The sequence below is a fragment of the Vanellus vanellus genome (genome assembly GCF_965231255.1).
Source record: "Vanellus vanellus genome assembly, chromosome: 6".
Lineage (NCBI taxonomy): Eukaryota > Metazoa > Chordata > Aves > Charadriiformes > Charadriidae > Vanellus > Vanellus vanellus.
The window spans coordinates 58,201,936-58,274,024 of NC_138911.1; the positions used below are offsets into that span (position 1 = coordinate 58,201,936).

General features: G+C 41.4%; 2 protein-coding genes across 2 annotated transcripts; both read right to left on the reverse strand.

The window, feature by feature from the left end:
- Nucleotides 1-936: 936 nt before the first annotated feature.
- On the reverse strand, nucleotides 937-2,784 carry SIVA1 (SIVA1 apoptosis inducing factor). The gene is made up of 4 exons (XM_082485523.1): nucleotides 2,611-2,784; nucleotides 2,248-2,457; nucleotides 1,696-1,855; nucleotides 937-1,166 (listed from the first exon to the last, which is right to left on the reverse strand). Exons 1-4 carry the CDS (start codon nucleotides 2,765-2,767, stop codon nucleotides 1,109-1,111), a joined length of 585 nt encoding a protein of 194 aa, XP_082341649.1. The 5' UTR covers nucleotides 2,768-2,784; the 3' UTR covers nucleotides 937-1,108.
- An 11,452-nt stretch (nucleotides 2,785-14,236) lies between these two features.
- ADSS1 (adenylosuccinate synthase 1) lies at nucleotides 14,237-44,496 on the reverse strand. Its single transcript, XM_082484773.1, has 13 exons — nucleotides 44,231-44,496; nucleotides 29,955-30,057; nucleotides 28,439-28,501; nucleotides 27,610-27,660; nucleotides 27,198-27,264; nucleotides 25,738-25,845; nucleotides 25,303-25,384; nucleotides 24,229-24,355; nucleotides 22,864-23,018; nucleotides 21,569-21,693; nucleotides 19,476-19,573; nucleotides 18,167-18,316; nucleotides 14,237-17,185 (listed from the first exon to the last, which is right to left on the reverse strand). The coding sequence occupies exons 1-13, from the start codon at nucleotides 44,411-44,413 to the stop codon at nucleotides 17,133-17,135; spliced, it is 1,365 nt and encodes a 454-aa protein (XP_082340899.1). The 5' UTR covers nucleotides 44,414-44,496; the 3' UTR covers nucleotides 14,237-17,132.
- Nucleotides 44,497-72,089: the final 27,593 nt, after the last annotated feature.

The following is a 72,089-nucleotide window of genomic DNA, read 5'->3' on the forward strand; positions in this document are numbered from 1 at the left end:
AAGTGCCATGACAATTTTTTTTTTTCCCCTCTCAGATCTGTTCCTTTTTTCCTACAGTCTGAAGTCAGCCACTTAAGTCATCGTTTCCCTTTCATTAAAGACCACTGTAGTTTTTTATTACATATGGTTTGCAAGATGAAAAGTCTGGTGGTTTTATTTTTAAAAATACAGCAAAAATAGTAAAAGAAAATTATTTTGAGGAGCTCTCTAGTAGTATTTAACAACAGTCTCGCTCCTACAGCACAAACAATACTAAGCAGACTGGTCTCTGCAGAAATATGAAGGAAAAATGAGGAATGAGCTAGTTTATGCAGAGGTACACTTGAGTGTTGACCGTTTTTCACATGACTTCATGAGTTATTTTTCAGTGGGTATTCAGGACAATATGAAGTTTACAGTATAGATGATCAACTTATACAAACAAGCTGCTTTCCAAGAAAGACTTTGCAAGGACAGTACAGGAAAAACAGTCTTTGACATTTAACTATTGAGAAAAGCTTTTTGCTCCAAGCCTAGTGTATCATTGTTCTTTCTATCAAAGCTACCATGGAAAGAACAATTCAAACCATTCAAGCTGTCAGTAATCATAAGATGTTTGTGACAATTTAAAAAAAAAAAAAATTAACCAGAAATCAGCAAATTCTCTATTTACAAAAGCCATCAGGCCTGGCTGATTTTTCAAGTTAGCTCACAAAGAAAACGTTGTGCATCCAGAATAGATTTACATTCACCTGGAAGCACATAAGAAGCAAATGATTTCTATTCTGATCCTACAAAAGCATGTCTTAACTTGAGCATAAAGTGGAGAGACACTGAATGAATATTCTGAATTCTATATCACATAAGGAACACCAGATAATTGCACAAAGTGGCCCTTCCAGATAGGCATACCCCAACGAGGGAAAAGGAGAAAGTTGACTCGAAATAATCTAGAAATCCTCAAAATATAAAAGTTTATTTAGCTACAATATTAAAAAGTACAATATAAAGATATAAAACATAGAAACTCCATAATTAATTCACATGCTAAAAGGATTAACTGACCAGCCGTAAGGAGACTTCATTAAATTTATGGACATCTTGGCCTTAAAGGCTATTTCATCAAGCTTCAGACTTGAAATATGGAACAACCATTGCAGAGAACTTGCTCTCCCACATCACCATAACTAGGGGAAAAGAAAAAAAAAGAAAAAAGGGAAAACCAAAAGAAACTAAGTCAGTGTGTCTGCTGTTTCTGGGACATAACAAAGAATGCCATCCTACACGAACATCCCAAAGAATGCCATTATCAACTGTAAACACAGGACTCCTACACAGCACACTCTTTATATCACTTTCTTTATATCATACAACTACTAACAATGATGGCAAAAACTTAAGGTTACTCCTTGAGAGCGTATTCATTTATCACTGGCCAGCACACTATATTGCTGGCAGGAAAGCAGGAGGAATTTTTTCTTCCTAGAACATTTAAATAAGAAGCTAAATTAGACTTGTACTAAGACTGATTAGATTACTTCACACAAGCATTTTTTCCCCCATGTTTCAGACAGCTTTACTGCTGCTAAAGCAACACGAGAAGAGTTTAAGTCCTTCACGTGGATGAGCTAGATACCTGTTGGGATTTCATATGCTACAGCCAATTTTTAGGGCACGTATAACTAAAACAAGTTTAAGAATTCAAAAGGCACTTACTCAACGGTGGAGCACGAAGAACAGGTAACCGCGTTACAGCAGCTGCAGAGCCTGCTGCAGTTCTGACAGACAAACTGGTCGCACTGCGCACACGCTTCCTTGACACCAGCAGTTCTGACACACGAGGAACAGGCTTTGGAAACTCCCACGGGCGGAGCCGCTAGGAAAAAGACGCAATTCAGAAGAACAAAACTTTACAGCAAAGCAGAGAGAGCAGCTGGAAGTTCCGAGAGCTGCCGAGCGTGGCTGTCTCCGCTCGGCATCACAGCCACAGGTGGCAGCAGGGGCTGCTCCCGCCGCAGAGCTTTGCTGGCTCCGTTTGCGTTCAGTGGCAAGACCGCTAAGAGGCTGTCGAGCGGACTGTATGTGCAACGGTTTCTAAAACCGTCAGTGAAGCTCAAATCTAACGTTTCCTTTAAATAAAAGAAAATAAATAACTACGAAGGGGCACGCACCACACCCCCCTCACCCCCCCCAAAGGGTGCCCGGAGGGCAGACCCGCAGCCCGCCTCCCGCAGCAGCCGGACGCCCGCCGGCGCCGGGGCCACTCACCCTTCTCCGCGGCGACGGGCCGCCTCAGCAGCTTCCCGTCGTGGCCGATGAGCAGCTGCCCGCTCCAGCGGCGCCCGGCGCTGCCGTCCTGGGCCTCCCCGCCGGGCTCCGGCGAGCGGCTGACGGCGCAGGTGGCGGCGGCGGGGCTGGCGGGCCAGGCGCCCTCCATGTACGCCTGCGCCCCTCTGAAGAGCAGCCGCCGGGTCCTCTCTGCCGGTGGGAGAGGAGAGGAGAGGAGAGGAGAGTTAGGGGCGGTTTCCCCCATCGCCGCCGCCAGGCCCGGAGCGGCCGCCAAAGCGGCTGGGGGAACAGGCCGGGGCCAGGCGGGGCAGGCGGCTCCGACGCTTCCCTCCCCCCCCTCACCAAAGATCTCCCGGCGGTACTCCTCGCCCCGCACGCCGCGGCTCAGCTCCCGCAGCCCCACGCGGGTTTTCAGCTGGAGCGGGGCCGCCTCCCCGAAGGGGCAGGAGCGCTTCGGCATGGCGGGCCCGGCCAGGCCAGGCCAGGCGCCGCCTACCATCACAGCCCGCGGCGGCGGCGGCGGCGGGAGGAAGCGTGAGGGCGATGGGCGGGGCGGGCCATAGCGGCCTCGCCTCTGGCCCGGCCCCGGGGAACCCTCCCCTCCCCGCCCCAGCCTGAAGTATTTCGGAGCCGGGACGCCTCGGTTCGTGTCTGGGAAGCGATCGCTTGGTCTGCGGGGACGTCTGGCTGTCCGCCGCGCCCCGAGGGCCCGCTGCCCTCCTCTCGCCCCTCATGGGGCGCACGGCCGGCCCTGCCGCCCCTCACCCGCCCCGCCGGCTGGAGGGCGTTTCCTCCGGGCGACCGGGCCTCGGTTGTTCAGAACCCGGCAAGACGAAGCAAAACGAGGTTATTTTGTCACTAAACCCTCTTTCCCCGTTAGCCGTTTCGGGCCCATCTTTCTTTCTGCCAGCCCTGCGTGGGTTGGGCATGTTTCTGTTCAGGCTGAGGTAGTTCTTCCTAAAAAATTAAACTGCCTGCCAGCGCTTCAGCTGTCCGCATGCTGTAGAACCAAAGGAAATCTGCACAAGGGCAAGGATTCACTTTAAAACAAACAAACAAACAAACAAAAAACCCAACAAGGAGGCCGGAGAACCTCCTCTGGCCGAGGGAGCTCCCCAGCACCTGCCCACAGCGGGAGGGTGCTCAGCAGTCATGGCGCTCAGGGGGGTTTCGGGGACTGATCCCCAGTTTCAGCGAAATCACAGAGCTCCCAGAGTCTCTCTGCTGTCACTGTGTGACAGGCCGTTACTGCAATTAACTTCCTGTTTATAGGTAAGCTGTCAAGGGCAGCCTAGGTATGGTTTCATGGGTTAAGAGAGTCAGTTTCAATTCCCAGTAGCCCTTGGACTGGTTACTCTGTATATTTTGAAAATACATTGTTTTCCTCAGGGCAAACGACCTTTAAAACTGCTGGTGGGTGTTCCCGGCACAGTGTTTTGTGTCATTTGAAGAACGTAAACAATCAGGACTGTTGTATTTCTTCCAGAGAGGTTTCTGAATTGAAACCTTCACCCACACGCGTGCTAGGGTTCTGGACAAAATCACAACCGAGTATAGGAGTGATTTTTCCATCAATGAACACCAAAACCATGCTTCCACTGGCTGCTGATCTACTACTGGTTTGCAGGTACAACCACGCTGATTTAATACAAATTAATGTGTTTATTTGTTTTTGTTTTCCCTGTAAAGCAGATCATCCCAGCCTTGTGTTCTGTGGGGCGGAAGCTGCAGTTGTAATGCACAGTGATTCACAAAAGTCTCTTCGGAGCTGCAAAGTCTGACTCCTGCCACACTTTCTTTAGCTGTGGTTTTCTACTTTGGCTTTTTCTGCATGTACTCAAAACACGTGCTTAAAGACGTTCAGTAGACAGTTTTCCACTGCACACTGAAAACTCGTGGTCTTTTCTTTCTCTCTAAGGAAATTTCTTTGTAAATATTCACTAGACAGGCACTCAGGCTTCCCTGAGTCTCACTAGGGAATATGGAGCCCTGTCAAGATAGAGGGCAGCAGATCACACGTTTTCATCAAGATGGCACAGGCTAAGTGTGAATGGAACTCTATTGTCTGAGAACTGGGTGAAATACAAAGAAAAAAGTTAAAAGCGCTGTTCAGCTTGTGAAGAAAGAGTGCTCTGAAATGCTGATCTCAGAATATGAAGTAAATTTTAAAGTCAGCGGCATGTGCTGCAGCCGTGCCTCTGGTGCTGTCATTAAAGGGTAAATTTAAGGGCGCTTTCCCTGTGGGCTGATTACATTTGACACATGCCACTGCCACCCCACTGCAGGGCAGATGTAGATATCTGCTGCTGCAGCTATCTGAGTCAGCCTCAGGTGGTGACATCTCCTAATTGCTTCGCAAGCCTCAGCCTTAACAACATCTGTTACCAATCAGTTATTTCCTATTTGTAAGCTATAAAGGTAAAATAACTCTGTTTGGTCTGTATCAATGCACCTTAGCACCCTACAGGGAGGGAACTGGTTCATCACCCGGTCTGTTGACTTGTTACCCAATTGAATGATTCTGAGTGTTTCGTTAATTTCATAGCAGTGAGCCTTGAGGAAGATCCACTGATGATTTGGAAGTAGAAGAAAGGCTGTGATCTGATCTGGCAAAACTTGCTGGCATTGAGCGCTCATGAAAATTAATGCTGACGATTTCACAGGTTAGGTAATGAGATTGTGTATTACATTATGCAGCTTCTGAATAGGAAAAAGCAACCCAAATGAATCCCAAACCACTAATGGTAATTGTGAAAGACAACTATTTTGGTTTATCCTTGAAAATGTGTTTGTGAAAAAAAGCAGAGAATAAAAAAATAGCCTTTTTCTTGCTACTTTGCTTCTCCTTGCCTGTGTGAATATTACAAATTGCCTGGTTGATAGCTTTGTCACTTACAGAACAAAGAAAAATTGCATTTCATTTTTTCCCAATAGTTTCCATTTCCAGTAAGCAAACTTAAAGAGCAAAATGGACTGGACTATGCTTGCTAAGTCTGTCTCTCCTAATATTCTATTTCTACCTGTGCTTCAAGAAAGTCAGGACAGACACAGAAGGACCCTGGTCATAGTTCACCTTCATTGCTTCTAGCATTTTAGCATTCAGAAATTTTCTGAGCCAAAGTTTCCGTCTGGATCTTAACGTTTAATAGCTGTCAGTAGGCCCGCTCTTCAGTAATTTCTCCAGTTCCCTTCTCAAAACTGGTAACATTTAATTTCTTATTTTGTCTAGCAAGGTCTACAACTTAGCAATATATTATTTAAAAAAAAAAAAAAAGAAGCTTCTTCAGGTTTGTTTTCAGTTTACCACCTGTTAATTTCATTAGGTGTCCGGTTTTATAAAAAAGAAAAAGTGAATAATCATTCCCTGTTGACTCTCCATAAGATCCATGACTATAAAGATGTCTGCCCTATCATCTTCCTTCAGCTTTTATCCAAGCCAAAATATTTTGTCACTTTGAAGGACTGCTTTGCAGTGTGTCCCAACCCACATCACCTGTGCCACATCCCGGTGCACATCCCGGGAAGACTCAAATGTGCACTGTTGCTCTCGAAGGGCTGCATGGTAAAGGAGGGAGGGAGCCCCAGGGTGCCCCAAGATCACCTCTGCTCTGGGCAGCAGGGGACTAGGTGGCCAAGTGCACCCGACATACCTAAGCTGTGGGGTACAGACAGCCTCAGATGTCCTCTTCCGTACCTCTCATACTTCCTAATGTCCTGCCTGAGCCTGGGTGTCCAGTGCGCCAGCTGCGAGCATGCTATGCACCCGGACAGCATAAATCTTAAGTTGTCTTCTTGGTCCCTTCCCCAATAATTCCTAACATCTGATTTGTCGTTTTGATTACTGCTGAAGTACCAAACTGGTGCTTTCAGGGGAATATTCATAAATGGCTCGCAGCATCACTCCCCTGAGTGCTAATCACTTCATTCAGAACCCATCACTCCATGTATATAACGGAGGTTATTTCCCCCCCCATGTGTTACTGCGTACTTACTGTCACTGCCAATTTATTGCGTGTTTGGTATAGTGAGAGCCTAGAAAATACACAGCTGTAGCTCTTCCCACTTGGCTTTTAGACTGGGCTTTTAACAAGAACGCAGCAAGCACTGGTACCTCACTGCTCATCTCCCTTCCTCAGAGTACACACATTGAATTGCCAGAACCTTCCTCAGGTTTACTGATACACAGTCCTCAGGATCCAACCGATCCCTTTGTAAACATTGGTATAAAATTCCTTTTGCGCTGAGAAAAATTTAATTAAATATATCACATTCAGACCTGAACTACAAATAGATTCTGCCTACAGAATGTATAGATTTAGATTTTAAATACTCCAGTAAGCAACAACAGATTTTAAGATTTTTGTTTCTGATCCATCTGTAAGACAGTCATGATAAATGTTTACCTGTCAGCCAATGCTTCCAACTACTCCAAAATATAATTAGAAATTAACAGGCAGACAGAAATAAAAATCACAGACAGTGTAAATCACGGACATCACAAACTGAGACTGGAGGCTTTCTTAAAAGGAAAAGAACTTACAAAGTTGGAAAAGAGCAAATTGAGGAAAAATCCGCCTTCTGTTTTATGCAGGGTCAGACAAAATAGCCACATTAGCTGATTTGTCTTTGTGAAGCTAATTATTCATCAGCCTTATTTCTTCCTGTGGCAAGCAACCTTTATCCATTTACTGTAACAAGTGTTCCATTTGAGGAACAGGTGGCAGATAAATAGCAATCCAGGAGATTATATTAGCTTTTAAACTGTTCCAAATGCCTAATAGTAGGTTCTAGGCATTAGAGGACCTTAAAAATACATTATCCTTCTCTTTAAACTCAGGAGTTTCCTTAATGATTCCTCTCAGTTTGTACAGGTATAAAAAGAACGTATTTTGGCCAACTCGCTGGTTCTTTTCTAATGTCTTAATGTAAACCACTGAAAGCAATATTCTGGAAATTCTTTTAAGTGGAATATATGTTATAGTAGCTGATGTAGTTGGCCGCGTGCCAGCACGCAGCCTGCGTTGTGTTGGCCGGAGTATCGGGGTGCCCACACGTCCTCTGTCAGGAGCGAAGCAAAGCACCGCGCCCCATGCGCTCGGTCCTGACGCACTCTTCTTTCTGTGCTCTGCAATATGGATTCAAAGATAAAGAAAAACAACAAACCAACAGACCCTCCTTGAATAAATCTGCTTTTACTCGAGTAGCTGGGGGCTGTTTCCTATCTTCTGTACCCTTTTCTTTTCGTATTGTATCATAGTACGTCGGTGTTAACAAACAACATGTTTACAACTCGGATCAAAGGTCTACACACCGTTCAGACGTTATCTGTTCGCAAGTACATGTCATTTTACTATGACTCGTTAGCAACAGGGTTCGTGTCCTCATCTTGATGAGTTGATTCGTGCATCAAAAAACGTTTGTTAAGCCAGTGATATGCGGGATTAAGGGCTGGCTCTTGAAGTATGCTGCCATTAAGCCAAGGTTCTGCCGTCTTGGCACGGCAGCCAGCGCTCGCTCTTAAATTAGCATGGTGTGGTTGAATCTCGTAGTGTGTTACTGTTCTGCCAGCTATGGGATACACCGGTTCTCCTCAGGAGATCGAAGTACTCGAAGGTCCCACTCACACTAGAGGGCACTCTCAAGACTATAAACTGTTATTGCTGTTGTGAAGATGTTACGGTTCTGCTGACAGCGATGTGCCCGGTTTGCAAAAAGGCTGCTTTCACCAAGGTTTTTTTGGTGGTGGTTGTTTCAAATAATTCTTTAAATCTCGGTCCAAATGGTGCTATTCCATTATTTTTTTTTTACCTGGGAGAGGCTACGGGAACCTCTGCCCTCTCACGAGTCCCACACAGTACAAAACATCCTCTCCCTTACAGAGCATGGGAAGGGCTCAGCAAAACCTTCTCCCTCTCCACTGCAGCTGCATCAGCCCTGGTCTTGTTATTTTGTTGGGGAAAGAAATCCTTGCTCCGAGACAGCTTTGTATGTTATGCCTTGCAATTAGCTGGAATAACCCTGCGTGTGTCCGTTCAGCTCGAAGGGACTACGTCAGCGCATGCTGGCGAAGAACCCGTCTCTCTGCATTCACCACGTCCAACAAATGGTTCTCCAGCAGCAGCCCACAAAGTGTGTTTATTTTAAATATGTGTGGCTGTATTTTCAATCCTGGATAGAGGAGATCTCTGTCCAGAAAAACAGAAGCTGCACAGAGTCAAAGCAAGTCCCTGGACATTGCCAGGATAACATGCCACTGCTACAGGGTCCATCACTAGGGCTAATGTGGAAATTTTCTTAGTAGAGCCTTTTTGGTTGAAATCTGTTTACACTGGGAAGTCTTGAAGGCTCATTCTATCTCTGTGCTCTCTGCTGAGCGGTTCCCATGAGTGGTGCGATATAAGCCATAAAAGTAATGTTCAGTCCTAGGCCTACCATCCAGGGTGCCAATTAATGGAACCAGACTTTTTTTTTTGTGCTGCTGACACGTTTCCCCTGGATAGAAGTCATCAATACATTTTGCATAGGGCTCAGACTTCCATCAGTACCAGCTTTGGTATTTTAATTATGAAGTCTGATGCAAATCGATCTCTAATAGACAAAATGTCTTACCCCATTTGTAATGCCCTAACTAGCAAACTTCTTTTTTTTTTTTTTCCGCTTGACCGCTTTTTCATGTATATTAAAATGCATTATAACTTATTCTATATATTTATGCTCAGTGCGTTCCTGCCATGTATATGCATTCATCTTTTTTCTTTCTTTTTTTCTGCATAAGAATTTCAGAGAAGATATTGGTGTGACACAACTGTATCTTCTTTTCTTCCGCTGTATCTTTCCCGTCTGCAAGATTTGGAACCTCCAGATTGATGGTGAAGGTGTTCAGCATTGCCTGTTTCTAATACTGATTCTTTATCAGTACCTAAACTCTAGGAAGGACTACCTATACGTACAAATATATCATCACTGAAACTGGTGCAAATATAAAACTGCAATATTGGCATTGAATAACTGACTGAATAACAGAGCAGGGTAGCCTGACATTCCTCCTTGCTCTTCAAAATTCACAGCTCTCCAGTGTTTGTCCCAGACACTGCTTGTTCTTTTGGCCAAGTTCATCATCCAGCACATGAGGTTGCTGCTGGTTTATTCCAGCTTCAGTTCTTTCGGCAAAGTTGGATATTCTTCTTTTGTCCAGTGCCTTATTTATTACACTACACAATATAGGCAAGTAGAGATCACTGAAGGTGTATTCTTGTTTTGTCTGCAGAATGTGTATACTTAAAATCAGGGGACCAAATCCTCAGGAAATGGGTCTGATGTCTTAGTTACCTTTTCCAGTAATCTTCTTTAGAAGCTATAGATAGAAACTTAATGCTGTTTCAGAATGGCAAGGCAAACCTTTTGTGAACTTACTCAGTAAATGTCTCCAAACTGCATTTTATCTCACATAGACATGATTATGGCCCCATTGGTACAGACATAAATAGCATTCCTGAATTCTGAAAGAATGGGTCTATGCAATTGCAAGGCAGGAAGAAATGTTTCTAATAATCTTTCAAGTTGAGAGTGGTATTGTATTATCTGAGAAGTGAAAATGTAACACCTTTAAAGGAGGCAGTGAAAAAATTACGCTGACAAGCAGAGGGTTAATAGCCCAGACTCAGTAGTTTGCAAGACTGGCAATGTTTTCAATGAAAGGCTCACTAAAAACACGGGGGTAAATGCAAAATGGGATAAAATGCAAAATGGACTTAAAAATAGATGAGTCCTGAGTATCTTGGGTAATAGCTGATTTTACGGACAAAGGAAATGCAGTGGTTATAATCTATTTAGACTTCATTAAGCATTTGATACAGAACCATAAAGAGAATAATTTATTATTAGTTAGGGATTAGTATAAAGTGAACAAAGAACTGGATGAGGAGAGATGGAATGGCTGACGTCCAAAAGCTGTGTCTGTATTAGCAAGCAGTACAGTCCCACAGGAACAAATATGCAGAGCAGTGGGTGCTCAGACTGTATATCCACACTGTAGGTGGAGGGTTTCTTCTAATCAGTTCTTGTGCGGCCCCATGGACCAAGATCTGCTCAGCATCTGGAGCATAGCGGGGGCGCTACTGGAGAGCTGCACTTGTGCAGCTTCAATGGAAAGGAACCCAGTTTCCATGCTGAGTGCACTACTTCATAGTGCACACCAAAGCGTGGAACAGCGATAACAGTCATTGCAGAACAGGATGAAGCCACCACAAGGGCACAGCCTCAGCGGCTGGAACAAGTGAAGCAGAAGACTGGAGTACAAAATGCAAAGTTCAAAATTTCAACTGCATTGCTTATTTTTGATTCTATAGAACGCTAACTAAGCAGTAAAGTTGTAATTGTAGAACTGATATACATGTGACCATGCACTGGGACTGTAGCTAGTCTTAACTGTAGCAAGGCAGGTTCTTGAAACCAGAATGTCACATCATCTCCCCAATTCTCCTTTTGTTCTTCACCCATTTATTAAGGACACAAGCCATTACAATGGACGCCAGTGGACATTTAGCATGAATCAGTGGTACTACTCACCAACACAAGTAACGGGATCTAAATCCCTCCATCTCCTGGCCATTATCCCCCCAGTATATCCCAGTAGGCCATGTGCTTTATTCAAGATGCAAGTGCGTCATTGGCTCATATTCACCCTGGCCTCTGCTATAAACCTCAGGTCCTTTTTAGCAGAGCTTCCCAGCCTGTACTGAGAAATGGGGAATGCGCTTCTTGCTGCGCTTCTTTCTGAGCTTCATGAGCTTTTTGTTGCCCAGTCCTCCAGCTTATCAAGGTCTTTGCCATTTGTTGTCAGCCACTCCTGAATTCAGAACTCATCAAAGGACAGGTTTCCATTCACGGCAGAGTGCTGCACTGCTTTAAAAATCTCAGTGGTTAACATAACTAAATACAATAGGTTTGTAACTGGGAGTTTCCTCTTCAGAAGCTAAAAACATGAAACCTTTTTTATGGTAGTGACTGGTAATGCACTGGAATTAACAAGTTTGTCATTTTGTCAGGCTCACCAAAGGTTGACTCCAGCACCCGTTATATGGGACCTTCTCCATTTACAGGCCAGCTGGGCTTCCACAAACCTCAGCGCCAAAAGCCGCTTCCACACATTGGAGGAATTAGGCCCAATTAGCATTAAAAGTTTTATCTGACAAAGGGGAAGATGAAGATGGACAGTGCCACCTCCACTGTAGGGGCACATATAGCTGACTGCATTCTGCAGTCCTTAAGAAACACTTCTCCAGCGCTTCTGCCCAGGGTGTTTTAAGGATTTCAGCAACAACACAAACTGTCTGAAGTGCTCTGCCACCTATCAAGCACTGTAAAGGTATCTCCTGAAACCCGACACTGTTGTCTGAGGCACTATTTACAGGCCTCTAATGTACACTCTGGGGTATGTACTCATCTTCTAAAAGGTAGCGCCTGTCAGACAGGTACGTTATCTCAAGGCTGCGAAAACGTTCAAATACCAGAGTTATTTTTTTCCTGACAAAGACATTTCCTTGCCAAAGACATTTTTGTAGACAGTGTTAAAATTTTTACTATTTGCAACCACTGAAAAATGCAGCTACTGGCCCAAATTTTTTACATTAAAGGAAGATATAAAGTGTACGTGCTTACAGAAGATCTTCTTTGCTGGTATGTGTTTTTTTTTTTTTTTTTTCTTACAGACTCAGGCTGATGGGCAAATAGTTAATGCAGTCTCTACTCCAGAAATGTACAGATATTAATAACACATGAAGTTATTTTAGAACAACTAGTTTCCTGTAAGTATATGATTAAAAGGCAAAATCTTGAAATCCTTATTTAGATTTGACCTCTTTAACGCCTCACTCAATGGCTGACATCTACATGGATAATTTGTTCCCTTTAAATTTGAGCAATATGCAAGGGTTCAGCCAGCCCCAATCGAGAGCAGAAGGCGCTCCTTATCAAAGCTTCTTTGTGATGGACCTGTGATTTGGGAAGGAATGAACCCGCTTCGTACCTCCCCGAAGCAGGCTGTACACCACCAGCCCGCACACGCCGTGAATCCCACGCAGTACTGTGACACTCGAGCAGGCTCCACGCCTCGGGCACCCTCTCTTTCCTTGGCAACACGAATCTAATAAAGGCACGAAACCAGCACTAACAAACTCACTTAAATTAGTAGCCAACAAATCCACAGGCTGCTCCCTCGATAGAGTGCCTATGCCACAACCAGGGACTCCTTCTGAAGAGAAGATAGCTGGAGCTGGATTTTCTTTTTTGCCTGATGCCCAGTGAAAAGGGTGGTGTCAGCTCATCCTTTTTGCAGACACCCAGCACTTGAAACCAGCTCTCTGATGGACAGGAAACGTTACTGGAAAGGAAACTGGGCCACTTCCACAAGGAATAAGGAGTGGGCGAGAGCTTGACCCCACGTAAAGTATTACTACAAGAGAGCGGGGGCAGGAAAGTCAGCTGTTAATCGCAGCTCTCCACAGACAAGATGGTCACATTGCGCCCATTTTTACTGGGCTGAGAGGGAAGAAACAAGATAGACAGTCTTAAGACTCAGGTCTCCAGCTGACAAACAACAGATAGACCAGTAAAAAAACAGACTGTTTTCCCGGTGGGTAATTTCAGCAAAGTAAGACTCCCTTAGTTTTGGGTTGGTCGTTGGTTTTGGGCATTGCCAGCGTCACGTGGTACTAGATGAAACTGCTTCAAATGCATTGGCTCCCAAAGACCATTCTATGTGAATTTATATATATAACAAAGACAAAGGAAATGAAGAAACATAAGTTAATTAGCAGAGCAGTTGTCATACAGCTCTCGGTCATTACCCAGAACTGGGCACTAACCTGCTGTCATTTACTGGACAGGTGACTCACCCGCTGTTCCAGGCTTCTAGAATGGATGAGAAAAAGCAGGATTTCTATAAAGGCTTCCGAAAGCCCTAACAGTACCGGCCTGAAGCCCTCCCACATTTCAGAGGTGATAACTTCATTATCTGAATCAGTATCTACCTTTCCTTTCGAGCACAGTGCTGTTGATAAATAGCTATATGGAGTTCACGTCTGTTGTCCCGAGCCAGCTGCTATGGCAGGAATATTTTTGCATCAATTAGAAAAATATATTTTTTCTTCATAAAACCATTGCTGACTCAGGTGAGCGAACTAAAGATCACTAACCGTGAATCCCTATGGTAAAGGTGGATCCCTGCTCAGTTTGTAAATGGGGAAGCGTGACAAAGTTTACAGAATACATAAAAATGGCCAAACACTGAGAACCTGGAGATTGGAAGAAAATACTCATTCATTCAGTAATGCTGCTAGTTATTTTTTAAAATACATAAAATATCGAACCAGGTTTTTGTATGAAGTGTATTGTGTTAAAAAAAATATATATGAGATAAATAGAGACCAAGCACTGTTACTTTAAGTTGTTTTTAATATGTCTTTCAGGACAAGATAAACAGGTGTGAATCCAAAACTCATCTGAAAAAATCTGCATAAGGTGTAAGTGTAATTTGCACATTACTATGGAAATGCCTAATTTTCTTTCCTTTTATAAAGTGCATTATGCCAGAACTGTAAGACCATATATAGCCAAATTAAAAATTACAAAAGCTTCAAAATTCTATACTGCGTGTTGTTAGGAAGCATACACCTGACTACGAAGGCCATATTGTAAAGGTAAGTGTGAGAAAATATGTCAAACACATTAATGTGCACGAGTGAATCGGTAATTGCTACTTTTAAAAAACTGTAATCTTTACCACAAATTATGCCATTTTGGTAGATGTTTACCCTTATTCTTCCATCCAGATATCTAACAGGATGAGGCATCAACCAGTTTTAGTCATCATTATTGCATTTGGCTGGGGAGAAAGAAGAAATTAAATTCATCACAGTGATTGTTATTAAAATGAAATTCCAAACAATACAAAATAATACACATGGGAAACAGCCAAAATGAAAGCAAATTTACATAAAAATGTTCTTATTAAGCATTGTGTCACTCGGTAGATTAAAGAGCTTTTCGATAAAAACCTGAATTTATTCACATTTAACTCAATGACCACACATGAAATTCAATAGGAGTAGAATTTTCACTTAAAAAATCCATGCTATGAAATGAAATGCATGGTATTATTGTACAGTAACAGAGCAAGTCACGGGATAATTGCCTATTACATCATGCACATTAACAACATCACTGGGTTTCTGATGAATGCCTGAATGCAAAGACAGGCAACGGGGATCTTGGAGACTTAATGGAAAAATTACTTCATGGAAAATAAAAAGATTAGGTGAACAGGAGAAAGCAATCCTGTGAAAATTAAGCTATAAAACCTATTTTTTTTCAATATGCCAAATACTTCATTTAGAGTTCACCATTGAATCCAATGCCACTCTGCGCACCGAGTGGCTTCTCAGTCATTGTGGACTTTGCCTATAAATCAACCAAAGCTTAAATACAGTGGCCATCCCCTAACACAAATGCATTGATGAAGATGGGGCCAAGAAAAGGAACAGGTCTAGATCATCCAAGTAAGCAACTGTCACAAGGTTAAGTCATGTGAAAACAAAACTTAATTACCGTATCTCCAAGCATCTTTATGCTTAAATAGCCTCATGTAAATGAGGCACATTTCACAGTGCTTGTAATAATTAGCACTTACAAAGCACCTTTCAGAAGTGCTTCGCAAACATTAAATAAGGTCAGAAATCTCATTGCTGTTTCATTAGAACACCCATAAATATGACGGGGAGAGGTTCCTCATCAATGTCAGAGCAAGGACTGCAGGGCTCGACCCAGAGACCTCCAAAAAACTGTAAAAAGAGGTGAGGATGTATTCCGAATTGCCATTTCGCAGATTGCAAAAATAGTAGCAGGGAGATTAAACAGCTTGTCAAAGATTGACAAAGGAGTTGTAGCTGAATTAAGGATTCACGGCTTTGGGCTCTTTTTCTTTTTTTTTTTTTTTTTTTAGATATACAGCGTATTTGCTTGTGGCACGAAGCCACAGTCTGCGATGAACTGGGGTATGAAGAGACTGCACTGCAGCTGGAGGGTGTAAGAACTCTGCCTGACAAGCAGCAATACATCCGTAAACAGTTAAATTTAGTGCCTGTTATGTGCATGTACCGGTACTTTTGTAATTGCTTCTTGACACAAATGGGTTGGAACATTAAATGTTATTTAATATTGAGTGAGAAAAGACAAAGGGGATGACCATGACACAAGATACTGTGGATAGGTTTTTCTTTTTCCCCATCTCTGATGCAAACAATATCATCGTTTTATATCCTTGGCGTTATCACCTCAGAAAGGGCTATTTTCACACACTACATAATGGCATTACTGGGGTTGTGATGCCATTTCCACAGCCCCTGGGAATGATACAAAAATATTGTTATAGCTCTCGGACGTATATAGAAAAGGAACACTCACCTGGAAAATTCCACAGTTACGGAATAACTCCATTTCTAGTGTATTCTTTTTAATCTACAAGAGGTAGGCCTTTTTTGAGAGCTCTGGAAGTAGAACCACTATAAATAAGATCCTCAAAGAAATCGTAGAATGGTTTAGGTTAAAAGGGACCTTAAAGATCACCTAGTTCCAACCCGCCTGCCACGAGCAGGGACACCTTCCACTAGACCACATCCAAGTGTATTCTTGAGGATTCTGGGACCTCTCCATGGCTTCTACGTGTCCCAGCCCTGGCTGCCACATGTCATCCCCTTCTATAAATAAGCATTACACTTTGCTGAGGAAGGTCAAAATACGTGAGGGGTGTAAATACTGCAGCAGTCATCATTAAGTCATGCATTGATTTATTCTTGGACACCTAGGAGCTGTGGAAGCGAGTGTGCCTTATGGAGCTGCAAGTCCCAAGTTCCTCAACAGATAACTACAGTAAAACTTTGGAACTTACAATCCCTGCATTAGCAGGAAGAAATGTCTTAGGTTCACTGAGAAAACACGGCGTGCTGTCTCGGCTCCGCTCTCTCCCCATGTGTTTTGTACCCTGAGGACTCTCTTCCTTCCACCTTCGCTCACTCCTTCCCTACTACATAACATAAAGACTGCACATCTGACAGTCTCCACAGGGATTGTCTGTTAGTACACAGGATACTCGAAAGCATTATTAGACAGGTCAACTTCCTCCAGTTTGGCCCCTCTACAGATGTTATCTCAGTTACTAGAATAGGCTCTGTGATAAAAATATTTTAGCTGCTCCCCACTGATTTTAGTGGGCTACTAAAAAATCCTTATATAAAAATTATAGACAATTGTGTTTGCTTTGCGCTGTCAAAAATACCTACCTAACTTTACTGTATTTTAGAAACTGAAAATCTGTATAACCAATTTAAGTACACGGTATCTGTCTTATTACCGCCAACCCAGATAGATAGATATTTTAACATCTAAAGTTGAAGAACAAATCCGAGCTTCACAATTCTAAAGTTACCCAGTAACTACTGGAAAAGGCTTAATATTGGTTTCAGCAAGAAGAAATAACTCTATATGGATGTAAGATACTTCAAAATAAAAACTTGGCTCAAATTTTAAAAATATATTTTACCCTTATTTTGTTAAGAATACTTTTTAGATTTATTTTTTTTATGATGGCCACCAAGGAGATTTTACACTGAATTTACTGAGAACTCAGAGATAAATAAAATGTAACAATACAGAATATATGTTTTGTTTCTATTCAATTCCTAGAAAAACATGTTGGTTTTAAATAGCATCTCCATTTAAAGAGGAAGCAGTAAGGAACAGACGAATGCTAAATCGTGCTTCTCATCACTGAAGTTCTTCATTTGTTTAAAATAGCTGGATCATCTTGTTTAAAATAGCTGGATCATCGACTCTCTTGATTTTCCAACTCCGACCCATTTAACTAGGGAGGAAAACACATCTATTAGAACAAAGTGAGAGTAAATATAATAATCAATTAATTGGAATAATTTTTAGCTTTCATCACGCTTCACAACAAGCTGGCCAACTTTGTGAACCAGAGAAAAAAAACTAAGGGGAGCTTTATTTACATATCCCATCTCCCACATCTGTGTCCATGACCACACACAGGCCATTCACTGAGTTTCAGGCTCTGCTATCACGTGCTTCCTAATCCATGAACAATACTGGAATTCCTATAGTCGAAACTGGCTCACGCTCCCCAAATGTGACCTTTGAGGTGCTTTATGGAAAACAAAATCACACATGCCAGTTTTCTAAATTTGCTCCTGTGGAACTTCCCTTCCAAACTCCGCCATTCATGCCATACCTAGCTCTTGGCACCTCCGGAGCTCTAACAATTAGATTTTAAGAAAACCGGATAGCTTAACCCTTGAAGACTGATCGTGTTAAGATTCTCAGTTTTTCCAAGTGGCAGAATTGGGCTAAACCATTCATTATGCGACACATCTCCTTATATGGGTAAGTGTGGAACAGAGAAAAAGAAAGAAAAAAAGAGCAGTCTATGTTCAAACAGGGATGCAGTGCAGGAAGTAAACCGAAAAGAAGGGAGAAAGGGAGGACGTTAACCTAAGTACACACTGAAGCATGGTGCAGTAATCCCGAAGTTTTCAATGGCAGAAGGCGGCAGTTTGCCAAGAACAATAAACGTTTATCTTTCCTCTGGTTAAATCCTTGTCAGCAGCAGCTTGGAGCTCTCTGCAGCACTGCAGACCTGCCCGCAGAACACCACCCTCTGCTGCTTCTCAGCAAGCTGTCACTTACCATCAGCAGCCCAAGCACAGCTCCCTCTGTTGCCTCCTGCCTAAATCAAGCCACCCCCTGACTAACGAACTGAGCACTTCTACATAGGTGTTTCTATCTGCTGTGGCATCCTCATATGTACATCTACAGAAAGATTTACCTGGCACTCCAACATGGTTCTCCACACATCGGATGTAATTCTGGGCCTTGGGTGGGAGGTCCTCCCATTTTCGTGCACCGGTTGTGTCAGTCTTCCACCCAGGCATTGTTTCATACTCTACTTCCACCTTCTGTAGTATCTCCTGATTAGCTGTGGGAGAACAATTTTTATCACAGTTGATTTTAGCGGCTCCACCTTAAAAGAACACACCTAATCATTCTTGACTAAAAAAGTCTTTTGACAACATTTAAAATCCGACTCATTAAAAAAAAACGGTATTTCTACCGATTGGTTCATCCATTCATTCTTAAATTAGATTAAGTTACGTTACTTTGGAAGGTAACACTGATTCAAGAGGATCCAGGAATCCCGTTTCCTCCTCTAAAAACTGTAGGATGCACTCTGTGTTGTCAGAAGACTATAGTAGTACTTTTGAGGAAACAAATTATTTGAAGTTTACAGGAGTTCCACCTTTTGGTTCCGATTTGCACATAAAAAAATAGAAGTCCTCCTGTAGACAAGACACTACTGTCTCAAATGTTTTTATCTTTAAGGAACAGAGTTAAATCAGGCCTGCTAAAAACTTGTATGTCTGCAAACTTTTCCCCACTGGAATCCTCGCTGTGTCCACAGCCAGGAACTACCACCAGTGGTGGGAAAGCTGGTCGCTGCCAGCCCTCCCTGTGCTTCCGGAACCCCCTGACGGAACACACCCCTCATCGTGGCACAGACTGTTACAGGTTATCTTGAAAATATTGTTAATGTAAGAAAATGACACATTATTACATCTCAAAAGTTTTCACATCAAACATATTGAGAGGCAATATATATTTTTATTAACCACAATGTTGTTGCTGTTAATTACAGTTATATGAGGGTAGCCCATAAGCAGCTTTATTCTGCTTGTATCCGTCTCATTTTCGCACAGCTCAAGTACTGCTTATAATTTCTACTTTACTTCATTAAAGGCTGTTACCAGTGATACACAGTGGCTGACTTGAGTGTTGCTGACTTTCAGACCCCTGGTGTTGCCAATGAAAAAAAAAAAAAATCTAATGGGACAAGACATAGAGGCTCTAACACAAGATTTCATTTGCTTCTTGTCATCATACACAGAGATGTGAGGTGAATGGAAAATGCTAATGCACTGGTACAGCAGTTTTTGTACTGATAGAATAGTTGTGCAAATTTCTATGGAAGTTCTAGCAAAAAAAGAAATCAAGCCTGATTTTAAAAAGCAGTCTTTCCCAACAGGTACGACTTAACAGGGAGGAAAGAGAAAAATGAACATAGCTCCTTAACAACATACCTGGAAAATACGGAATTCTTTTTCCACCCAATTTGTAAGCAACACCGATTTTAATCTCATCAAGGACATCAAGAATATCCAGTTTCGTTAATGCCAAACTGTACAGAAAAACATCAGTTAGAGTTACACATACGATGAATCTTCTCTTTAACACCTTCCACCTGTCTTTTTTTTTTTTTTTTTTTCTTTCTAGCTTTGTATTCATAAATCCAGCTCAGGCAACACAGCAAGCAGAAATACACAAATACATTAAACTATGAACACTGGTAACTGAATTCATTCCTCTGGGCTGAATACATGGCCGAGTTACTAAACCATTTCCAAATGCCTGGCTGCTCATGCAGGTGCAGAGTGTTTGGTTCTGTGCATGAAAATGCAAGCTGACTCTGTAAAGTGGCGCTCACTGGACTCCGTTTGGGTGTGTATGATGGCACGTCACTTTTACGTCACTACTAGCGATTATTTCTGTTATTCCTACTGTCTCACAACTATAAGACAGACTTATTTACCAAATTACACTTTTAAAACAGACTTCCCGAGCATAATCTGGCTGCCAGAATCACGTACACAGTTCAGCGGGAAAGACCCCAGCCTGACTTTCAGTGCCCGGGCTGTGCTACCAGGCTTGTCGGTTTTAACGAACCTTTTTCATCTTGTGAATGAACACACTGGAACGCAAAAATGGAACCTCAAGATGACACCGTAGTATTCACTGATCAGAATAAAACTGCATTTTAAAACTAGTCAAATTCTCTAGAGACAATATGCCAGACATTGCTTGGTAAAAACCTAAGTAGCTAAAGATTTAGACGGGTATGTGCGTAACAGTCCATGCTGTATGCGCTCAGTAAGGATACAACGATTGCAACGATTAAATGAAGAGACCTTTTGGGAAAGAAGTAGCACAGAGCCAGTCCTTCAACTTTTTTGTAAGTTTTTGTCTCCCCATGTTTTTTAACTGTGACAGTTACCAGAGACGAAAAATCAGAGATGACATTGTTTTGAGGATAGAAGTGCAGTAATTGTATAGAACTGACACGGAAGGCAACATAACACCTTCCTAAAACTACTTCCACGTAAACTAGAGCTGCGGAAGTTAAATATAAATCCAAGTAAAAAAATATTTTAAAACCGCTTCTGATAAATTAATGCCCAAAGATCATCGTTCCTTTGTATCATTAGTAGCATAAATAATATTAAGTCTCAGTTTATAAGATATTAATATTCCCAGGGTCGTTGTGTTTGCATATACAAACAAGTTTGCTTGAATGCATGAGCAAGTCTACATCCTCTATAAATAAAACTGTAATGAAACTTTTGCAACTTTTTCTGAAAATACAGTTATAAATTAATGGCTTGTGATAGTGACTAGCATTTTAGCATTAGACATAAGCTAGCTTGATGGCATTATGCTCTTGAACAGTTACTTTAAGCAGCCACTTTTCCTCTAAAATTTCAATTTAACATATATTTTGAATTATAAAATAATTTACCAAGTAAATTGCTCAGTCCCAATGAAAATAAAACTCAGCCCATTAAAAGCAGTATTTGTAACACAATATTAGACTACACCTTCGTAAATAGATTGAACTCGTTGGGACTGGAATGAGAGCTGTGCCAGTTGCTGTACATTTTGTTTCATCCCACTTATTTCACTTCAAGAGGCAGTGGTTCCGAATGATGCAGATTTGGTCCTACAAGTATGATCCCCTAGACTCAACCAAAGCTCAAAACCAGCTGGTTTTAGATTACATCAGGCAGTATGAAAGCACTGGATCAAGAGCACTAGAGCAAACTGTTAGAAAACTGATATATTGATCCAACCTACACTGGCCATCTGATGTAAGCAAAGTGAAAACATACATGAAAAAAATCAGTGCTATGATAGAAAATCACTTGTTTTGAAGAAAAAAAAATATCAAAGGAATTAGGTTATTGTTAGCATTAAGACAATTCTCAGTTGCCCATTGTGAATTATTTTATTGCTTAAAACGTAACACTTTACTGGACTTATATTAATGTTACCTACATATTTATTCTGCGAAGCACAAAATTATCACTTCCAAATGTAGCGCAAAATCTGTGATGCTTACGCAGTGAATCCGTTGATCATATGAGCATATTTCAAAATGACAAGATCTAACCAGCCACAGCGTCTCTTTCTGCCTGTAGTTACTCCCCATTCGTGGCCACGGGACTGTAAAAGATCTCCAATTTCCTAAAAGGAGACAGAAAGCATGCTGATGATATTTCACTGAAAAATAGCAGGAAAACAAAATCTAGACGAATATAGGTAAATAGCAGGAAAAATATAGTTGTTCAATCCCAAGGTTTTTTGTAGGAAAAATAATTAAATTTCATTAGGAGGGGAGTTAGATGGAGAGTAAAGCCCCTCATGCACAGAATTTCTGTATTTCAATCACTAGCGTTTCCAAAATACTTCTTTATTATGACTATTTCATGTTACAAGGAGACACCTGTGTTCCTTCTTCATCTGATAGGAAGATTTCCTTGACAATTCAGCTCTGTTTCTAATTTTGTTTGCATTTATTTTCTTCACCTGATCTTCTGGCATCTATTGTTTTTGTGGGCAAGACTGTGAATGCTGGCCAATGCTTGTACAATGTCTAGGTCAACAGTCTCCTTGACCATGCCTAGGGCTCCTCGGTTCTACCACAAGATGAGACTGCCAACTCTTGCCTTTGGGCTGTGTTAAAAATGAAGAAGAAAGAAACTTTACGCTCACGATTCATAAAACTAAAGGAAATCACCAATTCATTTGAGCCATTAGAGAAAGGATTTTAGTGACTCAATCCTTCAATTAGATTCAGACCACCGACCTGGAGATTGCTGTGTGCATAGCTCATAATCGATACCCTGAGCTATCTAGTTTCTTGATAATGAAAATACAATAGACAGTTTAAAAGAACCAAAATCTCTCCCCTTCTTTTTATTGATCAGTTTGTGCATGACTGGCTGACGCACACACCACATTTATTCTTTAAATCGCACAGAACACAGGCTGTTAGGCACAGAAGTGATATCTTGTAATTTAAGCTTTCCTGCAATACTCTGACAGTTCTGGTCTACAACAAACTCCTGCCACTGAAATACACCTCGTGATATTGCATAAAGTGATGAAATCTGTTTGCACATCATTCCTTACAATAGAATTGCGGTCGCTGTAATCTAACATCATCACACTCGTGTTTCACTCCTATGAAGGAAAACACCTGAAGTTTATAATGTAATTCTCCTCTCTTTGTGCCTGTGATTGCTTGGCATTATTATTACAGTGCTTATTTAGCGTTGGTATAGCCTCACCACATTCCGTTGACCTTATTTTTTTGGCAACCGTACGTACTGCATTTTGTAACATTAAACCTACGTTAATCTGCTCAGTGGGGAAGGCTCCAATTCCCACGCGGGTAGTATACGCCTTCACCACACCGTACACATCACCCACATGCTGGGGAGGAACACCAAGCCCGGTGCATACACCACCTACGGTGCAGTTCGATGAAGTCACGAAAGGATACGTGCCTGTCAGAAAAAAAACACAACAGCACAACCCCGTTTCAGCAATGAGGAGAAACAAAGACTGATTTTCCTTTATGAGCTGAAAGGAGATTTTCACCTCTACGTTTGGCTTTAAAGCTAAACCGAAACAGCAGCCAAAGAGCAGGGCAAATCCTTCTTACTACATGTGCCTATTCTGCTTTTAAGGGAAGAAATTAAGCTTTTCTTCCTCAAATTGCTTCCTCCTGTAGTGAATAATATGTATTTACATTTCTAAAGCTCCACAGAAATCCCTCCAAAATGAAAGATTTTTTCCACTGAAATAGCTGACTTATCCTGGCAATTTGTATAGCGCATTATCTGTGAGCAAGACAAATAAGAAAATACACTACTTTCTTATACTTGAAGAGGTATCAAGTATGTGTGACCTGTTTCAATGTGTAAGCTTCTCCGCATTCATCCTCTGCAACTTTCACTGAGGGATTGCCCACAAGGGAGAAATTGAAAAGAATCTCAATACTACTTCCATTAGGCACTGGATCTATTACAGGATGCTACTGCTGTTTAAAGCTTTTTTCACTGTCCTGCGTACCACAGAAAGTATTTCCGCAACATCCACAGAGAGCCTGGTGTGAAGTTCACAGTGTGACGTTCCCAGTGCTCTACACAAGTAGCTCCGCGTATCTGCAGTGAATTTTCTAAGCCTTCAGAGCTTATTCATGGTCTCTAGACTGTGACTCTGGAATGGAGCATCTCTCCAGTTCTTCATTTCACCTTCATGGAGTCCAAAGCAGTTTAATTAGACTGTTTGGTACAAGGGCAGAGCAGGATTCAACTGAAGAAGCTGGACTTACAGGTTACCTGCACCAGTTTAATCTTCCCTCCACTGCAGAGGAATTAATTCAGCAGCACTGCAGTGGGTGCCTGCAATGTACGGCAATGTGCACACACATTTAGAAGTAATAAAGGCAAGAATATCTGGAGTGAAATTTTAACTCCACTGGAATAGACTTCAGTAAAAATCAATATTCAAACCCTAAGCACTTCATCCTGTTCATGATGCAATCTCTGCCTTACTGTGCTTCACTTTTGGGAGATCTGTTCCCATTACAGGAAAGACTATTTTGTTTCTCTATTTTCCTGCTGTTTATAAAAATGATATAAACTCAAATGAAAATAAAATTAATCAAAATAAAACTAACCTCTTAGGCATTAAATTTAGAATTTAACTTACCAAAGTCAATATCAAGTAATGCTGCATTGGCTCCTTCAACAAGAATCTTCTTTGGGGAGCCATGAAGAGCTTCATACATAAAATACACACCATCTCGAACCATGGGTCTTATTTTTTCAGCATACCCCTGCAAATTTGAGTAGAAATGTCAGCCTCCCCAGACAATGGCTGGAAGCAGGGAACACCATGTTCACTTTGTTCACTTGAAACACAGAACATACAGATAACTCTAAAACACCAGCTTCAATAACTCTGTTTTACCTGAAAAATACAACCATTAGCTTATCTTCTATTGAAAGCAAATCAATGTATTGTACCACCCATATAAGTAAACACAACTTGTTATGGCATTAGAATACCATAATTTCTGTAGCATTTCTATTCAGAGATGTTGTATACATACCTCATTTTGTTCGTATAGTCTCTAATATAGCATGTCTATAGTCTAAACACACTGACAGTGGGACTGAGAAAGAGTGCAAGCTCCAAAAGAAAAACCACTACTGATGAATATTAAAAAATATCTTTAAAGGTAGCTCTGAACAATTACCAGACAAAACTTGGGAAAGCTAAGAGATTTTATTAGCATCCTCTCTTCTTACATATTAATGAAAGAAGATGTTTTACCAGTGGCTCTTCTGAATTTATTTATAAAAAGACATTTTTCTTGTAACAACAGGATCTTGAAACACAGCTTCCAAGCAATTCTTCAGTAAGCATGTAAGTCTCTCAGACAGCCTCAGTCAGTCATGGCTGAAGACTACTAACCGCAAGTGTCACCCTGCGTTCTCTTGGCTACTTTAATACAAGAGTTATTTTATGTCAAAAAAAGTAAAATATTATAGGAGAATTAAATCATCCACAAAATCTATTTTAATGCCCAGAATAAGAGAACATTCTATCACAAAGCATTACTGCTTATTAAACGGTATAATGAAGATATGCTTTTTTCATTTAAATTAATTAATTAATAAGTAGTTCTGGTACACTTTTTAAAAAATTAAAATAAATATTGCTGTTTTCTTTTGTAATATTTGTTCAGTTTCAGGGAAAGTATAAGTGTTAAATCCTTACCTTTAGCTTTTTCAATTGTCCTTCTATATCTATTTCCAACGTGGGAAACATTGACTTGTATTGTTGTGCCAGATTTTTAAATCTGTAAAATATTGAAATCGTAACTAGGAAGAACATTCTTTGAGTTCATAGAACCTTTGGCAAAAACTCAGCTTATATTATATACAGTATATACAGAGAGCTATAGGGAGAAAATACCCAGAACTTCAATACCTCAACCAGTGCATTTCATAGTGTACAACATTACATTTTAAATTATGAGAAACTCTGTGAAGTACAGGAAATATACATACACATTCCTTCCAGTTTTCTTCTTCTTCCAGACAATTTATATACAAAATTCAGACACGTATTTAAAAACATCTCCTTAAAAACAAATCTGTCGGCCAAAAGGTATCACTCTTTAACATAATATTTAAATGAAAATAGTTTTACCTTGAGGAAAATTCATCAAAGTCAGAAAGGAGGTCACAAATTCGAAGACCTGTTCGTGCAGCTTTGGAAGAATATGTTGGTCCAATCCCCTTCTTTGTGGTGCCAATACTAATTAAAAAGAACCCCCCCAAAAACGTATATGCTTTAGCATAAATTTAGCATGCTTTTTTTTAGCATAATATGCAAAAATATGCTTTATACTAAGCAATTTTGTTAGAGCTCTTCAATATACCATGTATCGTGCAGGAGGAGTTCTGAGACATAAAAAAAATTACTAAAGTTCTATAAAAATAAATATATAGCAACTTTCCTGCTTCGGTGGATTTGCATAAATATTGCAGCACTAAGCCTCGGGTCTGGCTGAGACAAGATTACTTGAAACTATGTGTGCATATACATATATTATACAGTAATATTGGTTACTATACTATCCTGTGGTACTACTACATCCCTTAGCACAAACAATAGGAAACATCACAGTTGTAGCACTGCCTATAGTTGTAAATAACAAACAGTTCTGTGAGTGATCACGTTGGTTTCCTTTGGCTCATTCATACCGTTTCTGTCCCTATGAACTCTTGCTGCAGCCTATAAAATGACAGAATAGTTTGGGTTGGAAGGGACCTTTAAAGGCCATCTAGTCCAACCCCGCTGCAATGAGCAGGGACATCTTCAACTAGATCAGGGTGGTCAGAGCCCCGTCCAACCTGACCTTGAGTGCTTCAGGGATGGGGTATCTACCACCTCTCTGGGCAACCTGTGCCAGTGTTTCACCATCCTCATTGTAAGAAATGCCCGTCTTTATCTTGATGAGGATAAAAACGAAACTGTTTCCCCTACCTGCTTGCCTATTCCCATGTGCATTTTAGAAATACAGTAATTTTGAGATCTCATCTTGTATTTTAATTTTGGTTGAAATTGCCCAATGGGATCAAAAACTAATAGACTAACAGAGAGGAAAATACAGTGCGTTCACATAAACCTTTGTTCTTTCAGAAACCAGAATAATGAAATATGAATGAAGTATGACTACTGTGCTAAAGTGTAAGATTAAAATTAAAATATAAACTAATATCTCCATGAAGTGTAAGTGAATATACAATTAACAATTACAAGTGTGGAACCTAATTGCGCAAATGCTTCAGACCTGATTCAAAAGAGCATCACTAGTCTGATACCAAACTGGACCGGAAGCATCATTTTAAGGGAAACGAGTTTTGAGGATTTGGTAGGAATTTCGAAAGGTCTGTATTTGGAACATGGAAATACATAAGAATTCATACCCTGCCCTTTCAGTAATACCTCAGAGTTTGTTCACTAAGGTAAGCGGGAGAGAAGAGCATCACAGAATTAGTAACATCAGCAAGGCTCTTTAGAGATACATTGTATTTCTGTTTTCCAAAATTGCACCAACTTTTCAAATTTGCATAATTATTAACAATGTTGCTGAAAATACTTACTTTTTTCCTTCTTGTGCTTGACGTTGCACTTCCTGGAGCCCATCTACTGCCTGGTGAAAGTCAAACACTACAATGGAAAATCAAATGGACATAGTGGGAGACCAAAGGAGAAAAACATTCTTCTTTAAATCCCAGACATCTATAATTTCAAGACTCAGTGCCTTTGTTATCACTGATAGTGCACAGACCTCTCCATGTGAAAACAGAGCTAGTACTGCTTAAACATTGTGAAAACATGTAAAAAATAGCCCTTTAGCGGATACAAATTCCATCATTATGTTTCAGATACACAAGATACAAAGAAGTTGTATTAGATTCACATGTATGACCGCTCTGTGAAGTAATAATGTAGTTCAGCACCATGAGCTAAGCAATCATTTGTGAGTTTTTCCCCCCTTCAATCATCACTTACCTATATGTGCTCTATCTGATATAATCAGTCTTTTCTCCCAATCTTTTAAACCTGTCAGAAGACACAAAGAAAAGTACGATTTCAGCTGCGCTGAATTGTCAGCCTTTGAGATTTGCTGTTAGTTTTTCTATGCCTTTCTGCTAGTTTATATAGCTCCTGGTTAAGACGGTAGACAAAATGGTAAAACGTAAGTGAGCCATGTCTGTCAGCAATGTTTTTGTTAACAAACTTCTCCCATTTTTTACTTTTTCAGCATTCTCATTTTGGTATGGACAAAGATACTCACTTCTTAATGCCGGAATGCAGTCGTTTACACTCAATTCTTATTTTAAGGAAAGATTCTTGTTTAACTTGCTATATGATAAATCACTTAAACTCCATTTGTGCCTCAGAAAATAGGGAATTTATATATATAGAATCATAAAACAATTTAAGATGTAAGGGACCTTAGAAGGTCACCTTGTCCAAAGCCTCGCTCAAAGCAGAACCATCTGAGTTTATACTTGGGCACAGAAATGGGGACGCAGAAACTCTTGTGTTAAATGATCCCAGTTTGAGGTCAAAAGGAGCTCTGCCACACACTTTAGGATTTTACTTCGTATCTAATGTAGTATCAAATGCCATAAAACTCCCTGAAAACCCATGAAAAGATTGCTTTGGAAAATCTGTCTGAAGACCACAACACAATTCAAGATTTTAAGTACTGCTTTCCTCATTAAAAATCCGGAATGTTATTGCACTGAATATTTATGGTGAGAAACAAATGCTTAAAAAAAAAGTTAACCTGGCTGCCAGTATAAAGAAAGGTTAAAAATTACTCGGTACAAACCTTTCTTTTCATTCTTTTCAGCTTCTTCAAACAGGCCCGGTAAATGTATAACCACTCCATTACCTTTGGGAATATAAATGATTTATTTTAAAGCAAGAAATGAAATACTTATTCTTAGGATTTAAGACACGTAAACAGTTGCTGTCTGAAATTTTATTTAAAAAGTAAGACTAAGTTTCTCACATTTCGCACAAAGTGATCTTGAGAATTTTTTTGGATAAATCCTCATTTTGGGTAAGCAGCTACGAGCCTGCCACAATCAGAAAAAACAGAGCTCGCTTGTTTCAGATGTGAACGCCAAAGCCGGCTGAGGTAAGCGCATTCTTGTCTTTGTTTGTGACAGACTTTGCACCACGACTTCAGCCTCAATTGTTCACTCGCAGAAGCTCAAAGAAGTCCGTGGCCTTGCAACACTGACCCACAGCCTATGAGATGGCATTTCAACTTTCTTCAGTATTCACGTATTTGCTTTAAACTCAGCTCAAACTACGCTGTAATACACCAGCAATGCCTTCTCCCTGCTTCTGAGCTACAATGTAGAATCCCCGGGCAATACAGAGCATTACTGACGAGACGCGGAGGATTAGTGATGTAGTGGGCTGGAAACAGCTGCAGCTTCCTTCTTGGGAACATCAGAAATATCGGCAGGTCTGCCTCAGCCTCAATTGAGGATAACTTAAGTCATAGTCTTTACTAACTGACAAGGGAGGAAAGTGGAAAGCAGGAGAATAGGCCATATTTAGCAGAGAGCAAAACACATATTTTATAGATTTCAATCATTCATTTGGAAATTATAAAATGGAACAAAACTGCAATTACAGTTCCGTGACTCACTAAAACTTACACTAATTTCTGGCACAGTCTGTGTACGTTTTATCTGTCAGAAAGAATCAGAGTTTTGGACAAGCATAAGGCTTAAATTTGCGTATTGCTTGAATACGAGTTTAACTTCCAGTAAGCGATGCAAAAATTTTTATGATGCCATTTGCACCAAATAGCTTTACAGTGAAACATGAATATCCCCTTAAACAGCTGGTAATGGGAACAAAAAGGAGACTGGATGATGACCTTCCAAGCAGAGCCCTATATCCTGGGGCCTATTTCTGGAAAGTCAGCAGAGATGCCAGAGATGAATGATATTATTTATTTAGCCTAAGTGCCAGGTTTTGTGTCCTCAAAGTACAACATTTGTATTTCTGCAAGTATAAAAGGAGTGTGCAAGTAGAGGGTGGGATCCAAACTTGTACCATAACTATAAGAAAAGAACAACACAGTGGAAAGAGGGGGTTCATTCTTTCCGTTTTCTAGTAGCAGACACTAAAGTGACACTGAAGATAAAATAACTCTTCATGTTAAAGCAGTAGTGAAATAAAAGTCTAACAGCTGAAGCAAATCTGACTGACAGTCATCTATGTTTTTCTTTGCTTGCTTTCTTTGCTTTCTTTACTAGAAAATATGGTTGCAGTTACCCACCACATAGAATTTTGGAATTTATTAAATAAAATAACACTCTTACCAATAAAAGAAATTGCCTTTGGATTAATGATGCCACTAGGAAACAGGTGAAAATCATACTCTTTCCCATCAACAACCACAGTGTGGCCTGCGTTATTCCCACCCTGCAACAGAAAGAAATATCAGATTAATGGTCTTATACTACCGCTCTAAACTCTCAGCAGATGATTTGACAAGATCATCTTTTTTTGTTTATACATTCGTGTCTTAGGCCACTGCTTTCTCCATGTTATAGTTTCCTGAGATGCTGTACTATTGTAAAAAGGGCTCAGACAGGACAATCAGGGGGCTGAAGGATTTCAGCAGGACCGTGTAGAATTACGAAGTGGAACGATACCACGGAGTCAAGGCAGGACTGGAGCAGAGCAAGAATGGAGGCAGAAGCTAGAAAAGAACCGAAACTTTCTGGGAACAAAACTGGATTGAACTACCACCCACGGAGTCCTGTCTCTGACATGCCTATACACGCACATTCTTTTGGGGCATCTTCTGTGCACGGTCATTTCTTTGGCTTTAGGCCTACAACACCCAAGATGTCCTTTTGAATGGAAGCTCTCCCTGCCTACCTACCCCCAAACAGCTACTGCTTCTCTAGGTGTTCAAGATGGAAGGTCTGTATAAAGTTGGGAGCACACACAGTCTTTGTAGACTCTCCCTGACAAGGGATGTTCTTCCCAGTTAACACCACTACCGCTTTATGGAGTCTGCTACAGTTCATAGCTTATACAACCATCTATCAGACCCGAGAAAGGGAGCTGGTATTTTTCTCAAGAAACTGAATTTTCACAAATGGCTTTAGAAGAGAATGATTAGACAACACAACAACTTAGGAAGAAGCGAGTAATTCAAGGTCATCAGCTGATTTGAACAGGAACAGTAGAGTGTTTTAAAAATTAAAGATTTTCTCAACATGCTTAATGTTTGTCACTGTCCTGTCACAAGGTAACTTTTTCTCCTACTGATATGGTTGGGAAATCTGACTACTTGTCTGCTGTGGTGCTACAGGGCTTCCATTTTCCAAAATAACTACAAATCTTTGTGGATTTGATTTGAGGTCTGAATGATGCAGAAGTGTCTCGAATGAAGGCATCTGCTGGAAGGAGAACAGAGACAGTCACTAGTAATTTGCAAATAACAGTGTTGGCTGAACGAGTGGTGCTGTTATATGAAAACTCTGAGAAAGGAGAGTCGTTTATAAAATGTAATAATATAACATATAACAACTTCTTTCAGAGTTTTGTCTACTCTTTATTTACTCATTTGCCCATTTGTTTGCATGTAATACACAGGAAAATGGCAACTGACATCCCTCTCAAAACATGGATATATTTTGAAACACAACATAAGAAAATAAAAGCTACTGGTTATAAAAAACAAACAAACAAACAAACAAACTTTTTTAAGCAGTGGGATGGAGGAAAACATTAAGAAACATGCCTTTAAATATGACAAAAGTAATTCTCATGTTTTGGAAGATGCGAGCTCAACAATGAAGTTCGAACAGATAAGCTACTAAGGGAGAGCAGAGTAGGAGCCGTAACAGAAAGACTGGTGTATGCACAAATTTCATTCGATTCAGCAAACTGCCGGGTGGCTCATCCTTGGGCTGGGAAGAACTCTCAGGTGTCTTGCTACCTCAGAGCGGTAACTTGTCTGCAGAATCCTGAAGAAAGCAGAACCATGCTGGGTATTTAGCTTGCCTCCCCGACATAATCAGCCAGTTGTGGGAACCTGGATCTAGTTAAAGGTACTGAACTATCTAGCAGGTTAATAAGTCATGCAGGATGCTCCTTTACGTGATATTTAAGAGGTCTGAGACTGGATGGATTGCACTGGTTGAAACACGAGTTTGTTTTATTTCAGCTGTTTCAGGCTTGAGAAAGAAGCTAGTAACTTCTTCTGACGCAATCAGCTTTCCTTTTCTGCTTGCCTATAGGTGATGTCAAGATGGAAACTTTAAAAGAATGAACTCCTTTTAACACTGATTTAATCTCTACTACAAAACAACTTTTGCGTTTCCTGAGAAAATGGGGAATGAGGCTCCTTCAAAAGTATTTTTTGTCACTAATACTATAGTTATACTCTGCTTTTCTTAACTAACATGAATGCAAACAAATGAAATCAGGCTTGAGGACTCACAGTCTGAGACAACAGCACTCCTAAATTATAATCATGTTTTCTTGTATCCTAAAATTTTAGGAGGTGGAATATACCAGTCTGAGAACGTTTATGAAAGGTAGTTCATGCTTTTGGAAATTTCCCTGAACAACTGATACCCAGACAAATGGTGTCTCTTTCTTTAGCAAATGCTTAAAAAGGGACATTAATCAACTGTGAAAGCTGGCATACATAAAAAAACACTGAAGCACAGAAACCTCAGCAGATGTGATACATCCTTTAATTGCCAAAATCTCCAAATCCATTTTCAGTCCCTCAGGACAGACAATATAAATCAAGAATTCAGTGACAGACCTTATAAAACAGCACTTCTCTAATTTAAAACTAGTGTTGACAGCTCTGGAACTGTTTTTGTGCACTGCTCATGTTGGTCTGTGTTTCCTAAACAAGTGTCTTCCGAGTATATTTTTTACAGTTCAATTAATTACATTTTTACAAACACAATTAAAGCGGTAGCAGAGCACCGCATTGCCCAACAGACATGACAAAACTTGCAAAACATACCGCTGGTCTGATGGGATACTTTGTTTATCCTTTGATCATCTCAGTCATTTCTCATGTTTAGTTCCATAGATATTCTAGCAGCATATTGGCAGTCTAATAGCTCAGATATTAACGATACCTATTTCTTTTCTAATTTTACTTGAGTTCTGAGAGTCAATATGCAGTCTATGTCAGCCTTTCCTTTTGCTGATGAAGTATTAGGGGAATCTAAAAGTTTGTATGGGCTTAATCTGAAGATTACATGATTGAACGTGCAGAGAACTACCTGGTACACTGTAACCACAAAAACTCCCTTCTTTTCCTCAAATAGTATTTCATTAAAGTGGTGTCAACACTAACACACCTAGTGACAGTCTTCTGTGGACCATCAGCATGCTTCCACTTGGACCAAGAGGCCTATGGTGTCTCTGCTTGGCCTTTGCCTCAAATGCGGCTCTGCATAATGACCTTCCATTTAATATCCAGACCCAGCTATCAGAATCTCTGCTGTGCACCACTGATTGCACCTGAATTTTATTTATCTTTCATCAGCTGCACTTTCTTAGGTCTCCAGAGATGGTATCTGCCTTCTTTTGTGGTTCTTCAAAAACTTCTCTAACAAAGGGAACCTTAAGGCAACAACTTCTGACAGATTAATCACCAGTGCCACTTTGGCATCATCTGTACTGTCAAATGATGGTATGACCAGAAACATCAATTAGCATTCACTTCCAAAATCCGGAAACCTCAGGATTCCCATCGAACTACTCTAGTGCGGCAAGTTTTGTTCAAGAAGGAACCATTAAGTGAGCTGCTGAAGCTCCAGAAGGCTTTAACATTAACATCCACTTCAATCTGGTACCTTCCTCGCTGCTCCCGCAGTGACTCCAGCATGTTCAGTAGCAGTTGTGTCCCTTCTGTTAAGCCACTTTAATCTCTAATGACTCAGTTAAAACTGTACCAAATGTAGGAAACGAGGTGCAGGTGATTGGGGCTATCAATTACAGCAAATTGCCGCAATGAAGTGGGACTTAAGAACTAAAAAATACTAAGCATGTCAGACAACAGGATAGATACCTTACTATAGTAATACAAAGCCTTAAATATACAGCAATACTTTTTGACTGTGCAGCCATAGCTGTTGTTCTCTGTATCAGCTATATTAAAGTTTCAGAGCAGACAAATGCTTGCTTCTAGCACCTACCAACTACTGTTAAAGTTCTTCACATTTAAATCAGGCATTTAAGAAAGCAATAACTTTCACTGAAGTCATTCCTAGCCTGCAGTGGAAAATTAGTATTCAGCCATTTGAAAGTACCCACATTGATTAACAAATCCATTTTTATTAACTTTGAAGGTGCTAGAAGTTGAAGCTCTATTAACAGTATTAAGTATGTATAATTTCAATATATTTTGCCTAAGGAATGCTCTACTACCTTGTGGTGCTGCAGCTATGCTTCCTTTCCTGTTAAATCCAGCAGACCACCAGCAGCCTGGTTTAAATTCAATAACCTAAAGTGCCTGTCATTCCAGGCTGGAAAACAGACTTTAAATGAATAGAAAGAGCTGCAACATGTTGTTTTTTCAAGAGTTAAACAACAGGAAACATACTAGGCATTATTTTCAAATCAGAGTAATCCTATATGATAAAGTTGCGTTTTTTGTTGTTTTTTTTTTTTTTTGTATGTTTAAAGAATGTTTAAGTCAGACTCAGATAAAAATGGGATTTTTCTTTTTTTCCTGGAAGTTTTTAATCTATATTTCAGACTTTTAATAATCACAGTGTAAAGTTACATATTGTCCCAGTCCCCAAAGGAAATAGAGGCACTTAAGCTACCTCATAAAACATCCTAATGTTCTTTTCAGAACATTAGTTTATTTAAAAAGAAAAGCACTTCCAAGCTTTTTATGTGCTGATCTACTTGTGATATTGGATTCTTGCACTGCAATGATGTACTTTGATTATTATTCCATAGTACATGAACACAAGAACTGCATCAATACACTAAATTGAGAAGCTATTACATTTTAACAGTGTTACCAACTGTATGCTGGTATAAATGCTATCTTTCAAGGAATTAATAGTTATTATAAACAGGCTGGCAGAGGAGAACATGCAGTCTTTCTCTTTTTATAGTAGAACTTACAAAAAAGAAGAAACAAATTCACGTTCCAAAGTGCTCAGTCGTTTAAGGCTGGTGTTTGTTCTGTATTGTTTTTAAAATATTGTCTTTATTATCTGCAGTCATAACATCCCAAGGTAGAAACAGAATTTCTATTCAGAGCAGCAGTGAGGCCGTTCAGTACCCGCAGCAGGAACTCCTTCTTCCCAGTTAGCCTTATCATCCATGTTTGAATAGGAAAGAGATCCATCCCGATGCTCAGATATGTTTCTGCCTGCTCTTGCCAGCCAGCTAGCGTGCAGGAGACTGCATTCTGTGTGTGCAAGAGCAGTGTTTCCAGATGCTCTACTGGTTTCCACTGGTTAGCCCATCTTTCATTTGCTCAGTGCTCCTCACAACACCCAAACATAACTTGATTAACAAACTAGATTGATATGAAAAATCAACACAGCACATATAAAATGCCTTAAAACCTGACAATTGTTTCAAACTATAACTAGAGGATGAACAAAAAACAGGTTTGTTTCTGATGGGTCCCACCCTCTTCCAGTTAGCAATGTTAATCAGTGCAATGGGGAAAAAAATAGGAACTCATTATTGAATATCTGCAGCTGATACAAGCACCCTGAGTGGTATACCAGCAGTACGCAGCAGTCTGAGCTCCTTAGCCAATTGGTATATGCAGTGAACATATAAAATGTCATGACCAGGTTTAGAACAAATGAATTAGAAACAAAAAGGTAGGCCAAACTTTGCATGGGAGATATCTTTCCTTGAAGCATGTGGAGGTGTCTGAATACACTTTCAGTAGTGGCTGATATGCCTATGGCAAACCTTGCACGTATAAATGGGAATATCAAGTAGGAGTAGAAAGATTGTATTACCACTCCTTTTGGCAGTGGTGCAAGTGCTACTAGAATACTGTGTCCTTGGTACTCTGACAAGATTACAAGATGATCCCCTCTGGCATTATAATCTATGAATTTATCATCTATGAATTGGAATACCAGCTAGAAACCAACAGTTTGGGAAGACTGCATCTGAAAACAAATGCTATGATTCCTGTCTATCTCTTTTCACTGCAAGTGTCCCAGCTCTACTAATCCCATCCATTGATGAAGCAAAACATTTTCTGAAATTCAACTGCATCTGCAGGCCAAAGACCTCTCATCATACTATGAAACAGACTGTAAAATATTTCTTATCTGGATTGAGTAATTTTCTTCCATTTATAGCATTTCATATGTGATTCTGAATAAATAAGGAGGAGCTTTGTTACACAATTTGTTTCTTTTTTCCCTTTACAATTCAATTAACAATGGCTATTTCTAACTTACATTAGTAACTGCCTGGAACTAACTTGAATAAACGTAACTAATAAGCATTACCAGTGTAACTGGCTTTGACATGAACTTTAAAATAATACAAATCCATTGCCTTTCATCGTATTCCCCTTGATTTACACCATTGCAAGTGAGTTGAGATCACTGGTTAAAAAAAAAAAAAAAAAAATCCAACACACAGACAAATGCAACACATTAAGTGCTTTTAACACTCAGACCCTTAGACACAAGGTCACAAAATCACCTCTGTGTGAAAGCTTTTTTGTCAGATGACTGAAAGTGCTATACATTCTGGTTGGGAGGTTGATGCTACAGGTGCTTGTTATATTTTTCTTTACTGGAAGTTTTTTTGTGCTAAATTTTCCAGTTAAACTATTGCCTGATAGCACCCAACTCATGCCAACTCAGTTCCAAGAAGCTGATCATAACTTTTTTTTTTGTTTAAAAACAAGCCACTGGAAAGAGCCAGGTTAGGGAATAAAGAGAAATATACTTAGACCAGAAGAACTGAGGGAGCAGTGATTTTTAAAGCTACGGTGGTGACAAAGAACTGGATGGAACAAGTTGCAAGTATTTATCTCCTGTCACCAATCATCATCAGCCAAACCTAGTCTGCCCTGCTCTTTTTCCCAAAGAACATTTGCAGTAACAGTTCCAAGTAAGAACAACTTTTCACAGAACTGCTATGTCCGATTCCTGCATCTGTACAAGTGTGCTCCTGCAGCGTCCCTTCTCACTGTCTCATAGAATGAACAAAATCCACAGGAACCCACCTTCCCAATTAAAATAAGGATGTCTTCAAGAACTCCTGAATTCCCATGGAAGGAGACCTTCCAAAGCCTAGCGAGATAATATGATTACAAACACAAACAATCTTGAGAAGAACCAAGAAAAACTTTTGACCTTTTAAAGAAATATCTAAAGTTATTTCTAGCACAAATATAAAAAACCTGAAGCTTTTATCACATTTTGCACTAATAACGTAGTATTTTTCCTTTACTACAAAGGAAAAATGACCCTAACTTATATGGATACCTTGGTCTTCCTAAGTATCTGAAAAGCGCAACTGGAAAAGCCAGGTTTATTTCAACTCAGGTTTTAAACAGCAGTCAGTGTAGGCAAACTAGACACTCTTTAAGCTCTAGTTATTTTGTCTCAAGCTGAATTTAATGTTTTCGCAAACCACGTAAAAGCAATCTACTATGACAGCCCACTACAACAAAACACACACTTAACTCCAGTAGAAGATGTAAAGAAAGTAACAAGTTCAAGGTATATTGACAGGAAATGCTATGGGAGAAAAAGCATTCTGACTAGTGTTAGCAGAATCCTAAAATAAAGGAAATAAAACACGAAAAAGCTAGACTTGTCTGCTCATCTTTAGTCCTGTCTTCTGAAGAAGCATAGTCATATCCCTGTGGGAAGTAATATGATCCAAGGATATGAACGTAACTTTTCTTATATCTGTAAACAAGTTAACAACAGTTAGTGAGTTACAACAAGAATCAAACAGAACAGATGTCATTTCAGCTTAATTTTCAGCTGCTTTCTTTTGATGCTTGTAGAGGATAATAAATTTATCAGGCTTTATAAAGGGGATTGAAAATTAAGCTCGCTTTCTCATGGAGATTTGGAAACTTTAAACCTGACCTTCTCATACAGTATTTATAATCCTGGTGGTCCTGAGATGATCTCACTGATGCCCAAAGGAGAGGCTAGTTTAAAATAGCAGCGTTACCGTGTTGCTCTAAAGCCTAAATGATATAGTGTAGCATGTAAGTATGTATAAGCAAAATGAAAAATAAAATTTGGGTAAAATACCTTGTAAGTGACAGATTGCTGCAAAAAAAAAAGTTTCAGTTTTGAAAGGCTGGACTTCTTTACTGCGGCTAAGGAAACTACTCGCGCTTAATGAACCCTCTCCTGTGTTAAATAGTGAAATAAAACCTACTTGCTTTTTTGCAAGCAATCTTGCAAAAAAATTACTTAGGAAGAAATATGCCTGTGTGAATGTACATGTATGTGCAAATGGGATTATCAACCTTCCCAAACATTAGAGAAATCGAAAACGATAGTCCTGCAGTCACTGCACACTCATGATTCCAAGGTCAGTCTCTTCACTGAAGATCATCAAGCACTAAATCATTAGAAGATTAAAGTCTTTACGTGCTACTTTATCCTGTAGGGAGAAATTATACTAAAGATCAGGGATAAAACTCACTGAAAGGAGACACATACATGATACATACACATAGTAGCCAATAAACCCCCGTAACTCCGCATAATCATTACATAGCGCTGCCCTAATTTAATCCCCGCTGCAAATAGTTCCAGCAGCCCACGATCAATAGGGACAGTCACAACAACGTGTGGCTGCTTTGCCTTGCCATGTCAGCAGCACAACAGAGGAATAAAGGAAACCGCCTTGTCTTGCGCCTAAACCACCAAGAAAAACTTTTCTGGCATTTCTGCCATGTTTGACTTTTACTATTTGATCACTTGCCCACAGTAGATTCCCTTGCATTCCTCAAAGTACCAATCCTAATATAGATGGCATTTACTTCGCATTCATTAAAACACTAGAACAAGGAAATAAAAGAAACTGGCAATAATATGCAACAGTTATTTGTATTGTAAACTGTACCATAAGCCTCAGGCACCTCCCTTCACCATTTCCTAGGCTGTTCTCTAATGTTGCAATGGTATCTCAAACCCAAAACATTGCTAGGCTTTTCTTATGGGTTAGCCCCTCTCATTCTTATTTGTTAAGATCACTGCATCAGGAAAACCAGCCACTCTGTGGTGTGCAACTTGGTTAAATCTCTTTGGTCCAAATGACTACGAACTACTCAACCACTAAAGACCTTAACAGCAGTTTTTTCTGTTACCTTTTTCCACCTCCTCAGCTTTTCTTCAGTATCAACTATAATTTTTGTCGATCTGCTCAAAAGATCAGATGATCTCTATTTAAAACCAAAGCAATTCTTAACTTGAAAGCATACTGACTTGGATAGAGGAAATGTTTTAAAAAGTGACTGCATATTTAGTGAAAAATAAAATTACATTAATATGAGAAGCTGAACAAATTCAATAACAGCTCTTATTGCAATCACATTCTTAAAATTTGGTCTTATTTCTTCAATGCCAGTTCTCAAGGGAATGCCGATAACATCAGGCAGATTGTTTCCAGACGTGAGAAGTGTCACAGGTCTGACACATACAGCATTGGCATGGGCAGCACTGAAACAGCAGTGCCAAATGAAGGCTTGGGAAAAAAAAAAAAAAAATTCTTTAAAACCATCTTGGACTAGTCCCTGCTGCTAAACCATTGTCACTGGTTTTGGTATGAAGTGAAGGAAAGACACACATTTGTGCAGCAACTGTCTTATCAACCTGTTCAGTAACCGAGATCACTCCAGGTAATGATTATTATCAAAGGGGCTCTACTAATTTACTAGCAACACCGTTTGTATCATTCACATTGAGCTGTTGGAAAATCCTTTTCTCTTTCCTCCCCTTCAAATTTTTTATCAAATTCTATATGGGCAGTTTTCTCCAATGTTTTTGGATGTTCTGTTGAAAAACAACGTATTGGACAAGAAAACATCAGGAAAGGCAGAACTGTTTACTCTCCATTACAACGGGAATTCTTAGACATTCTTGGCACAAACCTGTACTATAAAGGAGAAAGCGTCTCATGAATAATTTACCATTATTGGCAAAGATGTATGGTACTTCTGCCATTTATGCCAATGCATGCTAGTTCCTTTTCCATTTATACCCATGAAGAACTGTACAGTGAATGTGTTCAGTAAAAAGCTATCACTACAAGTGCACCTTACATAGTCTCAGCTGAAGGAAACAGCCAGATCTGTATGATCACCAGCTGTCCTCAGTTAGCCGTGAACTTACTACAGCAGTTCTATATACGACTTTCTGGGAACAGATCTAGTTTACATGGTGCATCAGGAGGCACATCATCTCAGCAGTTGTGACAGTAGACTATTTGTTTGATCATGCTTCAAATCAGATCTGCAAAATTATCTAATGAAAACCCAGGTAGGTAAAACCAGCCACAAGCTCTAGTTTTGAAGGCAGCCACACAACGATGTATGAAGTGATGCGAGAAACATAGAGCTGAATGCAAACTGCCACTGAAGAAATCACAATCTGAAACCACTTTTTGAACAATGCCAAACCTCTCTTCATTAATATGATTATACATATCCAAATTACCTAAGCTTACACTAGGACTTCTTGTTCTAAGACACATGCTAAAAAGGCTTGGAAAAAAGTGAGGTACCCTCTTTACATCTGATACTCTATCAGTTAAAAGCTTTAACAAATGCACAAAACCTGTTTTTAAAGGGAACATCAAAATAAAAGATTTGCGGTTGAACTCTTTGTACCGTTCCCTGAAAACATACCAGGGATTAAAAGTATTATACAGCATAATGTGGCAGTTCTATGCCCCAGGAGATCACAATAAGAAAGAAATATTAGCCTCGATCGTTCTGCTCCTGAATGCCTGTTTGCTGAAAGAGCAATTTAGAGGAAAAATTATCTCCATTAACAACCCAAACATAGACAAACCTACTCAGTTCTTTGAGGGCCCTAAACTGCCTGTTGTCATTCATTTATTTAGAAACACCTTTTCTGCTTGTTTATACGGGTGTGTCCCTATGTGTCTGGTATTTTAATGAAAGCAGACTGAAAAGTTTTGTTCAGCATCATCTATAAGAATATACAAAGATCTTTCAGCCTTATTGAAACATCCTCTTTCAGCTGTACACTTGAAGCATTCTTTGTGAAATTAAATCAATTACTTCAGGTGAACTAAGATTTCATATTTAAATTATGTCACATATTTCAGTGTCACTAACGTGATAAATGAAGTGAATTATGCTGTGTATCATAATTTGTACTTAAGACTGTGTATAGTCCAAGTACTGAGAAAAACAGAAACCAACATCATCAGCAAACTCAGACTCTTCAATCCACATGAAATTAAATTCTGAAAACTCAGGAAAATTACAGAGGCCAGAATTTTAATACAGATTTTTCTTTATTCAACATATTTTGAAGCCTCCCTTATTGCTGTAAAGGATTCACTATTCCCATTTGCCTGCTTGCCTTTCTTTCCAGTATCCCAGGAAATACCATTTCATTTCCTCTGCAGCAATCTAGCTGTCACAGATTGTTTTTTCTCACGAAATCAACATGCTAAAAATACTTGAGAAATGTTTAATTATTTCCTTCCATAGAAATATTAGGGAACTACCATTTTGAGAAAGCTCTTCAAATTCAATCCTGAATTTAAATTCTACTGGAGGTGGGGGCGGGGGGGGGGGGGGGGCAGCTTTAAGAAAAGTTAGATCAAAGACTATCCTACTGTGGTGAAGAATTAATCTAGTTGAGACATTGTTTTAAAAGACATAAACATCCCCCTTTCAGTCATTCATTTGCTACCTTTCCCTACTTTCATTTCCCAGAGGACTAAAGCTGTTGAACACTGTTTCCATCAACATCTCAGAAAACACTGGACAGGGTATCAGGAAAAATCCTGATGGAACTTTTCCTGAGATTCTTTTCTAAAGTCTCTAATAAGGGAGACCTTCAGTATTTCTTGTTTAAGCAATCTATTCTAGTACATAAGTGCAACTGCACTAAGAAAGTTTTTCTTAGTTTCTAGGAAGAATATGAAGCAAGCAAGATTCTGGTCCAAATGCTGAGGGTTTTTATGGCAGTACATGCCATTAATAAAGTCCCTCTCAAACTGATTAGGCCTGCAAGTTAATCACCTACTATTAACACACTGAGAGAATAATTAGTACTGTTCACATGCTTACACTCATGCATATCTTTACTAAACAGTCCCATGTGAGTTCTAAGAGAGGCAAAAATCATACCCTATTATCTACTTGCATGATTGGCTTTGAAAGCATGAAATACTCGGCTATTAAAATGACATCTTTTTAAAAAGCATCCTCAAATTCGCATATTTGCAAAAAGCTCACTTAAATATTTTTAAAATCACTTCTCACTTAAGTTGTATAATTTTTCTACTCAAAAGTAAATCATTATTCATATTTTCCTCATTTTATGGAATGTTTTACCTTCTTCCTAAACTCTAATCCTGAAGATACTTCCATTGAGTCACTGCATTACTAATCCTATTGTAGTCTCATACAAACCGTGTGCATGCATGTATCAGTGAACACTATTCTGAAGACAGCCCAGAGCTCCTCTAGATCCACCTGCCTTCCATCCACCCTGGTCTCATCAGGCAACAGAAGGATGATCTAGATGTGCCCAGAAGCATATTAAACCACCTGAGCCGTCTAGCCTGTTGTTAACACACTAACCCTTCCCTCAGCTCACACATGCATATTCCTGTATCCTTCAAAGAGTATTGTGAAGCTGCACCTGGGGGTCATGCTTGCAAATGAGTTCTCTGGATGGACAGCAAATCAGTCTTGACAGCAGCCTCAGGGCATCCCTCAAAAGCAGGTCTAAGAAGAAACAATATGACTTCTTGCAGTAATTAGCAGTAAACCCACAAGGAAGCATTGTTTGACTGTGGCCTATATGAAATGCTTCTCCTCAGCTAAAAACTTTTAAATTTTGTTTTCTCAGCAAAGCAATTATGAGACCTGTATTTAAATTCCTAGCAACAGCTTATTGAGGGGGAAGGGGGAAATAAAGATGCAAAAGTAGCTATAGTCCTGATAATACACGTGCATCAGCTAACTTTTGCACAGTAGCTTCTCCCCAGGGTGATCTTGGGAGTTTAGTGTCCCAATTGAAAATACTTCCTCCACCTTCTAAATATTTAACTCGCATGACAGCATTTATTTACATAATATACTTAATTATACAAACGTCCTTGGATTTATCATCTCAGATTCAAGGATATCAGTAGCTTTTCAGTAGCTACCTTGCCTTTTAAAGCAGAATAAATTCCGTGGTACATACCAACTAAGCTGGACTGAACTGACTACTTCTTAATGTGGTCACATAGTTTACGGGGACAACTGAACAGATTGTTAGCTGTACTGGTTTAATACGTTCATAATTAATGTTTGAAAACAGCTCTTTTAAAAGTTGTTACTATTATTTGGGACCACCTTTGTGTCTAATTTGGTTTACACTAGGCAAATACATCGTTTTATGAATCCTTGTATTATATTCAATTCAAAAATATACACAAGCAAAACCATGTAAGATGTTCCCTGTTTTCATCAAACTGTTTAAATCCTGTACTTTTACATAACTTGTGGGGTTTGTTTTCTCCATTTTACTCACGCTCCAGTTAAAAACATTTGTAGAATAACCTTCCAGGCGTTTTGCAGGGAAATATGACCTGTCTATCCAAAAAAAAAAAAAAAGCCCCTGCAGTAAAACTTAGGAAAACTCATGAGGTTTATTAGCAGCTGGTCTTCAAGCCGGCTCATCTTTTTTTTTTTTTTTAATTATTATTATTTTTTCCCCCCGAGGAGCAACCAGCCCGAGAACACCCTGACATGTGTCGTCGTCGTCGTCCCCCCCCCCCCTCCCCCAAGGCCCCCGGGGTTTCGCTTCCCAAAACAACTCAGCGCCGGGAGCCGCCCGCAACGCGGTCCGTCTCATACCCCCCCCCCCCGCGGGCAGCGCTGCTCGGCCCCGTTCCCCCCTTCGCCGGGCGGCACGTCGGGATCTTGTGTCGCTTATCGTGAAGGGTCAGCTATTTATATTTATAGTTCAGGGCTTTTTTTTTTTTTTTTTTTCCGAGTGGCATTTCGAGGCGCAGCCGGGGAGGAGTTGGCGGGGGGGGGGGGGGGGGGGGCGAAGCACATGAGCACATGGCTGCCCCCACCGGGGCGCGTTCGCGACCCACCGTTCGCCGCGGGAGCGCGGGGAGGGGGAGGGGGAGGGGGGGAGCGGGGAAGGGAGGGAGAGAACCGCGAGCAGCGGAAGAAGGTGGAGGGAAACGTGGCTGGGGGGGGGGGGGAAGAAAGGCAGAGCAGCGCGGAAGAGAACGAAGGGACCCGCGAGGGACGCACGGCGCCGGGCCGAGGGGAGCGGGGGGCAAAGCGGGGGCCCGAAGAGAGCACGAAGCGCCAAGGGGGAAGGGGGGCGGCGGGGAGGGCCGTCCCAGGCCCGGCACCCACCTGGCACCGGCACACAATGTCCGACTCGGTGGCCAGCAGGTCGACCACCTTGCCCTTGCCTTCGTCCCCCCACTGCGCTCCCAGCACCACCGTCACTTTGTTACCGCCCGGCTCGCTGCGCGCCCGCTTCAGCCCGCCGCCGGGGTGGCTGCTGCGGTCGTTGGACGCCCGGGTGCCCGACATGGTGGGAGGGTGACTAGAGCCGCCGCTACCGCTGTTGTTGCCGCCGCCTCGCTGTGCCTGGCTCCCCCGCCGGCGCCCAGCCCAGCCCCTGCGCGCTGCCCGCGCCGCCCCGCCGCCGCCGGCCTTTAACGGCGCCGCCGCCACCGCCCGCCCCGCGCGGCGCGCTGACGTGCGGGTCCGGCTGCCCCCACGGCCGCCTCGCGCGGCCGCGGTCACGGTCATGGTCACGGTCACGCACGGACAGTCTCCTCACACACTCTCCCCCCCCCCCCATACACACACACACAGAGTCTCCACACACACACGGTTTCCTCACACACCCCCACAGTCTCCACACACACGCGCAGTCGCCACACTCACACACAGTCTCCTCACACACCCCCCCAGTCACCACACAACCCCACAGTCTCCTCACTCACCCCCACAGTCCCCACACAACCTCACACTCTCCTCACACACAGCCTCTGCACACCCCCACGGTCTCTCCACACACCCCCACGGTCTCCTCACACCCCCCACACACCAACCGCTGAACCACAGAGGCAATGGCACTGAGGCACGTGCAGCCCTGAGGCACACGTGTGACTGGGGCAGCTCGGGGGGACGTGGGCCTGTCACACGCTTGCCTGAGGCAGGCAGGCCCGTGGTGGACAGGCGGACGTTAGGCTGGGTCACGCAGGGCTGCGTCACCGCGAGGTGCGCGCACGCGAGGGTGTGGGGCGTGTGGCTGTGTCACTCTGTCCGGGGTCTGCGGCGCGTGGCTGTGTGACGGAGAGATGCCACACATGGGTCTGGGGTGTGTGGCTGTCACGGTGATCTGAGGCCCATGGGGCCGTGTCATGGGGGTGTACGAACACGTGCCGTCCTGGGGTGCATGACTCACTGTGTGATGAGGTGTGTGTGACAGTGACACAACGAGACAGACCCACGCACTGGTCTTGGGCACAGGGGCTGTGTCACTGTGAGACACACAGAGTCCTGTGTCGCTGCCAGATAGACACTGACTGGCCTGAGGAACACGTGCTGCTGTCGCTGCAAGACAGATGTTGCTCTGAGGCACTTGGGACTGTCACTGTCAGACACACAGAGAATGGCACATGCAGAGTAGCCTGACAGGTGCCCAGGTACACTCAGAGTACCACCCGTGGTACCCAACAGCCGGAGAAGGACAGGCGCACAAGCTGCTCCAGCACACACAGGTCATGAGACACAAACATCCACCCGCTGGCCTGAGCAACGCGGGCAGGCGCACTCTGAGTTTGACAGGCACACGCTGGCCAAAAATACATACGACTGTTGTTCCTGAACTGGCACATGCCCCGGTGACAGGCACATACATACCCTGTCCTGGTAGCCTGAGACACCTGAGACCGTTCCGGCGAGGCACACACCCACACCCACACATGCACTCACACACTGACCTGAAAGAACACAGGACCATCACTGCACTGTGACAGGCGAACTGACTGTGCCTGGCACCCATAACCCCTTCCCCGTGCATGAGCCATACACGAGGTGTGACTTGTGTAACACATGTCCTTTAGCTCCAGGCATATGGCACCACCTCCTTAAGAAAAGCAGCTTGAAAAGTGTAAGCTTACAGAGTAGTCTGAGGCCCATGCGGCTGTGTTAGTACAAGGCACATACATGTACGTATGTCCCTGCACACACATGCGTGCACAGCAGCGACAGACCAGCAGAATGTACCAGGTTGCAACTTCAGACAAGAGGAACTGCACTGGTCGCTGCTTGCGTGTTCCTCCTGGCAACTGCATGCGTGTCATTCCTCCTGAGAGAGCAAGTGACACACATTCAGCATTTTCTAATGACACATTCCTTCTCTTACACTGTGGCTCAGATGAGGGGCTGTGATACACGGAATCACGGAGTTTTCAGAGTTGGAAGGGACCTCTAGAGATCATCTAGTCCAACTCCCCTGCTAAAGCAGGATTGCCCAGAGCACATTACTCAGGACTGCATCCAGGCGGGGCTTGAAAATCTCCAGGGAAGGGGACTCCACAGCCTCCCTGGGCAGCCTGTGCCAGTGCTCTGTCACCCTCACCGCAAAGAAGTTTTTCCGTGTATTTGAATGGAACTTCCTGTGTTCCAACTTGTGCCTATTACCCCTCGTCCTGTCACTGGGAACCATTGAGAAGAGCCTGGCTCCATCCTCCTTTAACCCACCCTTTAGATACTTGTACGCCATAATAAGGTCTCCCCTCAGCCTTCTCTTCTCCAGGCTAAAGAGTCCCAGCTCTTTCAGCCTTTCCTCATAAGGGAGATGCTCCAAGCCCTTAATCATCTTAGTTGCCCTTCGCTGGACTCGCTCCAGCAATTCCCTGTTCCTCTTGAACTGGGGAGCCCAAAACTGGACACAGTATTCCAGTTGTGTCCTCACCAGTGCAGAGTAGAGGGGGAGAATGACCTCCTTCGACCTACTGGCCACAATGAGATCACACCACGTTGTGCATGCACTGGTCAAAATGCAGAAAGCTGCTCATAGAACCTGTTACTCTGGTATGAGGATGGAAAGAAAGTACTGGAATAGTTGTGTGAACTCCTGAGAAATAAAAATATAGCAGCATGTACAGCCCATTTCAAATGTGGGTATGTAGGCTCTGTATGTGTGTGTGTCTGCATATACGCAAGCATCTATCCAGGTGTAAACACATACATGAATGAGTTTATGTATATGTGTGAATAGAAATAGAATGGAGTGGAGGTAGGGAAGATTTAACACTCTTTATGGTCCAGCTGAGTACTTAGCGTCGATCAGTGGAGGTAATAAATATGGAAGAGAAGACTGGAAGGGAGCTCCTGATGTTTGAGTCTAGTTTCTCCCGCTACTACTAGCTCAAGAAGTGAGTCCATGTGAGCCTCATGAGGTTCAACAAGGCCAAGTACAAGGTCCTGCGCCTGGGTCAGGACAATCCCCTGTATCAATACAGGCTGCTGGATGAAGGGATTGAGAGCAGCCCCACTGAGAAGGTCTTGGGGATACTGGTGGATGAAAAGCTGGACATGAGCCAACAGTGTGCACCCACAGCCCAGGCGGCCAACTATATCCTGGGCTGCATCAGAAGAAGCGTGGCCAGCAGGTCAAGGGAGGTGATTCTGCCCCTCTACTCCGCGCTGGTGAGACTCCACCTGGAGTACTGTGTCCAGCTCTGGAGCCCTCAGCACAGGAAAGACATGGACCTGTTGGAGCAGGTCCAGAGGAGGGCCACAAAAATGATCAGAGGGATGGAACACCTCTCCTGTGAGGACAGGCTGAGAGAGTTGGGGTTGTTCAGCCTGAAAAAGAGAAGACCCCAGGGAGACTTCACTGCAGCCTTTCAGTACTTAAAGTGGGCCTACAGGAAAGATGGGGACAAACTTTTCAGCAGGGCCCGTTCCAATAGGACAAAGGGTAACAGCTTTAAACTGAAAGAGAGATTTAAACTAAGTACAAGGAAGAAAATTTTTACAGTGAGGCTGGTGAAACACTGGAACAGGTTGCCTGGAGAGGTGGTAGACGTGCCATGCCTGGAAACATTCAAGGTCAGGTTGGACAGTGCTCTGAGCAACATGGTCTAACTGAAGATGTCCCTGCTCATTGCAGGGGCATTGGATTAGATGACCTTTAAAGGTCCCCTCCAACCAAAATTATTCTATGATTCTGTGATTCTATACACCACCTCGCTTCTCCTACTGAATAACTGTTCCAGAGCTGTTCTAGGTAGCAACCTCTGCTAATTTTCATGCTTCTGGCCAATTTATATCCATATGTTCTGTGCTGACGTGTCCATTTAGTTTAAATACTTCTTCCTCTCCCTTTCCTGTGTATGTATTTATAGAAGGTATTACATCTAGTCTCTGGCTTTGTTTTGCTCGACAGAAAAATACAAGATTTTTTACTCTTCTCCTCTAAAGACCGTCTCTCAATTCGCTGGTCGTTCTCATCTGCCTGCCCTGCACCTGTTCTGGATTTGATTCATGTTTCTTGAATATGGGCAGCTAGAATTGTACACTGTGGTCCATGTCAAGTTCCCTAGTACCCTCTGCATGGGAATTAGTGTCTTCTCCTTTCAGCTGGAAATATCTCACCTAAGACATTCCTGGAATTGTCAAGTTTCACACGTTGTGACAAAAGTCATCTCCTCTCCCACACTTCTGCTGCTGGTATCTCACCCACTGAAATGCTTCTACCTCTTTGCGCCATTGTCACTTCACACGTGTGATACAGCTACTTGGTATTTCACATATATATTCGCAGCCAGATGCCACGTGCGATCTAACATGGCCTGAAAGACAGGCCTCCAGCTCAGGTTTCACAATTTTGCGTTATAGAATTTTAACCTTTACTTTTATTGTGACCATTATTTCCGTTGTAAGGATGGCACGTTACCGTGAAGTCTTTTAAGACATTTCGCTCCTGTGGTCTAATACACACCAAATGTCTGGCCACAACTCCTCAAGCATAGGCTTAACACCAGACTCTTTGAGCTTCTTGCCCTGGTACCAGCCAGCCAAGAGCTGCCCAGCATCCCAGACCAGTTGAGCTTAAACTTTTTCCACCTGACATGGGAACAGCCATCACTGGCCATGTTTCTCTTCACAGCCACACACTGACAGCTCGTGGAGCTCATCTGAAAAGCTTCTGCACTGGTCTATCATCTCCTCAATCATTTGCAGCCAGCCCGGTCCTGCTATGCAACAGAAATTCTTGTTAATGACTTAAACTTCTTTTTAGCTGATACCTTAGCCCCATTTGTAAATGTACTCACCCCATACTCAGCACCACATTCAGTGTCTTAATGCAGTCCATGTCCACTGCATTTGGTCTATCTTGGTAGTTGGAAAAGGAAGCTGGTGCCAGAGCACTCTGTTTCTGCTTTTGCTCATCCCTTTTGTACTTTATCCCAGTTTCATTCCCCTCCAGGCTTTTGTTGTCTTTCAAAATTTCCTCTAAAGCCTTCCTTACTGTTTTATCATATCCTTCAGAATTTTTTGCTGCTTAATAACAACATAATTTTATCCATTAAATAATAAAAATGGGGCCATCTCATTGTGGAATAAGTATTTATCAGGTGTTAGGTTTACACTCATTTTTACAATTTGAAAACTCGAGCACCGAGGACAGCAAAATGTAGCAGTGCTGTCCCTCATTTCCCTCACACACACACTAATTCTCCTCAAAACTGATGGCTTGTGAGTCAGCTCCACACAGATAGAATATAAAAATAACCTTTGCTGCAAGATATATGTATACCTGGTGCTATTCCTCTGCAGGAGAAGCTGTATACAGCCACATTGTGAAGCCAGAGAGGATTCCAGAGTTATATTATTATTATTTTTATGGCATTTAGTATTGCATTCTTGCATGTTTGTGTTTTTGTTGTGGTTTTTTTTTTTTTTTTCTTTTTTTATGATACTCTACACCTATCAGGGTAAGAACTCAAATCTTTTGCCATAGTAATGTTATTGCTGTTCTTTTGTTTGTCTGGTTGGTTTTTGGTTATAGTCTTATCTGTTATTTTAAAAGCAAATCATCCTGGCATGACTATGTGTAAACTGCCCTGCTTAGGGGCAGACTCGTGCCATTTTAAAAGTATGTGACAGTGTTTGCAGCTGTTTGTTCTTTGTGGTTCTCAGCCAGTTATACATTAATAACTTTCCTATGTCTTCAAAGTGACTGGGTTGGTGGAAATTTCTGTGGGGTTTTTGTGCAACAAAAGGTGCAGTTTCTCTGCTCTTAATAGACAGGAAGTATTCTAAAGCATTCTGGGGATTTCTTTTAGTGTTATTTCAGATGTAGCAAACTTGGAAATTTTTTTTTTTTTGTTCTCTTCAGCATTTCCGTAATCAGATCCACTGTCATTCTAAGATGGTCAGAAACTCCAGTTTCATTTTCTTTCCAGGGCCAACACCGTCAAACCTTCCATTTCCATAAAATATTTCATATGAAAAAATTACTGAACATTTTGCAAAAAAACCCTAGTTGACCAGGGGAACACTTCTCTTTCTAAAAGTTCAAAACATGTATCTCAGCATAGAAATAATATGAAGCAATCAATGAAGTGATTTATTCTTCTTCTTACACCAATTTAAAAACAAATTCAAGTCCACCAAAATCAATGGATTTAAATCCATTTTGATGTGTGAGATGGAAAGAAAAATCAAATCTTCAAGGTAGATTTTGCTCAGTTAAAAGCAAATATTTGACTTTTAAATTGAGTAATACATGAAATTAACAGTGAGGTCATGCATAGTGACATGAGACTTGTAAGGGCCGCAGGCATGCAGTGTCCCCTTCCCCTGTGAGTCACCTGGTGCTGGGTATGCCAAAAAGATGTGAATGAAGAGAAAAGAAGGGAATGAACCATTAGCTCAGTAATCAGTATCAGCATCTCAGAGGAGCTCCCTGTTCCTCAGAGCTCTTCCATTAAAAGCAATTCACCTGACAACACTTGACCTTTGCAATTTCACCGAAAAACTTTTAAAGCATTTGCCTTCTCAGATAAAAAAAAAATCCAACAACACAGCACTTTTTACTTCAGGGCAACTAATAGGAGCAAAATATGTCCACATGATTAAAGGAGTGCACTTTAGATTTACTGCAGAATAAATTAACCAAAACTATACTGTTTCTTTTCAGAACTACATTTTTACCAAACACTTGTTTGTTCACAGCCCTGAAAAAATAGTAAATTGATGCAAGAGCACATGAAGAACAATACTTGAAGACCGATGAAGAATGATTTATTTGGACAAAACGCACATCAAATTGTTAAGGCTCTGTTGGTGGTTCAAATTTTTTTCTGGTTCCACGAGAGACTTGGAGCATGCAATAAGCATGCACTCACTGAATGTGCAGATGGCATGAAGCTGGAAGTGACAAGTATCACGCTGGAGACCAGGATGTTTCTCTGAATAGGAGTCAAAATATTATATGGTTGCAAAAGAAGTCAAATATCATGCTGAGATGGAAGAACAGCCTGTGACATGGAGGAAGATGTCCTTTCACTCTCCTCACCCCTGCTGAACTGCCCAGCTGGAGCTCCAGCACTGCGCTGTGAGGAGGATGAGATCCAGTTGAAGAAAATCTAGAAGAGAGACACAAAGGCATGAACACAGATTTGGAAAACCATAGGATGGAAAAACTAGGAAAGCCCCGGGATGAAAAACTGAAAGGGCTGTGGTTGTTTAGTCTGGGAAAAAAAAGACCAAAGGTGACACGATAACAGCCTCCAAATATGTAAAAGGCTGCTGCAAATTAAAATGGAGGGGTAACGTGCTTTCTCTGTGATGGATTGTATGAAGTGAGAAGTGTTTGCGTCTTTTATTAGACAAACCAACCGATCTGATAAACATGGACAAATGTGAAGGCATATAAAGCTTTATTAAACTTGAAAAAGGAGCTATGAATAAGACCAGCTTTGCTCCAACAGTGGTCCTAAGGATGGTATTTTAGCACAGCTGCATTTTGGCACCGTGTGAGCACAGCAGCGGTTTGTCCAGGCTGTGGGATTCCCGTGTCCTTGGGCGTTTTTGAGAAGAGATTAGGCAAAAATGATTCAACGGTAGAACTGCTTTGAGTTAGGCCAACTTCACTAACTGTGTAAGTCCCAGAGCTGTAGGTCTTTTCTGAAGACTTTGGTGCAAACCCTCAAAAAGTACATATCCACCTCTTTAGATGCCCAGATGGAACATTGAAGTAACACTTAACAAGCTGTTCAGCTGCCACCTCGTCCTGTGGGTGGGCACGTGCAATTTATCCCACAGCGCAGCTTGGTGTGTCAAGCTCTGAGAGGGATCTCACATCAGGCATTCTGCTTTGCTAGCAGGTCCCTCCCTCACAAGGAGTGAGCGTATAAACTAGAGCAAACGCCCCACAAAATTATATTTGGATTATCACCACAGACCGGCTGAAGAGTTAAGGCTCTCAGACGTGATGTGACAGACACTGCTTCAAATATGGTTTTCTGGACTAGACACGTGGCCAGGAACTTTATTTAGTCTCCGGCATCCTCGGGTGAGCCCTCTAATAGCTGAATTATGTAGCATCTTTCTCTGCCCAGCAAATAATCAAGCTGATACCAAAACCAGAGGCTTCTTTACATTATTTCAGCTGTTTGAGTAAATAATATGCAGTGAAATAAGATTGCCTAAAGCCTGTGGAAAGATTTTTAAACACAGTTAAATGAAATGAGCTCAATTTGAATCATGTCTCTAGCCAATATAATTAGCTGGAGATTCTGCAGGGGGATGTGTATTTTAAAAAGAGGTTAAAGGAGCACTGCAATACGCTTATGCTCCTTTATGCTTGTGAGAGATGGCCTGAAGTCTGCCAGGCTCCCAGTAAAAGAACTGTTGCAAACTCATTGAACTACAGGCCACAGGGTCAAGCTTTTTTAAAAGAAAAAAAAATCGTTGCAATTTTCTAGAATTCATGTGGAATTAATTAAACTGCTTAACAGTTTTATATTGCCAGATGCAATTAAGAAGCTTTTCCTCATTTACTCACCGTCTTCTTTAGGAGTTTAACAGCTAGATAGTCTGTCCCTTCACTTGCACTTAAATAAAATAAAAATACCACGACAGTATTCACAATCAGCACAGGAAAAGCAGTTGCTGGGGGTTGCTAGCACATGATTTAACAACACAACTAATAAGCCTCACAGATTCAGGTACATTTCTTTAGTTTTGTTTACTAAAATGAACATATACAAAAGCAAAATACATCCTGGATTACGAATACATATTAGAGTACAATGCAGTTGTAAGTAAACTCTGCATTGAAAGTTGTACTTGCCCTTAATACAGAGTTTTTAAAGCATTATTACATGCTTTAGAAAAGCAAATCCAAGCAATACAACAGTAAGCCAGTAAGCAGTAAGCTTTTAGCAGCAGAACATTTGCTTATTTCCCCAGCTCTTGAAGACTGGATGCTTTTACTTTTGCAAGAATATTTATGCTGATGACATTTTGTCATATATCACTTTGTTACTTACAGCCAAGTGAATAAATCCTGTGTTAGTACAGACAATAAGAATTTTGCCAGAGAAAAGCTCTTATATTTGACCCTGAATATATCAACATAAGAAACGGAGTGGGGGTCTGCTTTTGCAGTTTGTTTCTAAATGTAAAGATGGTAGTTATGCTGTGGAACTCGTGTACAGTTCATCAAAATTTACTTGCTCTCCATCCTTTAATAGCATTTAATTTTTTGCTGCAGTTACAGTACTAGAGCAACATATATAAATTCTCACCATATAAATTCTCACCAGATTTTTAAGCGCACTTTTTTTCACTTTTTGTTCTTAAGTGTTTTTGTTACGTTGCTTACTCTGGTCATTAGCTGTGTCCCAAAATTTGCATTAGGAGCAGCTCATTTTTCCACTTGGTTAGGTGAAGAAACTTCTATATGTTATTTCCCTTGAAATAACATAAACTTGGTCTTTTCAAGTATGATACAGTTCTGAAGAATTTAAATGATCAGTAGCAGAAGCTGCTGCAATAGAAGCTGAAGAAAATAAAGCAGGATGGTTGCTTAATCCATTATCAAGCATAGAAAAAAAATCTTAATGCAAATATATATGTAAACATGCCCAGAGGAATTAAAACAACTCTAGATGTCTGAGTCTCGGGAACTAGCAGCAGCCTGTCACCAAACATTTTTAGGAGATCATAACTTTTATTCACAGAAAAGCTTTTTTTTTTTTTTTTAATACAGGGAATCAAGTAGGATATTGCTCTGTTCTCTTATTCGTGCCATACATTTGAATTTTGGTAACAATTTCTGGCTCAGCTTTGTTCTCAGCAATTTTCAGTAGCTGGTAATCTGTTAGTAATAAATCAGTGATGGGTGCTTCTGCCTTCACCTCTTCTGTCTGAGCTCGGGAGGGTGAGGTTATTGCCTTCCCTAAGAGACTTTGCTGCTGTGTGCTGTCTGTGGCAGATCTGTCATCTGCAGAGAAATGATCCTCAGACAACTGGATAAACCAGATATTGACACTGACAGAGCATGTGACTGGAGTTAAGGTCAGAGATTCAAAGGCTGTAGGGTCGGGGCACACGGGATTTCCCCGTGTGATGTATATCACCGGCTTTAAGGGAGATACCTGCAAAGTTAAAGGTGTACTTAATTCTTTGTGGAACCAGGCCTTGATAATCCTGTAGCAGGATTAGCACACGCTAATAGGGTTTCACCAGATTTACTGTCTTTTCATTCCCTCCTTCAGAAAATAAATACAGAAAATAATTATTTAACTGCTAATTATATGATAAAAAAAAAAAAGAAAAAAGATTTTACATAGACTGAAGCATGTCAAGATGAGCCCCAACATCCTGCCATACCAGATCTGATACCCTCTATAATTTATGTCACCATATCCTAATGGAGATTAAAATAGATTAAAAAAAATGCCCGAGTCTCATTGTCACCAGTGCTACGCACAGACTTCTAAAATAAGTACTGAAAAATAATTCAGACTCTAAATGCTCTCTCACGTTTAAGTTTATACCCCAAAAAGGAAACCCACCTTCTCACAAAGGACCAAAAATAATGACAGTTCCGTCTAAACTGTGTGTTGAAAGTGCAGAAGGTTCTTCTGGTCTGGTGCTCCTTCTCTTCACGGGGTTGAAGCACACCTTTTTTAATCCTCACAGCTGCTGAATGTCACTTTATAATTTTATTTTACCATATACTAAGTTACTTTTCTGTATTTACAGCAAAAAGGTTTATTGTTTTAATCTGCAGCTTTACATTAAGCATGCTATGATTGCAAAGTACATAAAACATTTGCAGTACAGCTTGTCAAGACAATATTGAAAACTTTGTTTTGGTCAGTTTTCAATGAGTTGTATGTATTTTTAAAATGTATTTCTAAAGATGAGTAACTGTGAAAGAGGAGCTAAAAGAAGGCCATTTATTTAGACACCAGATACATGGAAATACAGTCTTCCAAGGGGTGAACATCCAGTGTAGTATTTACACAAACTCCACTCAGATTTACTAATGCCATTTCTGCAGTGGTTCTCTGAAGAATCAAGAATCATAACCGAATGTTATTGGCAGAAATCTGCAAGAAAAGTGGATGCCAGGTATTTGCCAAAATAAAATTTTAAAATATACACATGCCAGTGTCAGCACTAGAAATGCTTCGCACCCAGGTAGGCCCGGTACAGCAAACGCTTTTCTGCAGTTGTGTCAATGAGCCGTTCTTCAGCAAAGCACAGATGCTCCTTTAAGCACACACATGAATGCTTTAAGGAATCAGACCTCTAATCAGAAAAAAGCAAATGTTGTGGTAACAGTAACACACGACACAACTTGGCTGCCACAGTGACACAGCAGAGCTTCAAGTATGCGCAACTTTCTATACCCCTGGAAGTCTTCCAAGAACTACGCAGAGCACTAGCAGGGTATCACCCACCTTGAAGCAAAATGGTAGTACCTTGCTCATTGGGAGTGATATTTTTTCTAACATCGCTATCATGATTTCTTTGATCATTCACATGCACTTGAAAATTGACGTTTTACTATATTATCTGCTTGACAACTACATCATCTGTAGATAAATCGCTTTCATTGTATTAGATCAGCCACAGCTAAACAGATAATTCCCTCCTAATTAACAAAAGGCTGGCTAACAACACCAGAATTACTTTTTGTTAAAAAACGTTGCTCTTTCCATACTCTCCCTTTAGCCTCTTTGTGTCTTCTACTTTAAGGTGTTTCTTCCTTTTCTCAGACTTTGCAGCTTGCTCCTTCCTTTCTTGATTTTCCTGCATTCAGACAGAATGACAAATAAAAACACTAATAAGAAGAGTTACTGGAGGAAAAGCTGGTTAAGAAACTCTCAATTTGCCATGAATAGCTATTCTGAATATGCCCTACACACACTTACAATGCTCAGCTGCTGGGGTTTGAGGGTAAATGGCAGAACAGAGCTTCCTGGTCACTCCCTTTGACCTTCTCCATATGATGAAGTTACCAGCAAAGTATTTCATTAGCTTTAACTGCAAGGTTCAACTCTGGACTGAAAGGCAGTCTTCTTAATTAGTCCCTTTGTCCACAAAACAAAGCATTAGTTTAACTTAATTCTAGCATTCTAGAGATTTATCTTATAATGACCTTGATTTTATATTGTTTGTATTCAGGGATTTCCACCAGAAACTACATCCAGGAACTACTGTGTTCAACAGCAATTCACAGTTTCTCTTCAGGCACCCGTTACATTCGCCAGCTGTATTTTTGCACTAGCGGTCGGTGGCAGAGTCCAGGCTGGATGTCTGTTGGTAGCAGCCATACAACTGCTGGGATGGCATAAATCCTGTTGGGATTTACGCAGACAGGCAGGACTGGTTTCCACAGAGCTGCTGGTACTGGGATGATATGATTAATGGAGGAAGAGAAAGAAATTGAATGATCACTCCTAGTAAAGGAAGACCTTTACTCAATGGAGGAGTATTTCTGGGTTTTGGTAAGTAGCGCAACCGTAGGAGAGGGGTAGTTCTGAACAAGTGGAATAACTGTAGCAGAACATCTATGTGTTGCAGGTAGATCTGTAGTTACTGGGCCTGCAGTCATAGAGATTTGTGATGCTAAGAGAAGGGTGCTGCTTATCAAATTACAAAATCTGATAATGTCCAGGAAGATGTTGGTGATTTGGTGCAGATAGGATTCTTGATGAGACATGTCTGGTCTCCTTTGCAGAGGGTTTAGCAGCAAAGACATTTTCCCGTTATAGTGATAGATTTGGTTGATTGCTGTGGGTCATCTGCCACTATTTCCATAAGACAGGCTGAAGAAGTACCAGAAAACATGCACTAGTTTTTTAGAGCCTTTATAGAAAGTAAAAGCCTAGGATTCTTTGGTCCAAAGAAATTTCCAGACAAATAAAGAAAACTTGTGAACATTAGTAGAGTTAATCTCTCTGAAATATAAGAGCATTATAGGCTCAAGGTTACAGGGACCTTCACTGGCTGCCTAGAAAAGGAGAGAAAAATGGTGTACTCTTGACAAAGAAAGAAAAGGATATATTTGCCTTGAACGGAGGGTGCCTCTGAAAGAATGAGGTACAGGTGGTGAAGTCTTAGGGAGCGGCTAAAAGCCTTTCATCACTGTATGCCTCCTACGCGCTTGCCTGATAAATTCCTGCTGTGCCTTAGCATAATGTCTTTGAGATATCAAGGCTGTTGAGAGACTTGCAGATCTGTGGGCCCTGGGAGAATGTCTCTATGTAACGTGCCACAAGAAATAGAGCAGGTGAATTCGGGGATACATTGCTCTGCTACTTGAGCAGCACACACTGTACTGCAAAGAAACCAAAACACATTAGGAATAAATTTATGGATTCAGCAAGCCTGAACTGAATTGTTCAGAGAAATTAAAAAAAAAACCCAAAACATAACAATTTGGCGCAAACACACTGTTAACAGAGTTACTTCAACACAAGAAAGCCCAACAAGGTAAAGCGGTAGCAAGGCAGAGGAATCAACATTCACAGTCCTTTCTCCGTCTCTGGGATTACTGAAGGCAGCTGTATGGGTGAGATTGAATGAAAGGGGGTGTCACTTTGGATTTGCGCTTTGTGGTACGTTAGATACTTGCTTGATCTTTGAATTAAAAGATGCTCCAGGACAACTGTTTATCCCCGCACTACCTAAAGCACATCCTGTTCCAACACCATATGCACCCTACTGAGGAGCAGCTGCTCCAGCTTGGTTATCCTAGGGGAGCACTCAGAGGAAGTATCCCTGCGCAGAGCTGTCTGTATAACCTCTGTCATCAGCTGAGTACTTCCTAGAGCAGATTCTGTTTAACGTTTTTTCTCCTTTTCCTGAGATTAGACAGCCTCTTTGTTGGGAGCTCCCTCTTTGAACAGCTGCAAGTGCCAAGGGAAATGTTTCTCCCAATCCCCTATAATCACACAGTGTTTCTTTCCCCCGCAATTTTACAACTCAGTTCTCAGTGTATCTCCAATTCTGTTTTGGGTTGTTTTTTTTTTTTTTTAATCTTTGAGCTGGGAAGCTATTTTCTCTCCATCTCCTTCCTCCTGCCATCTGCTCCTTTTATTTTTTGAGAATTGGTGGAACATCATCAGCCCTGGGTGCGAACCAGCTCCTTTTCACTGTGTCACGTTCTGGGGATCATTTGGGTGTTTGAAAAGCTTTTTTTTTTTCCCACCTCTTCAAGTAGATGGAGAAGAGGCCTGATTCTTATTATAGTAATTTCATTTGCATAGCTCAGTTTTTGTTACCTGAAGGACAAGAGACCAAAAAGAACCCTTGGGGGAGGGAGAAGGAATTTGTTTAAACAAAGAAGTAACAGAACCAAAATCTCTCTAGGTAAGCTTAGGAGCCATGAAGGATCACTATTTGTCAAAATTACTTCCTTTCCTATTTGATGTGAGGATGGAAAGATAGCACTAAAGGTTGTGGTAGTGCTAAGAGACCTGCTTTACACAGAAGACTCATCTCAAGATAAAAGTTACACCTTAGCCTTAAAGCTTACGTCAAATGGCACTGGAAGGAGATGATGCACGTGGCCGATTCTAGTGTAAAAATCAAAATCACAAAACAAAAAGATGCTTTAAAAAATTAAACAGCATGTTGCTGTTTCAATCACAGACGCTATCTTTACTACAGTGATAGAGAGAAAGCAAGGCAAGGAGGGAGAGGAGATTACATTACAGGTCTGCGGTGGAGGTAACAGAGAGGCATACCAGGTTGCTAACAGCTGTGGTACCTTAGAAGTGAGGTGCTGCTGAGAAATGGAATCAAAAATAGGATGACAGGGAGTTTACATGTTGGGTAGATAAAAAGAAGCTTTTTCCTAGTTGGGCCAGCCTGGTTGTGAACAAGCAGCATCCAAAAAAGTAGGTTAAATCTTCTGCAGCTGTTCTGGGACACTACATAACCTTTATTTGGGCTGTTTCTTAAAAGAACTGCAGTTACTGGATTTAGCTTCACAGCAATTTTCCCATGCAGCTCTCCACAGATGCTGAGCCATGATGTTCTGGACTCTCTTAATTCTTTCCTTCCTGCCTAGAGTTTTAGGAACTCCAAGGGCAAGTGTATTGCCAAATAATCTGCGGTTTGTAGGATTTATTTTCCAGACTGTCTGTGGTGCTATCCCATTGTTTTGGAGCCTGGGTAGCTGTATTGCTTGCAAAAGTGAAGTCAAACGCCCCACAGGAGGAGCAGGCAGTGGGAACGTTACAGGGTATCTTTTTCATCTTTCGTCCAACATTTCCTGAGAAGCTCCTTTGTTTTGATCTGAAACTAGGATCTGCCCTAAAGCGCTCCTTCATCCTCCCTTGCCTTGACATTGCCCAGCGTAGTTGCCTCTATTCTTGCAATACTTCTTGTAATGTGGATGATTCTCTCTGTAGAAGGCAAATCCAGTCTGGGGCTCTTAGAGTCAGCACAGGAGTGGGTGATTGTTGCTGTTAAAATATATAAGTGTGACGCCACCATCACCTGGCATTAGGAAAACCCTAGAGGTTAGTTCAGGTGTGCAGTATGCAGTAGGGGATGCAAAATGGATGTTGACTGGAAGCTTACTAATTGGAAGGTGCTCTACGCAACTTTTATGGTGAAGTTGCTGTTTTCTTACTCCTTACTGCAAGGACTAAAGTCTTATAAACTAAGAAAGTGCCAAATATAATCTATTGGGACAGTTGTAGTTTTGTAGGGGACACAAAACACACTGTTTTGAACTAACTAGTACAATGAAATACCAACATGTAAACACCTCTCCCAATTAGGGTTTGCCTGTTGGAAAATTTACCTTTTACCTATTGGCAAAGCCTATAAAGCATGTCAGGTTGCTCGTTCTTTCCCATGCCACTAAGGTCCTATTACACTGAGGCCTGATTAATAATTTTACAGTGGGAACAACAAATTGGAGGGTTCTTGGTACTCCATAGAAAAAAAAAAAAAAAAAAAGAATTCTCATTTTATATTTTCCCACATGCTCATTGCTTGCTGCAGGTTGCAAGCAAATAAACAGTTACTTTCATTTACTACTACCGCCAGGATTTAGGTAGCCCAGCTTGGAGTAGAAGAAAAAAGAAATTCTTGCTTGCTTAAGAAAAAAGAAAAGTTCTCAATCTATTTCTAAGCAGTCAAAATGCAAACCACCTGTAAGGCCTTGAGGAAGAGCTCTCTGAAGGTTTTCATTGTGCTAAATACATCTTCCAAAGACAATTTTTTTCGATCTTCACAAAGATAATCAGCAAGTTCTTCCTTCTTCTTTTCAATGGTGGCAAACTCCTTCTGCAGGTCCTTTGAAGCATCGAGACTGTCCTGAGACACAGTTTGCAACACAATTTATACATATTAAGAAGTAGCATATTCTGAGCTGCCCAGAAGACTCAAGCCAGTTAACACAAAGCAATCAGTTTTTAAAAAACTGATAATTAAGATTGGTTCGCAATGCGTGATATTTTCTTCTTAATTGAACTATCCGCGTTTCCCCTGGTTTCATTTGGCCCAAAGCAGCTCATTGTATGTTGCCACTTTCATCATACAACCACGTGGAAATTTGTCACAACCCGGGATGACTGATCAAAGGAGATACAGTACCAGGATTTCTGCCTCTTAGCTTTAGTTAAGTGACCCTGCTGTGAGAACAGGAAAAGCTAGGATATTTGGAAATATGTGCAAAAAAAAAAAAAAAAAAAAAAAGCATATTGCAAATCTGTTCACTTTTTTCCCCCCAAAGAACAGTGAGACAAAACATGTTTCTGTACTACACTGTACACATTTATAGTTGTGTCCTACATTTCATCTTTAAGGCCTTCCTTTTTTTTTTTTTCCCACACACAGACCTGACTGGTGCTCAGCTGTCGCCTTATCACGATACCACATTGCAGAAGCGGAGGGAAATCTGGGATGCACCTTCCACCAGGGCACAGGGGGAGTGGAGTTATGACCCCTTTCCCACAGGGGTCTATGTCCATTTGCAACCTGAATTACAGTGCCTTTGAGAAGAGATTTAAAGTGTTTAGGAAGAAGGATGGGAAATACATCACACCCACGTTACCTACTTGAAGAGATTTTGCGTGCTGTATTTTTAAATCATCTGTCGACAAAAATAAACGCTTCTCTATTTCCAACAGTCTCTTCAAATTGGCACCTGCCTCAGCCTGCACAGCATCAAAGTGGATTCTGAAAGGTCCACAAAAGGGACAGTACATTGAAGGGGTGAGCCTTTTGTTTTCATTAAGTTAAAAGATTATTGTAAACAGCGTCATCTTTGCAAATGAATGTAGAATTAATCATCCAACATGGACCCTGCTTTTGCAGGTAGTTCTCCTCTATATAAATCCTTTTCTACATATTCAAACCTTCACCTAAGAAAGAATCTGTGCTTTTGCCCTCACTACCTCCCTGAGCAGACTGTGGAAGAGCCTCACTGTTCTAGTCAAAAAAACCCTCCAAAATTTCCAGCCTGTTTTTATTTGTAGGCAACACACACTCATCTCCCTTCTGCTTACTTAGCTGGTTCTTTTCCCTCCTTGCCTTTTCTCCCTAATCTATTTATAGTCCAAAATTGTATCTCTTCTCAGAGTTTGTTTAGCTCATGTGGAGACCCAAACATGTTACACTGCCAAACTAACATGTTGTATGGTTCTGACCTACTCTTTGTGCCAGACAAAAAATACTGAATCAGCAAAACTTGAGGTGATGTTTCATGGTGCATCCAGATGTGAGCAGCATTAGAAGAGTCCCTTGCAATGTAAGCAGCTCCCCATAGGTTGATTAGCAAACCAGTTTTGTAAGTTTGAGAGTTTGACTAAACTGGAAGGCAATGACTTTATAAAAAAGAGCACACCTATATCGTTGACCAGCAAGATTTAGCTTCAGGTAACAAAAATATTTCTATTATGACACGACCCAAACAGAAATTCATGTTTCAAAACAACACCCAACTTAAATTCTGCGCAGATAACTTGCAAAAGCCATAATATTTTCTGTTTCATTACTGAATAAAAATAATTTTTAAAAATTATTTAGCAGCTACTTAAATGTCAATCCACCTCCAGATTTAAAAGTTACCCCTGCTTCTAGTAACAAGGAAATATAAAACACTGTGAGGTACCTATGATTTTATTATAACAGGATTAAAAAATGTTAATCCTGGTGCTATAAATGTGGATTCTGGTTAGTGCAATTTAACATATATCCATGAGATTCTTCTGAGCTAAACAGAAGAGCTGGCGTTAAGACTCATGAGACTTTCAGGCGCATGCGGGAAAGTCTGCAGAAACAGATTTTTTTTCTTTCTCCCCACATATATTAGAAACTTGTGCTGATACACAACTTGGGGACTCCTGAGGTCCCCCAATTGCCTGTAAATCACCCCAATCGTTCCCTCCTTACACCAGCTCTGCGCATGTACCTCCCCATGGGCTTGCACATGAATATAACTGAGAAATTTAAGGGAATATTTGTTTCTATTGCAATATGTGGGTATTGCAATAGAAATCCTTGAAAATGAGGGAGTTCACTATTTACACAGTTTTGCTTCTAAGGTAGTACTGGAGCATCCGAAAGAAAGAAATCACACCGAGCTCCACATAAAAAGTCTTAACCAGGTTGATTTATAAATCTCAACACTGTTTGGTGTTCACAGAGAAGTCCTGTGACCTTATTACACCACCATAAAATGACTCAGCTCGGCTTTAGAGAGGTTGGCAATTCATACATGACAAAAAACAAACAATAATGTCCTACCCTGCTGCCTTGGAAACAAAGTCAAGATCCGTGGGAAGCTGCAGCAGATCTGTGTGTTGTTTTTCAACCTCCTAAAATTGAAGTGAAAAATGGTTACCTTGCACAGTCAGTCAAAGTTTTTCAGCCAAACAACATCAGGACTGAGAAATTCACACTTCAGTTTTCATTCTTATAAGCGTAGGTGTAAATTTAGTCTTGGTCGTTCTTTTTCTCATGTTGGTGCCCATAAGGAGTTAAAAAGAAAGCAAAAGGCTCTTTTAACTGCTCGGGCTTATATCCCATGTGATGCCACAGTGCGCAAGCCGACCTGAGATTTTGTCTTCATGCCACTAAAATTAATTTCATTTGACAGATGCATTTGGGAGATGTGTCAACACAAGAGAGCAGTTGGAGAAGAGGAGAAAGAAAACAGCGAGCAGACATGTTAAGCGAACTTGAGAAAGGAAGCCCAGTGTTAACTCTCTAAACATTACTGCATAGGGATTTGATCCCTTCTGCACAGAGAGTGGTGGAAAAGTTTTCATCGTGTTTCAGGCTCCAGATACCTACAGTGGGGTGCTGCTGGGGTTGAAGCCCCTTAGTTTCTGGGGAATGAATATCTGAGAATAATGCACACAGGAATCATTTCACAGTATTGTTGTACCTCCAAAATATGGTGAAGCAGAGTAATGTGCCTTTGGTTTGCTTTTGTTTCTGTTAGTCTGAGCAAAGCACTAATTTTAAAACCTCCAGCATCTCCAGTGTGATGCCCCTAGAAGATACAGAAAAAGTTCCTTCCTTCAGTTCCCAAGTCTTACATTTGTACTTTCTTTTATCTTTAGAAATATAACAATTAAAGAAATCTGTTTACTTACATAATTCAGAAAATTTCCAACTTTAAGAATCAATTGGCAGAAAACTGGCAGTCGGTGACTGGTAAGAAGTGCTGAAGAATAAAAAGAGAGACATTTTCAATAAATTAAGTGATCTGAAATAGGATTTTGCTTAGGTTTGACAGTGAGGATAATAAAATTCTCAACCAAGAGTGTGTCAAGCCATTGTTATGGATTTGGAAATATACTAGTACAGAAATAAATCAGCTGAATGGAAGTGCAACGAGTAAGTTTCTATTGAGGTCTCTTCTCTACAAAAAGATGAAAAACTAGTTTTCCCATCGGGTTTGGAGTATAGACGTGTCATCCCTGCAGCCGCTTAGGAGGGAGAACTGCATATGAGAAAGTCGTGAAAGTCGATAGTCTTGTGAAAGTCGATAACCGCCATTTCCAGCACATGTTCTAGGTTAAGAAAAGCAAAGGGCTTTTTGCCTCATTATCATCATTAGTGAGAGTGATAACCAGAAGCTGTGCACTTTTGCAGGAGAATCTGGGGTAAGAATAAAGTTTTTGGTGGAACTAGAACAGAAATGCTGACCCACGCAATGGGATGGAGCGGGGATGGGGACGACAGGCTGAGACTGCAGAGAGCTGTTGATTGCAGCACAGTAAAGCTATAAACTATAGCACTGACATGAGACAGCCAGGTATAGCCAAGTTTCACGTGCAACCACAAACAGAAGTTTTGCAGTTTAACTGTTCAGCAGGAGGTCAGTGACTCTCTAAAACTATTGAGCTGAAGCTAGAATCCAAGAGCAACTTAAATCTGAGCAACGTAAATCCAAGGAAGAGCTGACTTAAAACTAAACCCCAGGTTAATTTCGTGTGGATGGGGTTCCTGAAGCACTGGTGAACATCATCTGGGACATCTGTTTTGGAAGCCAAACTAGATTCTGGTACGTCACTGTGGCCTGCTCCACTGCAGAGCTAAGCCGGACTGCAACCAGTGTGCACTAGAGGAAACACTGGAACCGGATCTCCACTGCACACAAAACTTCAACCTATATTCAAACAGAATCTGGCATTGACATAAAGGAAATTTCCTTCTCTACAGAACTGCTGACAGGAGAGAGAAGCTTCACTTCAGATCAGGGCGGCACAAACTGCAATTCTGCAGAACGAGTTCTAGAAGCAGGAATCTGCAGAATCATTTTGATATTTGGTCCATATTCAGTGATTAAAGGGTTAATTTTGATTAGATTATAGCATATGCAACCACTGATGCTATTCAAGTAGAAGAGGAGCTTCCTTCGAGTGAGCCTGGGCATAGACACAGCACTGATGTACTTACTTTCACAGGCTGTCCTGATGGCTTGTGCTTTTGGCCACAGACACTCCAGCAGAATTTTTGTTTCCTCGCAAATCAGCATGCATTCAATCCGCAACTGGTAGCTAAAAGAGATCAGTGGAAAAAAAAAAAAAAAAAACCAACACAAAACCAAACCCCAAACACAATAAACACCACAAACACAAAACCCACAGGCTTGATTAATTGACTTGTGTTCAGCAAGAGAATCAGCCATTTTAGGCAAAGCGCAGTACTGGCATTGTTCTGTTCTCTTTAATGCTCTGACACGAGAACTGGATTATAAATAAATCAAACAGATATTTCCAAAGATGTCCTAGAAACAATTATCATCTCTTTCAGAAAGCAATGTTGCACTGACATCTGGCAGTGACTTCCTTGCATAACGAGGCCATAATTTTTGACAATTCCTGGGCAACACTAGCCAGGAGTTTTGTTCTTCCTTTTAACTTCCCAAACAGAAATTCAAAATACTTTTGCGATGATGTCCTTTAATGTTATTTATGTCTCACCATGGATTAATGTTGTGGAAGAGCCATGAAAACATTTTCTAAAGCACTTTTAAAGCTAGCTATAAGTTTGAGAAAATGAAAAGCCACCTTTTTACCACGCCGTTTTCAAAAAAGTGTCTCCGGCTGTGACATGGCAACTGAACAGATTGATGGAGGGCTATTCCTATGAATTACGACGTATCACCACATTTTTATGAACAGCATAAAGATTTCTCCGTGTACACCTCATCTGACTTGGTAAAAATCAGGGAGGTGGTGAAAGCACTGGCACTACCGTGATTCACTCTTGGGTTTGTGGGCTCTCCTTGGTAGGCTGGAATCTCTAAACCAGGGGTGGAGTGAATCAGCAGCCTGGTGGTGGGATTCACAGAATCACGGAGTTTTCAGAGTTGGAAGGGACCTCTAGAGATCATCTAGTCCAACTCCCCTGCTAAAGCAGGATTGCCCAGAGCACATTACTCAGGACTGCATCCAGGCGGGTCTTGAAAATCTCCAGGGAAGGGGACTCCACAACCTCCCTGGGCAGCCTGTGCCAGTGCTCTCTCACCCTCACCATAAAGAAGTTTTTCCATGTATTTGAACGGAACTTCCTATCTTCTAACTTATGCCCATTACCCCTCATCCTGTCACCGAGAACCATTGAGAAGAGCCTCCTTCAACCCACCCTTTAGATACTTGTACGCCATAATAAGGTCTCCCCTCAGCCTTCTCTTCTCCAGGCTAAAGAGTCCCAGCTCTCTCAGCCTTTCCTCATAAGGCAGATGCTCCAAGCCTTTAATCATCTTAGTTGCCCTTCGCTGGACTTGCTCCAGCAATTCCCTGTCCCTCATGAACTGGGGAGCCCAAAACTGGACACAGTATTCCAGTTGTGGCCTCACCAGTGCAGAGTAGAGGGGGAGAATGACCTCCTTCGACCTACTGGCCACACTCTTCCCTATGCAGCCCAGGATTCCATTGGCCTTTTTGGCGACAAGGGCACACAGCTGGGTCATGGATAATTTACTGTCTACTAGGACCCCCAGATCCTTCTCCTCAGAACTACTTCCCAGCAGGTCTGCCCCTAACCTGTACTGGTGCTATACATGGCTTCATGCCATGCAGACAGTGGCTGTTACAACAGTCAAGAGTTTTCTCACAAACTTGTTAATATCAAGGTTAATTTCACTGCAGTTTGCCAAAGGTGGCTAAAAGCCTGTTTGGCCTTTGGGAAGGAAAAGTTTCTCAAACCAGTTGTACAAATAGCAGCCTCATAATATATCCCGAAGGCTGAATGTCCAGAACATCCTTCTAGCACAGGAAAGAGAGGCCTTAATTCTTATGGACAAATCTTATAGGAACCACACTCACGGGTTGAAGACACGGAAAGTTTTGCTTACCTAGGAACTTCCAAGAGATGGAGATAAAACCGGTCTGCATTTGCTAGTTCTGATCTTTCTTCTTTGCAAGATTTGAGGCCATTTATCTAATGGGGAATATAACAATAAATTACCTGCACAAATATTTCCGGTTCCCAGTCGCTGCACTGGCCTTTCTGAACTTGCTGTGTGCACAGGCAATGGGACTGTGCATATGAACTGGTTTGCAATGGCAAACACATAAGTATTGTTTTGACTGGAAGGTTATCTGCATTTGTACAGCACCTCGTATGACAAATCCCTGATCCACAGGCAGGACTTCAGCTCCAACGCATCCAAGACTAGCAACCCCTTTAAAAAGATGTGTCCTTCCTCCTCATTGAAACCTGCTCTGAAAGGCTCTTTATTCACTTAAGTCCACAAATACTAACGTACCTCATCCATCTAATTAAAATAATGGGAATAGAGAGCAGCAGTTGGTCTACACCTGTGTTGAGTCTCCCAACGTGCTGCTGCATAACCTTTATGTGAAGAGGCCAGACTGTTACTGGGGCAGGCTTCCCACCGCTCTACCTTGGAAGGTCATTGGCTGAGAAGGTGCAGGAGGATGCGTGTTTCAAGCTGAGCGCAAAACATACTGAACTCCATCAGATTAACACATTTGGTAGATACCTCATGGTCTTCAGGCAGCAGTTTATATAGCTGCTTCAGTATCTCAGCATCCAACTTGGATCTATCCCCTTTTTGAATCATGGCAGCAATCTCTTCATTGGAGCTGTAGGAAAGAGAAAGGTGCTGTGGAGCAACGGTGTAGGGAGGAGTAACTTGACAAACAGAAGAAACCCCAATCTCTCAGCTAGCACTGTGGGAGTAAATTAAGTCATTCTTACTATACTTGCCTCCCATTACATTTTGGATCTTAGTCCTCAGAAGTACAGTGGAGATGTGAAAAAGCAAAGGATTTTTTTAAGCCTGAAGCAATATTCCTCATAATTTAGATGTGCTTTCTGGGCTTTGTTCATCTTTACACAACAAACCCTGAAGGCTCTCCTTTTACTGTGGGTGTCCGGTGCCACTGAGAAGAGATTTACTTTTGAATTTCTCCACTGCTTGCAGCAAAGCCAAGGCTAAAACCGATGGTTCTCCTCCTGCTGAGAAGTATTTATAAAGATCCCAGAAGGTTTTACCCAAAATCCTTGCCTGAAACTTTGGCAGACAGCATGTCTTTGAAATGAGTCCAGACTGCTCTGGTTTGGGCTCTGGAGAGCTCGGCTCCCCGCGGCCACCGGCGCTAATAGAGGCAGCAGTGAGCTGCAGAGCAGCACCATCCCTCACCAGCGCCAGCGGGGCTCAAGTCTTTGATCCCACGGTCACTCGCTGCTCTCGGGAGAGCTTGAGTGCTGCCCAGGGAATCACACAGCGGGAGGAAATAGCAACCGGATTAGGCTACGCAGAGCTCTTCCCCGCCGAGACACAGTTTGCAATGGAAAAAGAATAAAATAATAAAAAAAACCCCAAAGCCTGACTAATTCTGATTTATTCTTAACACAAAGGAACTTGTAGGCTGACTTTCTTTTTGAAGCCCTTGTAACATGGGCCATTGCACAAAGGGCAGGGAGAGAGTCGAAAATCCACCTGCATCCTGCAGCAGTTTCAGGGAATCAAAAAGTAAAGATATTTTGCCAATAACTAGTACAGATTCCTTTCTTTTGCCTTTTTTTCCCCCCCAGTGAGGACTGTGACTTGGTAAATTTCCAGTTCTTTAGTTATAGAAACTGTTTCCTATTTGTAGAAAAAAAAAAAAAAAAACCAAACGCAAATAAGAACTACATACAATTTTGGATCTGAACCCCTGGAGACGTCGCTTTAAAATCAATTAAGTAACTTGAAACTTCCAGTCAGGAATTTCCACTAACGGTTGCTGCCAGCAGTTGATATTTATGTCAATAATAACAAAGAACAATATGTTTCCATGTGATTTTGCTGTTATTTGTGAATATTGTCTCTTTAGGAATTTTAGGTTTAATACCAGTTTGAGAGATGATATTGTCTGGAAAGAGACTGCCACATCTCATTAGTTTTAAAAAAAAAGTGAAAAAAAATTGACTCCTTGCTAGGGATAGATAGTGATTGTAAAGTATTTCTGCTAAATTTATTTCATTTAATGTTTGAATAAACACATAGACACATTAAATAAGCAATTCAGATGATTCTCTCCAAATCTTACCACTTAAATTGCTTCAGAAATATACTCAAAAGGAGGCTTTTCTTTGGACCTATGAAAGTGATCTGTGAAAAGAAAAAAAGTAGTCAGCTAGAGATACATTTACTTTGATTTTAGTAGAGATTTTAGGGCTTTTGTTTACTTGTTGGGTGAGATTAATTCTTCTCTGGTAATAACATTATCAACAATCTTCATTGATCAAACTCAGAGCAATTTACAGGAGTACACATCATTAGATCTGTTTTAGAAAGAGAAAGAGGCAAAGGCGTAGCGGAGGGAATTGATTTGCCCAGAATATTCCATTTCATAAGAATTAATGCTGAAATTCCCACGTCCTCTCTCTCTCAGATCAAGACCTGTCCCTTAGCAGAGCTACTTCAACATGTTTAATTCTAAACCTCTGCTGTGCTTTTTTTAGCCAATCTTAGGCAATGGATATCAAAATATTTCAAACTTTTGTATTATAAATGTTTGACAACAATTAAAAGTGAATAAGCTTTTAACTTCCAAGAATTTTGCCAGGCTCTAGAAAAAGCGAGCAGTCCGAGTACCTCTTTTGTTTTCTTCGGTTTTGGTCCCATTTTCTCCTTAGGTGCTGTTGGTGGGACAGAGAAAAGTAGCTCCAAGCTTGCGTAGTCAGGCTCTACAAGCTCCTTGCTGCTGCTTGGTGTCACAGCCCACATGGAGCGGCTTTCTGGAAGAGAATAACATTTCAAGATGGACCACGGAAGTAGAGGAGTACTTTCAAGGCAGTGTGATTTGTGGAAGGGAAAACACTTTAGAGGATGGATGAAATACGACGCTCATTAGTCCTGGACAAATGTTAATTATTTAAGAGTGGCAGCTCCCACAGACAGCATCCCAAAGGTTTGAAGGCTAATTAAGCCTGGAAAACTACTGCCACATTCAATTCACTGAACTGAAGGCAGCAACTGAACTTAATGGGCGGCTCCGCATTCTTTTTGTTATTGCTGACCAGCCACACATGACAGAATTGTGGTACCCAAACAGAGAATGTTGCATCCAATTAGGTAAACATCTGACTTTGCAAGAGATAAGAACTCCCAAGCCCAGCATTATTACCAGAATCATCAGGAGCATCTGAATAACACATGGCACTTCAAAAGATGAACTTGTCTACAATGCTAGAATCTTTAACAAAGGATCTCACCTCCTTTTTCTTGAGGAGAGGTTGATAGCACTGAAGACATTGTGGATGAAGCTGAATTTGTATCTCTGCCCAAGAAAGCAGACTGAGGCTCAAACTGTTTGTTTACATGCATGTTTATGTCTCTATGATAATATACAAGTTCTTACCCCCTGGTGTCCCCTTTCTTGGTGATAAGCACAATGGAGAACAACTATGAGATCTGTGTTGTGTTAACTCAGTACTAAAAGCTGCAGCAAAAATGGAGACGTGTTGACAGTCTCCTTGCTGAAGGTTGAACAGGACTTGCAAACCCCTTTGGCAGACCACATGTTAACCACAGACCTTAGTGTTATTTTGTGTGGAGGAAAAAACCCACACAAATCATGTGGCCATAGTTAGTATGCAATTAAGTTGAAGGCTACGTCCTACCCTGAGGGTAGATGTTCCCCAGCCCTATCGACAAAAGTTTTCAGCCTCTGATTTTGGCTAATGCATCTTCTGGCTGTGCAAGGGGAGAAAAAAAAAAAAAAAAAAAAAGTAAAAGCTTCAGCTGAGAAGACACTCACCGGTGATGTGCCATGAGCTCATTAGGAAGAGCCACAGACCATGACTGCTCAGCAGATCTTTCCACTCAACACACTCAAAGCATTTTGCAAACCTTAATTAGTGCAGACTCACAACATCACTTTAACAAGTAACAAATAGAAACTGAGAGGTTATGACAAGATAATTTTAGCAGCCACAGGGCCTCGGTTCAGTGCTTTTCCCAAACTACTATTTCCTCCATTTATTGGCAAAGGCCTGGCTTTCCATATTTATTTGTGATTACTAACTTTTTGTAGCACTGAAAGTGAGCAATGGGACCACCTGTGTGACCTGACTTACTGGCTGGAGGCCGAGACCCCCAACGTAAGCATTTTGGTTTGGATGTGAAGCAAACAAACCGATCAACCCAGTGGTACAAACAAGCACGTACGTCTCACCACATCAGAGGGGAGCTTCTGCCAGTGAAACATCTTCATCCTCAATGTCGGTGTCTTCTTAGGGTGGGGCTGCCCCCCACATCCACAAGTAAGGTGATGACAGTCGGGATTACTGCATGACTGGGGAGGTGGGATCGATGGGGCATTTATGCCAGGCATGGGAAGGGGTGGAGGAGGCACCTTGCACCCAGGGGGTAGGGGTGGAGGGGCTGGCAGCAGTGGTAGCAGAGCTGGCATGGCAGGCTGCCCTCGGGAGGATGAGGAAACACCTTGCTGGGAAGGTGATGTGTTCCCCGGAGATTGCTGCGGGTTCCCAGAAAGGCCAATTGTTGGAGAAAGGCTCAGGTCCGCGCTGGGGTTCTCCTCTTCCAAGTCCATATCAACTTGAATGCATTTGTTCACCTTTTGAACAGATCTTCTGGACACTGCTATGTGGTGTTTTGGGCAGTGCATGCTTGATAGGTTGTCTGTGGCTTGCCCTGGTCCCATTTTTCTGCTCTGTAAGACAACAAGGAGGTGCATGGATTAGCAAAGTTCCCCACAAC

Coding starts and splice junctions, on each gene's coding strand:
- ADSS1 (XM_082484773.1), bottom strand. CDS start 44,413: ATGTCGGGCACCCGGGCGTCCAACGACCGCAGCAGCCACCCCGGCGGC. Junction 19,574..21,568: donor ATGATCAACGGATTCACTGC/GTAAGCATCACA, acceptor TTTTCTGTACAG/TTTGGCATTAACGAAACTGG. Junction 18,317..19,475: donor AAGAATTCCGTATTTTCCAG/GTATGTTGTTAA, acceptor GTTCTCCCACAG/CTAATCAGGAGATACTACAG.
- SIVA1 (XM_082485523.1), bottom strand. CDS start 2,767: ATGGTAGGCGGCGCCTGGCCTGGCCTGGCCGGGCCCGCCATGCCGAAG. Junction 2,458..2,610: donor GTACCGCCGGGAGATCTTTG/GTGAGGGGGGGG, acceptor TCCCACCGGCAG/AGAGGACCCGGCGGCTGCTC. Junction 1,856..2,247: donor GCCCGTCGCCGCGGAGAAGG/GTGAGTGGCCCC, acceptor TCTTTTTCCTAG/CGGCTCCGCCCGTGGGAGTT.